Genomic DNA, 72089 nt, shown 5'->3' on the forward strand with positions numbered 1-72089 from the left:
GGGGGGGTCCAGGTTGCCAAGGCCGCTTACTAGAGAACACTTCATAACAGAGATGTGTGACATTGTCATTCTATTGAACAGGTTAAAAGAAAACAACCATGCTTTCTACTAGGAAGCCTGGATGTACTTCTACATCCAAGTCATGTTGAACGGAAGCACCTACCTGGATTGGGGGCAGGCAATTGCAGAAAGATTGCATGAGAGTTTGAATAGGTTTGCGGGAATGAGTGGTTTCTTTATGTCTTCATATTTTTTTTATCTGCTTGCTTGTACCCAAGATTGGAATGGCCTGTATCATGAACCCTAGATTGATGGGATAAGGGTATATGAATATATTTTTTTTGTTGTCGTCAGGGTATCCCCACGGCCCCAGCCCAACGCCCCAACCTTACGTTGGTTCAGGCAAGGGGGCAAGCTGGGGGCGAGACTAATCCCTATGACCATGGTGTCATCAACACCGTCCCCAAGTGTCCATGGCAGAATAACTCCGAGAGAGAGAGTCAAACCCAAGACCCCAGGGAGAAAACCCAAGACTTAAGACCAACTACTCTAACCCATGGGGGCAAGGGTATATGAATATTACCCTCACCTGCAGGAATAGAGATATGCGGAGAATTTTATGAGATGCAACAACATTTTTACAGGGATATTGGTTTATGAATTGTAGGGAAACACAAATAAGAGGTTGACAACCAAGGTCATGGAATTTATCAGCATTTATGGTAGTTACTTTATCCAATTTCCTCAGTTCACTTATATTTGAGTTGGTGTATTTTAGGGTGAACCTTTCAGGTTACCCAGGTTTGTTTTGGATAGTTATGTTTTAATTGAAGTTTATCGTCAATTAGCATATATTGACAAAAAGAGTGGAGGGAAGTCTGAGGTGGTATTTCCTATAGAACTTGGACACTATAGTTGTGCATCTATTTCAAATGCATTGAAGCTTGGACTTGAACTCAGGAAGTTCGAGTTGCAGTTGTATGTTGCCAGATACAAATTTGATAGTCGAGGATTTGCTATGGAGAATTTAGATGTTGATAATAGTTTTTGGCATGAACCTCAATTAGAGGATTATTGGGAGAATTGTGCTGATGAGTTTGAAGTTAGAAGAAGGATGTGATCAAGGTTAGGGGTTCAAAAAATTGTAACATTGGGATTATCCATGAATGTTTATGGGGTGCAAGAAGATGAAGATGAGGAAGTAGTTGATCCTGAGTTTGATAAAAGGATACAGGGAAAACCTATCCCAGAAATTGATTGGAATAGGAAATGGGACAATAGCATTCAAGCCAAAACCTTTAGTGTGATCAGAAGAACAAATAAATGGTTGAAAGATCATCACCTCAAACAAAAGCCTATACTTGCACCTAAGGATAAGAGAGTTGATTGAACCCGTGCGACTTCCCAAACATCTCTTCTTTCTTGTAATGTTACTATTGATATTGGAGGTGATGAAAAATAGAGGACGAAGAAGGCCAAGATTTAAAATTTAGGAGAGTCTCATTTGGGTTCTACCTCTACCCATGTTACCAGATCACTTCGGAGGAAAAATATCAAAAGCCCCTTGCAATTTCATTGGTAGTAGACCTCGATCCTGAGGAAGAAATTCAAGAAGTAATGGATACTCAGATACAGGACCAGCTTATCACATATGCTGCAGATAAAGGAAAGGAAATCCAACAACCTGAAGATTATGGGGATACCATGGTTGTTATCACCATTAACCAACAATAACCATTACCAAGGGAAATCTCCACCGCTCCTAAGTGGCTGAGTGCCTCACTTACTAAGAAGAGGAATGTAATTCCTATTTCAATCCCAATGGAGGATATGGTCAACAAGTGTCCGAGAAGGACTTCAAAGTGCAAAAGACTTAAAATTAAAACCATGATCCATGTGGATGAGCAAACGAGACACTAGGCTACGTAAGTGGCTAGACCCCTAGCAGATAAGGAGATCGAGAATATAATTAAGAAATATTTTAGCATTGAAAAGATTGATCTAGAGGCAACTTCTCGGGCTGTTGATGCTAAACATTTGGAGTCTTCAACCAAAAGGATCCTTACTAGGACTTGGAAGGATGAAAAAGACAAGAATGGGATGAAGCAGATTATAATACAAATGACTCAACATATCAATGCTATCCAGAATCCAAATCCCCAACAACTTTCCCAAGTTTCTTTATCATTTGATCCAAAATTACCCATAAACCAGAAGTTACTTGATCAGGTTCAAAGGAGTTGGATGATTACAGATGTCTTTGGAGAATGGCTTGAATCAATCGCATAACAAGGAATTAGCTATATTTCTGATTTAGTCAAGGTGTTTGAGAATACAGAGTCTGTGGGGAAAGTGTTAAAAACATATATATAGTGGCCTGAGAGAAAGAGAAGAGTAAATGGCTGGCTGTATTGAAGCAGATAAGAGACACTCAGAGATATGGAGTGATGAAATTCCTCGCTGAGAAGCCGATGCATGACCTTGATGATAATGTACTCATCATTTGCAAAGAGAATATGGAGTGGAGAAACTCAATTATTCAACAAGGACATGAGGAATCCCTCAAAATCCTAAAAGAATTGAAGGAATTGACTGACACTATGCAAAAGACATGAAATGCATAGACCTTCAACTTCTAAAAGAGGATAAGAAAACTCTTGAGGATTCATCAGATATTATCCAGGTTTTCAAAGATCGAGTACAGTAGATTCAAGAAGCAAAGTCCTTGACGATTGAAGGTTTCTCAAAAATTACAAGAATTGAATCTATGTTGGTTGTCTACTTCGATCATCTGGAAATGCATAAGGCTAAGGTCCTACAGGTGAGAAAAAAGAAAGAGGTATGGAAGCAATAAATCCTACATATAGGCCTCCCGCATTATCAGCTCATTCTGAATTTCTATTCATCTCACCTAAAATGGTGGAACATTTGAAGTACTCCCACATCACAAGACAAACAGGTTGAAGCCACGTCATTTGCTCGAGTCTGATCATGCCTCTTTTGCTCGCGGCTTATGTCACTTTTCTAGTTTAGTTATTTCTTTTTTAGTTTTAAGAAACTACACTTCTTTAACTCTAGGATAGAGTTAATCATTTGACTTTGGTTTTATTTGTAACAAACTATCATAGCCTACTAGCTATTTATATGGTTCTAAAAGTCTTTTTAATGGTCCAAAAAAATTTGATTGAAGGGAACAAACTTAATTTTCTTTGGATTTTCAGTGCAGATATTTCTAGTACTTGAATGAAATGACATTTTGATTATATGTTCAAATCTGTGTATTTGAAAGATTAGCAATCTCTGTTGGGATGCTTGCTTATGTGTGAAATATGCTATTTCATTACCAGTTCTTTCTTAGTCTGTGAATTCATTGTTTTTCTTTGTTTAAAAGGTGTTTCATTGTTGTTTAAATGGTTCTGATCCCCCTTGTCCTTTGAGGCATGAACGCAAATCGATAAGCATTTACACTACTTTGAGTATTTTGGGTGGAATAAGTTTTATATTAAATGGATATGTGCAGGGGTAAAGTCTGTGAGCTTTACACTTGTTAATAAATATTTTGTAGCATTCTTTTGTGTTGATAAATGAATGTGAAAGCCTTTCTCACTTTCTGGTGAAAAGTGTTTTTTTTTTTTAGTAATCTACATAAAAATTTATTGAACATCTTACGAGGAGCTGCACTCTTATGCAGAGGGTAAACCTAAACACGGTTCACCCAACTGTTGGTTTATTTGCTTTTTCATGAAGGGTATGCACGAGTCATTATTTAAAAAAAAACATATAGAAATCAAAGAAAAGGCAAATCTGTTAACCAATAATATTATAATTAAATATTAAGAGTTGTTTATCTTACAACTTTTTATAACCTAAATTGGATGCCTACCTTCTTCCATACAAATGTGTCTCTTGATACTTGTACATTCTTTCATAGAATTTGTCATAGGTTGTCATATGTAAGCATGTCATAAAAATTGTCATAGATTTTGTCATGACATGACACATGACACCTACATATAAATAAAATCCAATATCCTCTAATTGGGACACCCACTTCCTCACATGAGGACAAAAAATCCATGTTACATTCCTAATAGGATTACAAGTCAACATGCCAACTCCCACAAAATGATGAAATATAATGTGCAAACAAAGTTGTATTGTAGGATAATAAAATTAAATAAAAAATTAGATAAGTAACTCTAATGGCCTATGTTATGACTTGCAAAGGTTTAGACACCTTAATGCCAATATTATCCCACCTGTCGAAGACCTTTCAAGAACCACACAATCAACTACAAGGGATCGAGAGGCCCATAGAACTAGAACACCATCTAAACTTCTTTTTGTTTACATGTTTTGTCAATGCATTTGCAACAAATAGTAATCAATCTTGCATCAAGCAAAATATTTGAACATAATTGTCTAAGCATAATGGCTTCCTTAGAAGCATGAGTAGCTTCCATATACTTTATTTTTGTCATGGACAAAGTGAATATAGCTCGCCACTTACTCATCAAACTAATAGCACCAATATACATAGTGAAAACATAAACATTTTAGTAGATCTTCAATTATCAATTTCACCTACCCAATTTGAATCCACATATGCACTGATAATCAAAAAAATTTGAGGTCCAATAAGATAACCATGAAAACACAAGGAATACTTGAAATAATTTATCAAATACCTAAACACTCTCTTAACTGCATCCTAACGCACTTGTCTAGGATTAACCATCTATCGACTTAGGACTTTCTTTGCTTGGACAATGTCTAGTCTAGTACAAATCATATCATACACAAGACTACTAACAACACTCCCATATGGTACATTTCCCATGTCCTCCACCTTAGTAGGATATTTTCGACAATTCTCCATAGATAAATTTGTTCCTTATACAACAAGAACTATATATCATGGATCTACAATCTGTCATCTTGAATCTCTTCAACACTGAATTCACATACTTATTTTAGCTTTACAAAAGCTTTTTGTTAGCTATATCTCTTTTGATCCCCATTCCTAAAATGTACCTAGCTACACTTAAATATTTCATTTTAATCTATGCTAACAACTAAGGCTTCAAGTCAGGAATCAAGTATCCATTCTCAAATAATAACATATCATCCACATATGATACAATAATGAGAATGTATCTATTATACATTTTGAAGTAAACACAATGATCAAATTTATACCTTTTAAATCACAATTTCAACACATAGGTATCAAACTTTTGGTACCACATTCTAAAAGACTGTTTTAGACCATACAAAGACTTTTCAACTTGCAAACTAGATTTTCTTCTACATTTTACCTAGAAATTATCTAATTGTGATATATAGATGTCTTCCTCGAAATCACCATGAAGGAATGTTGTTTTCACATCCATTTGCTCGATTTACCAGTCATGACCTATAACAAGTGATAATAAGAACCAAATGGATGTCAGCTTTGCAATGAAATAGAAAATCTCACCATAGTCTATTCCCTCGACCTGCGAATTCCCATTTCGTGACTAAGTGTGCTTTATGCTTCTTAAAATTGCCATCAATACCTAAATTTTTCTTGAATACCCATTTTCATCCCATAAGCTTGCATCCTTTAGGCATAGGTAACAGATCCCATGTATTACTATTATTCAAAGGTTCCATCTCTTTGTCCATGACTTTCATCTAGGAATCTGCATCACCCATACCCATAGCCTCTCTAATAGTCCTTCATTCATCAGTGTTAGCAATCAAAGTAAAAGTACATCAAGAATATAACAATGAATAACTAGATCTATCTAGTTGCCACCTGATTCTTGTAGACCTCTTCAAATTTTTAGGTTGAGGTTCTTCTTCTTCTTTTAAACTTTTGTAGCTACCAAAGCTCTCCTCACAATAAGGTCCATTAGGAGGTTGTAGTTCTTTCTCAGGGGTAGAAGGAATTTGAATGACCTCCTTGTTCTATTTCTCCCCTTTCTCTAGTTTTAGCTCAATTTTAGAAGGTATCATCTCTTTGAAGATAACACTTTTTGCTATAAAGAACCTTCTCTATCACTAGATCCTAAATATTATACCCTTTTACACTAACACCATAGCTGATTTAAAGATGTACTTAATTGCCTTGTCTCCAACTTAGATCTTTCTCACTCAAAACATGATCATAAGTTTCACAACCAAATATTGAAGAATTCTTTCTTGACTACACCTCCATAGGTGTCTTATTAGTAAGTATTGATGTAGGAGATTTGTTTACCAGATAGTAGACAATGGCTACAAATTTGGCTAAAAAATATTGTTTGAGGATAGCATCATTGAGCATACTCCTAACACTCTCCATAAATTTCCTATGCATCCTCTCTACAACTCCATTTTGTTGATGGGTATATGGAGTTGTCTTATGTTTCTCAATCCCATGGTCCTTATAGAACTTGTCAAAATATGTTGAACAAAACTCAATAAGAGCTCTAAACTCCTTAAATCGACTAAAGACTATAATTTTGAGAACATAAACAATTGCCTTCTACTATAGTCATCAATGAATGAAATAGAATATATAGGTTTAATAAGACCAAAAACACAATAATGAATCAAATCCAACAATCTAAAAGATTTATGAGAAGCTGAGTAAAACTAAACACAATCTTGCTTTCGATAAATGTAGTGTTCATAAAAATCAAATGCAAGATTAAAATCATCAAGCCCCTCAACAAGACATTTATATTTTTAGGGTTTTGAGACCCTTCTCGCCAATGCGACCAACTCTTTGGTCCCACAACATTGTATCCTTTGTAATTTCATCTCCAAATAATTGACACCCTTATGTACTCATAAAGAATGATCACTAGATGTAGAAGCAATATACCTCTTCATAGCTCTATTTGACAATGTGGATGAAGAATCCATTTGAAGCTTGCTTATTTACCTCCATAAAAGTACTACTGCAATGTACAATGTTGCATCCAAATTTTACAAGGTGCCAATTTGAACACTCTTACCAAACACCATATCCCATCTGGTTATTTTCCATGCACCTTGTGAGAAAACAACCTACACACCCACATGACTCAATTTACTTACAAACAATAGGTTTCATACCAAACTGGGGATATGCAGTTCTAACACCATTGATCTCCTTCACTTTGCCATCAGGGAATCTAATCTTGATTCTTCCACAACAAATAATTTTTAAACGAGAGTCATCACCAAGGTACACCTTCCCAACATCATTTTCTTCATACTTTGTGAACCAACCCTAATGTGAGGTCATGTGGAATGATGCACCCGAATCTATCAATCACACACCTTCTAATGCATGTGTTGCCAAGGCTACAACAAAGGCTTCATCACCATTCTAAGAGGATCTATCTGGATTTTAATTAGAGGGACTTATTTTATTATTCTTTTTCTCTTCCTCTCATTATTTATAGAAATGACTAATTTTTTGTAGTTCCAACACTTTGCCTTGGACTTTCTAGGAGACTTAGATCTCCCACAATATTTGGATATGCCTCTTTCTTCTTTCTTTTCTCTTTCAATCTTCCATGAACTACAAGAGCCTTCTTAACCAACTTAAAAGTTTTCTTTCGCATCTCTTTAAAAAATAATGATGCTAACACCTCATCCATCTTGAACTTAGTGGTTGTACTCCCAATAACCATAACAAGGTGGTCCCATGAGTGACAAATAACACAATATAATAATGCAACGATCCTCCTCCTCTATCTTGTCACCAATATAAACCAACTGAGTAACAATCATATTAAAGGCTTCAAATGATTGACTAGAGATCCCCCCTTCTATCTTTAGAGAATATATCTTCTTTCTCAAGAATAGCTTGCTTACCAAGGATTTAGCTTGATAAGACATTTCCAAGCTTCTTCCTTAGAAGTTGTGTCATCTTCTCTCCATGGACATTTAATAAAACAAGCTTTGCTAAATAGAACCTTATGAAGAGCTTAACTTATTGATTCATTGTATCCCAACCATCCTAGGCCATAGTGACTAGTTTCGTTTTGGATATTGCAATCCATAGATCTCAATCTATAAGCATATCCTCCAATTTTAATTTCCAAAATTCGAAGGTAGTGTTGTTAAACTTCTCCATATTTATTTTTTCAAATGTGGTCGCCATTTCTACTTGCAACAAGATTTGAAAATTTTCTACAAAAGCTCTTACTAAAACTCAGATCAATATAAAAAACTTACTACCTAACAATAACAACAAAACCAAAACTGGATAGACTCTAATACCAATTTAAAAGAAGAAAAGGTGTGAAAAATGCTTCTTAACATTAATATAGGGGGAGATTATGCGAATTTTCCTTACAAATCTAATTGTGACAGAATGAGAAATACATGCAGAAGGAGATATTAAACATGCAAAGAGATATTACACAATGAACACAAGATATATGTGAGGGAAATACTTTTGAGAGAAAAATCCCACACTCCAAAAGAACAATATTTTGTATTAATTGAAGCAACTATTACAATACAATGACAATACATTGCTTGTTCAATGAGAGTCTTCAACAATTAATCTAAAAACACTTTGAATATGCTCTTAAATACAACCTTATATAGAGAAAATACAACCATACATCTATAGCTTCTAGAGAAAGCTAGAAGAGAGGGTCATCCAAAAACACTTGGCATATTTTCCAACCACTTGTAAGCATGTAGATGACACATGTACATCATCCTTTGATTCCTCATTCAAACCTCCAAAGTTGGGCACCCAAAATTTTCTAGATGCTCTTACACATTTTACAACTATCATAAAATTTGTTATAACTGACAACACTTACAACTATAAGATAAACTATCATAATTGACTATTAATAGTTGATTCTCTTACAACTTGTCATAACCTAACTTGGGTGCCCACCTTCTTTATGCAAAGGTGTCTCTTGACTCTTGTCCATTTTATCATAGAATCTACCATATGTTGTCATATGTAAGTGTGTCATAAAAGCTATCATAGATTCTCATAAAATTGTTATAACATGACACATGCCACCTACATATCAATAATCCAAGACTATCTGAGTGAGACACCTATTTCCTCATGTGAGGACAAAAAACTCTATGTCACCTTCGTATTAGGATGACAAGTTAACATGCCAACTCTCACAAGATGGAAAATAACACATACAAACAAAAATGTATAGTAGGATAATAAAATAAAATAAAATATTAAATAAAGAACTCCAATTACCAAAGTTAGGACTTGCAAAAGTTGAGACACCTTAATCCCAACACATAATAAGGGTTTTAGGTACATGTTCAAGATTATCATAGGTAAGAAAAGTTTCCTAAATCTCACTAGTTTGAGAATTATTAGGAATAAAATGAGGGTTTTGGACACAAACAATATACTTATTTGGCAACAAAGGATGTGAGGCATTAGCAATATTTGTAGGAATATCTAGAAACTCTCCTAAAGTGGAAGATTTGTTCACAATATTATGTTGTTGCTTATTAATAGAATTTGTACTTTGCAGTTGACCATGACTTGCAATGTCTTGCATTATGTCATCATTTCTTTGATTTTCAACCATCATATATTGGTTTTCATGCTAATCATCTTAAAGACTTGAATGTATTTCTCCCAAAATGACAAACTTAATTTTATTTTAAGCATTAGTTTTATTCCTTTTAAGGTGAGGAGGTTGAAATTCACCTCTTGTATGAACCATGGTAAAACCATTATAATTATAAGGATTGACAGTAGATCCTTGATTATCTTATTGAATTCTTTGGTTGTCCTTTTTATCTTCTTAAGGAATATTCTCTAAAGAATCAACTAATTTGAGCTATGGGCAATCTTGAAAAAGATGTCCATAATGATGACATTACCTACATCTAAAACGAATGGCTTCATATTTGATGAGGGTTTGATGAGAAACAAAAACTTCCGCATGAATATTAAGAGTCTTTGGCAAAAGATTATTGAGATATAGTTCAACACAGATACGAGCATAACTAGAATTTTTATTCCCTTTTGCAATCTATGAAATTCTTCAATAAGTATTCAATGAATCATCCAAAAGTTTTAAGAATTCATCTTTAAAAAAAATCAAAGACAAAACAAATAAATGGATCTAGTAATTGAAACCTTGGATGGGAGTTTCATTATTGGAATAAAGTCTAAAAGCTAGGGTTTCATGAAAAGCCCAATATGCTTGAAAAAATAAGGACCACCTTAAAAATTCAATCATAATCAACAACATTATTAAAAAACAAAAAATACCCATTAGCAATGTAGAGTAATCCCCATGTCTTCTTCAATCAACCAAATTCTTGTGTGCGCAATCTTCAAGTATCAGTGAACCCCATGAACTTACAAATAAGAACATGCCTCTAGAAGAAAACTAAATCTTTAGTCAAATTTCTTTATTGAAAGGAAGACACCCATTGATATTTAAATTATCAAATATTTCTTTGTGAAAAAAACAATTTTTTGAACAAGATCTGCTATAATGTTTAGGACACTAAACACATGCAAATACTGATTAAAGCATAATTTATTTAAACAAATTGAAGAATGATTATGAAGATCAACTATGAAGCCTCTAAAATTCATAAAATGAAAAAAAGAAAACAAAGAAAATCAATAGCAACAATAGTTGGAAAACACAATAAAACGAGGTCGCACCTACAATGCAGCAACATATAAAAACATGCAAAGGCAAAAACCTTAGCTCTCCACAATCAATAAAATAATAAAAATATCGCTAAAACAAACGAGTACTGTTGAAATAGATTTATTCATTATTTTTGTGATGGGTGAAAAAATAACACTTTACTTCATATATTCACAAATCAAATTTCAAATTTGTGTGCCGTTTGGAAAATGGGGATAAAACAACAGACGAAATGGAGGGTATTTTGGCGGCGTACATGAACACATGATAACGCAGACAGAAAAACGCCCGAGAATGAGCTTAAATTCATAAATTCACAAATCGATGTTCAAATTTTGTTCCGTTGGAGAAAGCAACGAACAGAATGGAGGTACGCTGTTTGTTCTCTTCAACGTTCCAATTTTGGCGCCCTACATTAACAAATGATAATTCTGACAAGAAAAGCAAATAATTCAAATATTTTTGCCAAAAAAGCAGCTTGCAGCAAAGGTTTCCGTCTCATTATTCCATAGATATGGGAAAAGATTTCCCCCGAAGTAGATAAACCAAGTTAACGACCACAAGTTGAGGGCTCAACAGCTCCCATTATATTGTAGGAGCCGGAGGACAGCCCAATTCCGATAAAAAAAATGCCCAGAAAAATGCAGATAGACTTTGCAATGAGTATACTCATTGATGGAGATATGCAATAAGAATTTGCATTTGAATAGGATTATATATTGTAGCAGCAGAACCTCCGACGAAGCAGGAACAAATATGGGAAATAAGATAGTCCCTAAATCTAATGGGGCAAGAGGTCGGGTTAGTGGTTCTACTGCTAAATCTCTCGCTAAAAGTTGCCCTAATGTCCAGCTGGTCCTTGCAGGCAGGAACAGGTAACATAGCTTACAACAATGGTTCATATGAATTCAGTTTAAACATATAGTATATCATAAGAATTGGGTTTCGTTGTACTCGACGTCTAGGCGGTGTTGCGGAATGATAATGAAATTTTAGTATGATAGTGGTAGACACTCCTAAAACTAGGATTAAATCCAATTCTATCAAAGAAAAGGGTAGCCTATATCTCGAGGATGTTTGAGTCCGGCACTTGTTCAGAAACTTCAATAATATGGTTTAAGCCTACACCGCACCGCATAAAAGGGTATACATAACTTCATCCAAGATTTTAGACACAGTAAATTAACAAGAAGAAAAGAGCTTATGACCTAAAAAGTATCCTGTGATTTTTTTTGGCTAGAAACCATTTCCATGTTATGAATAATCTCACATTGACCTAAGGAGCAAACCAAAGAGATGATTAGCCGACATTGTTTCTGGTAGTTTGATTCAAATGGCATGATATTTACCAAATGTTCTACCAATCTGGTGGACCCCGGGTGGTAACCATGGGAGGAAAACACTTATTAAACATGAAGTCAGAACAAATAGACGCTAATTGACATGAGATATTGTCATTTCCCTGTTGAAAATATTGAAAAAAAATGACTCTATTGTCATTTCAGAGACAATGTTAATATCTGCTCGCATATACTGCACATGGAACATGTTCGGGCTTCAATTACTATCTATGATATATAATATTCTTACTTAAGACCTAGGGTATGCAGTGAAAATATCTTATATGGTTGTTCTTAAACACAGTTAGGAGTCCGTGAGGGATTATCTGTCAAACCCTCCATGGGTGTTCCCATTAGGTGCTTAGTTTAGAGCTTTATACTAGCAAAACAGCTTCCATGGTCAGTGGCATTTGATGGATGGTTCAACTTATGCATCTGTAAGTGGACTATATTATTGAGGGCACACAATGTCCATACTACAGTCGCCTAAGAAAGATGTAGACTATATGGATATGTACAAGATATCACGGGGTAGCAGTTATAAAGTTTGTATTCTCAAATATAGTCACCTACTGTTGTTAAATTGTATTCATCTTAGTACAATTTGGCCATTCCTTGATCACTTTCCAAATTGTTTCTGCATTATCTTAATTTATATTTCTTAAAATATGTCTAAGCATGCTTGGTTTACTATTAAAATTGGATATATCCAGTTCAACAGGGAGAAAGGGATTTTAATTAACATACATTTCTTTCAAAGAAGGCTTCATATGTCTAACACACAAGTTGCACAAATGCAAGTGTTTCCTGCTATAAGTTTCTCTTGCTGCAAAGTGGGCTCTTATCATATCCCACATCATTGGACTTAATCTTCTAGATTTCCTTGTTGTTTGAGTATGATCACCACTCTAGTTTTAGCTAGAAATTCAATGCCTTCTTCATGTATAGTTGGAATCTTTGGTATGATGATTTAGTTAATTTGTCCACCACCACTAATATCTACTCAGTGTCTCGGGTTAATTATAAAATGCATCTCACATGACAATTCTTTCTCTTTTATAACTAAAAGACTTTTCCATATGGTGAATATCTGTATTCCTTCCAGTCCTCTGCAGGGAATCTCATAATGTGGGGCCCCTGTTTTGAATCCCGCTGTCAACATCTATGAGCTTTTTTTTCTTGTTTCAGAGACAGCATAATTGATATATGGTGGTCCTGAAGCTAGAAAACAGATTCAAGCTTTTACAAGTAGAAGAGAGATGCACCAGGTTATATTATTGACTACATGAATGCTAGGTGCAAGTGAGGATAAAGGAGTCAACATCAAAAGAAGTGGTCTAAATGGAGAAATGGAGCTCGCCCTATTAATGGTCACACCCAGTTTTGATCTCCTTCCATTTGTACTTTTTTAGTTTTAAATCTATCACCAACTTGAGGTCCAAAATTATAGCCTTCACTACAGCCACATCATTGGTGTTAATAGCCAAATCTCAGTTATAGCTGTAGTATCAGGTTATGTGGAGTATATACTGTAATAGTGTTTGCATAATGATTATTCTTTGCTTGATGGATTTTTTAAGAGAGAGTGTGTTGTACCATTTCCTCACAAATTCTCCAAAATTTTAATTTCCCTGCTGTAAACTGAGAAAATGGTTTTAACTAGCTGGATGTAAGACTAAGAAAGCAGCATCACCTATTGAATAAATTCCCTGCAGGCTACCTATGTAAAATCTGGCTACCAGTACTACAAGGTAGCATGTGGCAGTTGGGATGGACAATTAAGAGAAGACAGATTTATTCATGCACTGTCTATCAATGATCTGTCTGTTGTTTCCTTTTGTATTTTACTCTGTAAATTGCATGAGAGAGGATGAGCTCATGTATGCTAATCGTTTAGCTTGTTGCATATTTTTTTACTTTTCCAATAGGTCATGGAAGGAAAAACAATCACGAGGGAGTGGTTGAAAAAGGTTCTTTTATCACCAGAAAAGTAATTATACTAGAAGCCTTAAGATTCACCTTTCCATTCAGAAAATATCTAGGTTTGATTCTCCTCTCACATGAAAATGTTCATTCTATCCTCTTGTATATTTCTCACAATTTTCGGATTCTTATGGCATTTAGAATTATACCTTTGTCCTTCCATCACTCAGTTCAACCAGTAGATAAATTTGACTAATAACTTTATATCTTTTGCTTATGAACACCAATCATTTTCCGAGCTTGTCAGTTGAGAAAATGCTTACCTTGCTTATGAGATGCAAATATTTAATTGTACTTATTTGATTATTTATTCAAAAACTAGGACACATTCTGCCCACCGGAAAGGTGTCTCTGGTATTTCCTTCATAGTGCTCTACCTTAAGACTATTTGTCCTTTGGACTGTCAATTTTTTCTCCCATAATTATTGTAGCTGATGCTCAAAATGATTAGTACATATATCCAAATTAATCTTCTCTTCAAATCAGCACCTGGTAACTTTGTATGATGTGTACCATATTGGAGCTAAGTTAGCTGAAACATCTCCATTTCCCATTGCCCAATAGGACCTGGGAAAGAGTTCCATGTGAAACTGGCCCCATGCTACCTCTCAAAGAGAGAAGAGTTGGGGTGTAAGAGAGTGTATTGTAGCAGGGGAGAGGTGGGAAAGGGAGAGGGAGGAAGGGATTGCATTAAAAGTAGTAGAGCGACTAGAAAAATAGAAAATAGCAAAATAATAATGGATTTGTGAATGATGATATGGTGTTTTTTAGGCTGCATATTGAAATATCTTTCGGGACTGAACTCTTCCTACTATAATAAAATAACATTTGATGTTTGTGGAATCATGATAATTAAACACTAGATAACTAATGTTATAGGATAGGCCTTTTTCTACTTATTCTCCACATTAAGATGTATAAATGATTGAATCTATATAACATTTTGAGTTTGAGATTGTTGGCCTTTTTTTTTTAAATATCCGAGCCATGATATGGTAATGCAGGTGTGGATCTCATTCCAAAGGGAAGAAAAATGTACAGTTCTAGAAACTGCAATTTCTACTAAGGTGATTATTTCTTTGTTCTTTTTAATTTCTTTTATGTATGTCAGTATGTCACTAATACTAAATATCATAGTTTAGTTTATTTTATCAAATTAATATGTTTCTGAGTATATTTCATTGAATGGCCTTTTTTTTGTTGTTGCAACTTTCATTCTTAAAATTGTCGTGTTGTTGTTTTGCAGACAGCTTATATAGATGCATGTGATGATTGGAGGTATTCATGTCTAGCAAAGACTTTTCATGAAAAATCTGTAGCTGCAGGAGTCCCTGCTATCACCGCAAGAAGGATTTACCCTGGAGTGAGCAACTGTATGCCGTCTACAAAAGCCTTTCTTTGTTTTTTCAGGATATGCATTTCATAAAAAACATTATATGTCAGTAAAATTCATGGCTGCAGTTATTTACATACTTTTTGTGGACATATGAGCAGTAATTAGCATGTGCTGTATCTTTTGTTCTTACCAGCTGTACTGAAATGATAATTTTTTATGACATTTTTAACCAATGTGGTGTACTTATTAAGTGCTAAATTTTGTAGGAATTGCTTAGAGCCTGTATTGGATGTTTAGAACAATATTTGGTCATCACTGTAGAAAGTCTTGAATGACTACTCGATGGATATAATTTTATAAATTATCTGAACTAAAAGACTAAAGCTTACTTACTTTTGTTTTTGTGGTATAATTGTGAACTAACTGCCAATTCCATCCACAACATATGAGGTGCCCCAGCTTAGATTCATATCATTCATTGTGAATGTGAGTTACCTCAGTTGAATCCCCAATCCCCCAATGACCCCTGAATTACATTAATAGAGCCATATCATTCAGTGGGCCCCGAGTAACCTCAATCAACCTCCATATTGACCATTGAGGATGTTAGTTACCTTGAATAAACCCATAGATTTCATTGACAGGACATGAGCTACTTCAGTTACCTTCACTGATCTTAAACTCAGTCAATAATCACTGAATCACCTCATCTTAGCCTTACGGGCTTAATCCCATGAGCGATCTCAGTTGCAGATTTCACAATTCATAGTTTACCAACATTTATGAGCGAAATGGATCATTTATGATGGTGTATTTCTCATAATTATTTTAGTACCTATATTTCATAATGAAATGCTGTCAAATCACTACTACAGTCAAACTGGTAAAAGATGTCAACTTCTCTGTCAAACAGCAGCTGTACAGTCAGTGTAGAAGTATTTGGCCATGCATCAGCATTTAGTGAGGATTACTTCTCTGGCGTTCAAAGTTCTCACAGTTGTAAAACAAAGGTCAATGCAATGGGCAAAGTCCTTGGTCAATACTTGGTGCCAGGCTTGTGGCATCACAATATGATGCAATGACATCAACAGTATAGAAAATATGCAATGAATGATGTCACTGTTGACAAATTTGAGGAAATTAAGGGCTGAGGTGGTACTAGCCGTGCTATTCAGCATGAGCTGTGTAATTAATAATCCTATTTACTGGGCTGGATAGGAGAGAGGAAAATAGGGTATTAATACTGACATATCAAGGAAATCATTATAGCTTGAGTGCTGGTGTGATGATTAGTAGATGATGCCATAATGAAGTCAAGTTGTAAATGATGATATCATTTACTTCTTGTCAATGAGATTTCTACTCCTAGTTGTGTCTTTATTATCAAGATTTCTTCTAATAGTTTAACTTTAAGTACATAGTGGATTGCCCCTTTTGAAGTGAAGGCTTACTTAGGGCTGGAACAAAGATTGCTTATTATGATGGATATTATTTGAAATATATAGATTCAAACATTAGCATTAGTGATCATTTTGGGAATCACAGTGAATTACTTTATCACTGAAACAGATATATGCTATCATGTACAGTGGCTTTACTTCTGGCAAGACATCATGTCATGAAAGTTTCAAAAGAATGCTATAAAGTACAGCAGCGATACTTGATCGATGATGTCATAATAGAGACAATAACTTCTTTGACCTTCAATTACTTCGTTGACCATTGATGACATTGGTTACCTCTACTAAAACCATAGATTTCAATAACAGGACATGAGGTACTTCTGTTACCTTTATTGATCGTAAAATCAATCAACAATTATTGAATTACCTCATCTTAGCCTTATGGGTAAAATCCCATGAGTGATCTCAGTTGCAGATTTCACAATCCATAGTTTACCAACATTTAAGGGTGAAATGGATCATTTATGATGGTGTATTTCTCATAATCATTTTAGTGTCTATATTTCATTATGAAATACTGTCAAATTACTACTACAATCAAACTGGTAAAAGATAATGAACTTATCAGTCAAACAGCAGCAGTACAGTCAGTGTAGAAGTATTGTTGGATTCTGCAAGAAGCGAGAAGTGAGTTAAGATCTGATGTCGTTCGTAGATCACATGCACCTCCAAGCAATAGATGATCGAAGATCAAAATAGTTGAATGAAGATAAATCTGAAATGAGAGAAAAATAGAGACAAAAGCGAATTTTGAGAAGACTCTCACCGAACTATCATTGAACTAGTGAAGGTGAGAGTATAGTGCTTATTATATAAAAAGATAATTCCATATACATCCAAGAGGTGCATTAATTCTCATTCCCCATAAAAAGTGGGAGGTTTAACCTACTTGGTAAATGTCAAAACATGTGGCATAAGCTCCTTACATGAAAACAAAAATGGAGTTATAAAGTTGGCACATAAAGCCAAAAGAGGGTGAGAAACCCAACTACCGCATAACCCACTTAGGAAATGACAAAATAGTGGCTATGTGAGGTGGCACAACAAGTCAAAAGAGGGTGTGTAACTCAACTACCCATGAGTAGGTGGGAGTTACACATGTAGTTGAAGTATTTAGCCACGTGTCCTCATATTAACCACTCTAATAACCTAAACAAGCTTATGATGCGTAGGAAAAATAAATACCCCCAACATAAGGACAAATTTAAAACCTACTCTAACAAGTATTTGGCCATGTATCAGTATTTAGTGAGCATTTTTTCTCTAGCATACAAAACTCTCACAGATATCAAACAAAGGTCACTGCAATGGTCAAAGTCCTTGGTCAATATTTGGTAGACTTGTGGTATTTATGATGCAGCGACATCAACTATATTGAAAATATGCATTGAGCGATTTCACTGATGACAATTTTGAGGAAATTAAGGGTTGAGGTGGTACCGGCCATGCTATTCAGCATGGGCTATGTAATTAATAATCATGTTTACGAGGTTGGCTAGGAGAAAGAAAAATAGAGTATCAATACTGACATATCAAGAAAATTATAATAGTTTGAGTGCTGGTGTGGTAGTTGATAGATAATATTGTAATGAAGTCAATTTGGAAACAATGATATCATTGACTTCTTGTCAATCAAATTTCTACTCTTAATTGTGTCTCTATTATCAAGACTTCTAATAGTTTAACTTTAAATACATAGTGGATTTTGCCCCTTTTGAAGTGAAGGGTTACTTAGGGCTTGAACAATGATTGCTTATTATGACGAATTTTATTTGAAATATATAGATTAAAACATTAGCATTAGGGATCATTTTGGGGATCACTGTCAATTACTTTATCTCTGAAAAAGATATATGCTATGAAGTACAATGGCTTTACCTTTGGCAAGACATCATGTCGTCGAATTTTTCAAGAGTCATATCAAATACAACAGCTATACTTGATAGATGATGTCATAAAGAAGTCAATGATTCTTTGGCCTTCAATTACTTTGTTGACCCTTTAGGACATTGGTTACCTCAATGATACCCATAGATTTTGGTGACAGAAAATGAGCTACTTTAGTTACCTTTATTGATCCTAAACTCAGTCAACAATCATTGAATTGCCTCATCTTTCTCTTACGGGCCTAATCCCATGAGTGATCTCAGTAGCATATTTCACAATTCATAGTTTACCAAATTTATGGGTGAAATGGATCTCTAATGATGGTGTATTTCTAATAATCATTTTAGTATTTATGTTTTATAATGGAATATTGTCAAATCACTAGTACAGTCAAAGTGGTAAAAGATTGTCAACTTCTTAGTCAAACAGCAACAGTACAGTCTGTGTAGAAGTATTTGGCCATGCATCAGTATTTAGTGAGGATTACTTCTCTGGCCTTCAAAGCTCTCACAGATGTCAAACAAAGGTCAATACTTGGTAGGCTTGTGGTATGACAATATGATGTGATAACATCAACTGTATTGAAAATGTGCATTGAATGATGTCACTGTTTACAATTTTGAGGAAAACAAAGGTTGAGGTGGTACTAGCCATGCTTTTCAGCATGCGCTGTGAAATTAATAATCATGTTTATCAGGTTGGCTAGGAGAGAGAAAAATAGAGTGCTAATACTGACATCAAGAAATCATGATAGCTTGAGTGCTGGTGTGATAATTGATAGATATGTCATAATGAAGATAATTTATAAATGATAATACCATTAACTCCTTGTCAATCACATTTGTACTCCTAGGGGTTTCTTTATTATCAAGATTTCTCCAAATAGTTTAACTTCAAATACATAGTGGATTGCCCCTTTTGAAGTGAAGGGTTACCTAGGGCTGGAACAAAGATTGCTTCTTACAATGGATTTTGTTTGAAATATACATATTCAGACATTAGATTTAGGGATCATTTTGGGAACTGTTACTAGATTTTCACCTACAAGCTCAATCAGGTAGAGCCACTAGGTTCTTTTTGAGCAAGTGGTATATTTCATAGCCTCTCTATGTTGCATTCAAGTACAAATGAAATAACCTCAAAAGAATGTAGAAAGCAAAGATTGCAAAGTAAAAGCATTTCATTGATATAAATGTACGAAGCATAGAAAGATTAGGCAAGTCTTTCGGAAAGAATGTAATCTTTATTAAAATGATAGAATGCATGTCTCACACAATAAGCCGTGAGACTGACCATGTTCATTCAATATGCATGATGCACATGAAAGCTAAATTATACATGAATAAGTAAATGCTAAAAATGCATGTCTAGAGGGTGACCCGTCATTGCCTGAATGACTGGCACTCGTTGGCTGATCCATAAATCTGCTGGTGTCATCCTGCTCCTCCTTGCTTCCCAGGTCCTCAATGCTCCTTTTTCCTGCATGATTCAATAGGTAATAAGTTAGAACTGTGTTCTAAGCAATGAAAGGTCATACAATATACATGAGCATTCACTTATACATGTATAAGTCAGTCTTGATGTGCAAAGAAAGGAGATGCATATTTTAGGTGTCCAAGAGAAATCGAGAAAATCATCATACATAGGCATATTATTTCTAACATGTTTGCTTCATGTGCAGCTACAAATCTGATCATGTTCATTTTCAGCATGTGGGGTGAAATGGGCTCCCACAAGGGTTGAGCCCGACATGCTAAGTTATAGACAGCGTTGTTACAGTGCCATCAAAGAAAGGCATATAGTCCCTAACAAAAGATGTAGTCACGATGCATTTGAAGAACAACCATAGAAGGAGGAATTGTCATGATGGAGAGCCTATAAGGATGCAACGACAATCCAATTATTGAAAGTCATAGAGAGCATGCATGGAAGAAGCAAATCAGTCTTACTATTTGTTGTGAATCTCAAAGCCTAAGGTATCAATTATTCCATTCATTTTATCAGAATTTTGTAGCAACATTCTAAAAATGTCTTATCCTCTCAAATCCAAGAATGCAGTCTTTTTTCTAAGAGCTAGCACAGTTAAAAGGTCACATCGACTATCAAGGTAATGGTGCCCTTGAGCTGTTATGGAAAGGACAAATACAGTGCTGATTTCAAAAGATTAGCAGGGATGGTCATGGTGTCCTATTTATTTCTTAGAGGGGACTTCACAACTTTAATCACTATGAAGATGCCAATACACAAATAAAATACAGTAACACATCCATGGACTAGATTACTGTCAAGATGAATACGGTCTAAGAGCTCAAAACAAGAATGGAATAGCAGCCTAAAGATGACAACGCAGCAGTTATAACAGTCAGGGCATGAATGAACAAACCAGCAAAGTTTTCAAAGACACACCGAGGTTGGAGATCCAACGCATAGGGAGTATTCCATGACCTCCAAGGCATGATCACAAAATGCAAGTATGCAACCCCAATAGTGCAGATAGATTCAAATTTGCGGGGGAGCTACATCGATTTTTTGGCATTTCAACAGCAGCAAGTTTTTATAGTTATTTGCAAATACAGTTTTTTCAGAGAAATGACTTTCAGAATTAAGGGGAAATATGCACCTGAAAATATTTAATGTTGTTGAGAATTCGAAGAGAAAGATCCAAGAAGAAGAAGCTCCCACGGCGGCACCCAACACATCAGCGAAATCCGCCCAGAAATGTAAAAAATGCGCCTAGTAGCAAGAGAAGCCAGCAAAAGATGCCTAGTTTGCTATCAAACGAGGAGTATGGAGTAATAAGTCCCTGCGGATTTTCCCTCATAGCGATACTCAGAGATCACGAATGGTGCAAGGCAATCATGGCGCTTTCAACTCGCCCAAACCCTCATGGCGGCCCTTTCAAGTTTCCAGCAGATTCTTCCAAAACCCCTATGAAAGCTTAGTCATGGCGGCACTCAGCACTGGTAAAATATTGTAATACGCCTTCAATCAGATCGTAGCCCTGCAATTTTTCTCTATCTTTTTCCTCAGACCCTCATGGCGGCTACCTCACGATAGCAGAAGGATAAAATTTTTATCGAATGCCAAGGACAAAGATGAAATGAAAACTTTAGGGTTCTATTTACCCTATATGCATCGCTTATTACATTGGCATTTATTTTGCCTTTGTTTTATTTTTTATTTCTCTTTCTCTATCTCCACGCGATTTTCCAAAGGAGTGAGCTTTATTTTATTTTTTACATTTAAGTCAATGCTCTATACTTATTAAGTGATTTGTATCTTATCACTTAATAATTTGGGATAAATAATATATATATTTATTAAGTCGTAATATGCAAATCATTTAATAAGTATAGATAATAAAGTTATAAACACAAGACATTAATGAAATAATAAATTTATTTAGTAAAATGATTTTTAAAAAAAATCATTTTATTAAATATATTTCTTATTATATTAATGTCTTGCTTTATTTTTTTATTATTATTTATTTTTATTTTAATAAAAATATTAAAATTACTTGTTAAAGTGAAGTGATTTATTTATCACTTTAATAAATAACTTTATTATTTTTATTAAAATTTTGACTTAAATAGTTAAATGTAAAAGATAAAAGATAATGTAAAAGCTTATTAAAGTGATGTTTTATAAATCACTTTATGAGACGTTATTTGCATTTTTGATAAAGTCAAGAGGGAGATATTTTTGGCATTTATGAAGGCTTGCAGGCCTGTCAGGAGATATTTTGGGGCCATTTATGGTGCTTTTATGAGCTTTTATGGTTGCAGCATGGGTTGGCTTGACTTTTGGCCCAGGTTTCTCCCTTTCAGACATGTTTCAGGTCTTTCCAAGTGGGCTTTATGTTTCTGCTCGCCCAAGAGGAGGTGGATTATTGTATTCATGATTTTCTTTTTGGAAAGCATATATACTGCAGGACTTCATTATTTCAAGGGTTCTTACCTTTTGCTTCTTGTAGATTGTAATTTTTAGAGTTCTCTCTGCAAAAAGGAAGGAGTTTGTAACTCAGTTTCAGAGAGTTTGACAGCATTGTAATAACTTTGAGTAGTAACAAGCAGTCCATGCCTTCCCATATTCTTTTGCCATGATGTGTACTTGGTGTTTATGCAGGTTTTTGTGATAGACTTGTCCTTTAAATTGTATTTTCATGAGGGTACCTTATGTAGAAGCATAATTATTTGCAGGTTCTAAGTTCTGACTGAAATAGCAGTCTTGGGTTGTGAAAAAGAATGTTTTCTCCTCCTAGGACTGTGATTTTAGCCTTCTTATAAATTATTTATGCAAGGGTTATGATCTAGTGGGTTGTGTAGGTGAGTATTGTTACTGTCATATTGTTTATTATTTGCTGTTCTTTCTCAAGATTTTTCAGTTTGGTGCATCACCTGTTAGACAGTAGGTTCATTTTTATGTTTTTCCTTCTCTTTTCTCAACAAAATCATCAAGGTAGTCAGGATTAGGTGATAACCAGTTAAGAACCAGCTTTCTCTAGAGTTTCACTCCAAGTTTTAGGCAACCCATAGGCCTAGGAGGGTTCCCATGTGTCACAAGTCTGCTGAGTTTATAGCTTAGCAAACAGGGGTGCAGGTTCAAGTGATAACAGGAACCACGGTGAATTACTTTATCACTGAAAGAGATTTTTGATATCATGTACAGTGGCTTTACTTCTGGCGAGACATCATGTCATGAAATTTTCAAGAGTGCTATCAAGTACAACAGCTGTACTTGATAAATGATGTCATAATGAACTCTACTCAGATTAGTGCCACTACCTTCTATTCCATTGTTTTGTGTGTTTCTGTGAGAATTATCCATGTTTTGCATCATTTGGATGAGTAATTGACTGGTTTCCTCTTGTTGTTTCAGCATTTGTTCATGTATTTCTGTCATCTCTTCCATAAACATCTTTAACTCATCCTGATTGGCCATCTTGGTTTTACCACTAATTTTCTTGTTTTCCTATTGTAGCTCTGCCTCTATTTTTTTTGTTCTCTCTTCAAAGCCCTTTGAGCCCTTTGGCTTCACTGCTTTAACTAGATTTAGACCTGTAGGGTGGCAAGATTTCTGTGCTTAGATACCAATTGTAATGTCCCTTTCTAGAACATTTCCTATTTTTGCCTTTAAACAACAATTCTAAGTCAAAAATGATGCTTGTCTTTACATTTAAAAATATAAATTAATAAACAAAATGAATTTTATTATAATATTCAGTTTATTCATTTTTACATAGACTTATCTTGATTTTCTGCTATAATTCTCCTTTCAATTTGCGGCTAATGCTTGTCCTTGATATCTAGACAAGAAATGGGTTTTAGTCCAATAACTTGATTGGAGAAGTAAGCGTTTTTGTCCTAAGTCTCTTAATCTCCTTGGAGGGTTTTCGTCCTCTTTAAATGTAATACTTACTTGCAAAATGACATGATATTTGTTCCCAATTGAAACATGGGATGATCTCTCAGAGTGTGGGCTTTGACAGCTAGAGATCAACCTCCAGTTATAATGCTGGTTCTCTATTTGATGTAGCTTTGGAGAGCTGAAAATAATCTACTTACTGAGGAAAGTAAGAGGAAAGCTAACTGAAACTAAAAATATGGTGATGCACCAAATAATCTTATGACTTGCACTTGTTCAAAATGAACACAATATGATATACAAATTAAACTACAACTTACACATCTTACAGTTTCATATGTCCTTTCATAAGTATTTCATGACTAGGTTTGATATCTATGACAACACTTAGAAGGAGCTGGAAACATTCTCACAACTAAACCCTTGTCCTTAATTGGTTAAACACAAGTAATGACTTGAAAAAATGCATATTTTCTGCATAAAGGCAACAAAGATAGGACTAGGAATCAAGGATAAAAAGTATATCACAAGATAACATCAACTATTTCTAAAATGTCGCACAATATACATCCTCTTTGAAGGTAAAACAACTTATCTTATTGATTGAAAGGTACAGAAAAATTGCATACAAGTCTTCTTTTTCAACATATTTATCTGAGGAAAACTGAGTTTTTACAAAGCTTCATCTAGTTACAATGTTATTCATCTACCATAAAAGAACAACCAAAAGTTACAATCATAGCTGAGAAAAACAAGAACTGAGTCCAAACTGATTCGTCAGTCCTCTTTTTCTATCCCACATTGGAGGAAAAGTAGGATAGGCCTTCAAGGTTCTCTTTGACGATCCCTTTGACTTGGTTATTTAACCAATCTCCACTTAGGCACCTAGAAACTAATTTTCCACCTTTTCTCCTTTAGAAGATTCAACAAATTCTCCAGCAAGGCATAGGGGTGATTGCCTAATAGAACATGACCGATGTCTTTTTTCTCCTAATTGAGTATTTGAGGGTGAGATGCCATTATAACTACCTTGCTGGTCATAAACCCCTTTGACTGTTCCTTGCATGCTTATAGAAACATGCTTTCATCCTTTATCCTACCTCCAAGTTGAACATTCTTTATGTCATTATGGATGCAATATTCATGGTTGTGAAGATTAGTCTCTAGCTGCCATGCATGAATCCTATATAAACTTTGCCATATCTTTGACAACTATTTCGCTAAAGCACACTTATATTGTCATTCAACTCACATATTTGTAACTTAAGGTGTTCTCATTTAGAATTATTTTATACTTAATCTACTAAAATCATCAAGCTCAAATCAAATGCAGCAATCTTTCTTCATTCAAGAACTACAAAGAACATCATTGTCACTGTCATCACACGTTTTGGTGTACTTCCATCTTTTGTTCAGCTGTCACCTATGCTTAGCACTATTCTTCACCTATCACTTAGAATGTCATGTGTATAACCTTTTCTGATCTTAGCAACTATATAATTTTGTTACCATTTTTCCTTACTTCGTCTGCTTCTTGTTCTCATACTTATTGGCACTGTCACTGTAGACTTGAATGTTGTTCAACTTAGCTTTTCTTTAAGCATTTTGAGCTTCTACTTATAACCTGAGATTTGTTCCCATATCTTCTATAAGTCCCTATGTATACTTAGTCTTCTCCTGTCATCATAAGAATTATTACATTCACATGTAGACTCACGGTAAGCTTGCTTGACACTGCATTGTCTTTCCTTCATCCCAAGAAAACTTCATATACCTTACTCCTGTTAATATCATGGTCCATGCCTTTTGTTACCTTAATTTCTTAATCTGTTGTTCTAGAAGTCAAGTATTGTATCTATGACATGATTTGTAGAATAACCTGCATCTATCATCATTCTCAAAATTTTATAGGCTTTCTTATGTCCTCTTCCTAATTAGTTGAATTGGTGGACCATTAGCCTATTCAATTTGGTTCTCGTAGGCTAATGAGTTATGGTTAGGGAACTTTTATGGGGCAGTTTGTCCAGCAGTTTGGCAGTATTTGATGTTTAGTTGAGCTTCCATTGTTATTATGAGCATAATGCCCTTTTCAGGAGTGATTTTGGGTTAGTCTTCCAATACTTACGATTTTTAGTAATTCAGTTTCGAGCATTGATTGAGCCAGCTAGCAGTGTTACTATTTTTAGTATTGTTGGTGGATTCAATTTTAATGGTTATCTCAGCATTTTATATAGTCTAGTGGTTTTAAATAAAACAACAATGAGTTATAAATTAATAAAGTTAAATTAAAGATTTAACTGCATCGTTATTTTAATTTATTTAATAAAGGGACTATAACGACCAGATATAAAGTGAAAGATGATTTATTTTGAATGAATGGGGCCTGTTTATATTTGGATGCCACATTGGAAGATAAAAAAGTTACTTTTATTAAATTAAAAGCAAAAAGTGAAGAGGGTGGATTTTCTTGGGAGAGCTATACAAGCAGTTTTGTGGAGCTCATTTCTCATGCTGAGTTTGAAATTTGATATTGTCATTTTTTCTGGAGATTGGTTTTCTTTGGTTTGTGAGGATGAAACCCCTTGCAGACAAGATTCTCCAAGTTATTGAGGTACATAGTTTGGAGAATTTCTTGGCGTTTTTATTCAGGAAACATAGTTGAGCTGATTGAGGGTTCTATTCTTTAGTTTTATCAGAGTTTCATAGAAAATTATGATTGAGAGAGATTGGTATTGAGGAGTTTTCTTCTGTTCTTGTTTCTTTTGGGTTGGCCATATTCTCATATGCTGGTTATACTTCTTTGTGGTTGGTCATATTATTTATTTGTTGGGCGGTTAGGGTTTGAGGAGCTAAGAGTTACTGTTTGGAGGTGATTTGGATTTGTTTTATGTTGCTTATCATCTGTGTTGGTTTTGGTGAAGTTATTGGAGATTGGCGTCTACATTTGGCACATACAAATTGCATATTTTGTGACCAGAGCAAGCTATATCATTGTTGCATTTTTTGGGCATGTTTGAAATAGATATGTAATGTCACTTAATGATTTGGTTTTCTCTTTGTTTTGATAAATATTGTCTATTCAAATCAGAAATAAAATCTGGAATTTTTAGCCTTATGTATTTCTGAGTTTAGTGTAATGTCCCCTACTAGGAGGCTGCCTGTTTCCCAGTAATTAACATACACAAGGTTGCATGGGTACGGGGGTACTTGGAGATTGGTACTGGTACTGGTACGACATTTTATTCAAAATAGGAGACGGGGTACTTGGAGACGTCAACTTTTTTAAATATAATTTAATAATTTATAGAAAATCTAAAAATATAATGACATTGAACTTTCATAAAATCATTGTAATATTTATCAGAAATTTCTGATAAATTCAAAGACAAAAATATTAAAATTATAAAGTACAATATTATAAAATTATAAATATAAAAGATAAAAAATTTAAAACTAAAAAAATTAATAATTTGTAATAACTAATGTTAAATAGACTAATAGTTTATATCAGTAAAAATAAAAACTATTAATATATTTAATACTAGTTATTACAAATTATTGAATTAATAAATTATTAAATTAAAATATTTAAAACAAATTTAAAAATTAAAACTAAACTTGTGCTTTTTGAATGAATCGCAGAAATTTTTCTACGATTCATTCACATTCACAGTTTATATACTGTGAATGAATTAATGTGATTCATTCACAGTAAATAAACTGTGAATATCGTGAATGAATGATTTCGGATTCGCAGAGACAAAAATCGTGAGGAAATCGCAAAACTAAAGATGTCCAAATTATTAAATAATAAATACGTAATTGTGTAGCTTCCTGTGTGCTCGGAAAAATTTATCGGACCCTTTTCACATTTTCGCTTGCAAAACCCCTTTGTGCGGCATACAATGGCTGTGGATGTGTGTTTTTTTTGCCGGTGACAGTGTTTTGAGGTGTGAAAAAGGTCGCAATTTAGGTTTTTGACAATTTTTTGGCCGGGATTCGTTAGGAAACTTACGCACGACTCCCACCCACGTCTCCCAAAAGCACCAGCGAACCCTAAGACGCCTTTGGTACTGGGTACGTGAACCCATACTAGGTACGCGTACCAAGTGGTCAGGGAGACGTTTCCCTACAACCTAGAACATACATCATTATACATCACTAGGCCTTAAATTAAATTATTAATACTAAGGAACAATTAATATTCATAATACAAGTGATAATTAGCATATTTTTGCCCCCAATCCTTATTCCTTTCCTAATCATTAACCCTAATAGAGGATGGGGAATTACTTGTTAGGGCACTAGGAAATCATCTTGACAAATAGGCCCAAGGGTTTCAGGAACACCAGTCCCTACCACCTCTTGGGGCTCACCTAGTTTGGGATGGAATTACTGCCACCTTTCCCTAACAAAACCAACCTACCCTCATGAGGGGCAATATAGAATGACTAAGGATTAGGTCATTAATATGCCAATCTCTCTAGTCTCTGTATTATGATTATATAAGAAAATTAATGAAATTAAATATAATTGTTATATAGATCTGATTGCACTATTAATATAACACAAAAATCTATTAAATGTCTATATAAGAACAAATGAAACATGTATTATAGGCCATGTATATGCCCTTATTCCTGATCAAATTCAAATATAATATGACTGTAAGTAAGTATCTAATGCATAAGTAAGACACAGCATACCAATCTGTGTCACATAATGATTGCAGTTGCCAGTAAATCATTATTCTGTTCCTTCGATGATCTTCTTCCATGTCCCTTTTCTCCACATAGGGTTTCTCCTTAATTACCTTTCAAGGAAGATGAATAGACATCTCCCTTAATCTTTCACCCAATCATTATGTCCTTGCGCTGCCTCTTATCATTTGACCTCATGCCTTTTCATGAAGGGACCGATGCTGATCGGTGCTGCCTCTTTACTTAATCGTTTGTCTTTGTCTTAATATAATCTATGTTTACTAATTGCAATCGCCGACTGTATTGTGGTTAATATTTTTTCTGAATTCTGCTCATACTACATCAGACCTCATTATTCATAAATACACTCTATTTCTGCTTGCAGTAGTACAATCACTGCTTTAGATAGACTTACTTTTATTCTTGATCGCTGCCTTTTGGTTATTTAACTAATTCAAACATGGGGCGATTAAATCAGATCTTATTTGTTATTAAGATGGGTGTCACCTGCCATACATAACTTTGTCTTGGACAATTACTGTAGCATTAACTTTGTAGTTAAATTAACATAACTTTGTCTTGGACATTACTGTAGCATTAACTTTGTAATTAAATTAACTGTAGCAAACTTTGTTTGATTGCTGCCACTTTGTTTATTTTAATCCCTCCCTTTGTCTTATATTAATTGTTGCCTTATCATTTATTATATTGATTGGTATTTTCTTCAACTTAATCCATACTCGTTAACAATCTTTAGTCTCTGCCTTTCAAATATCTTATTTGTTGGCATTTTCCTATTATATCAATCAAGGATGAAAAAATCGTTAAAAAATTGCCAGTCACGATTTATCGCGATTCAATGTAACAGACGATTTAATCGTCGTTTAAATTGCAGCCGATTTAACCAAAAAAAATCGTGATATTCGAAGCGATAAAATCGAGAGCAAAACCAGAAAAATCATATCTTCAAAAGTGCATTAGTTTATAACTTCCGGCAAACGTAAAAAGCGGCTTCATTTTTTTACGCACGGGCAATTTTTTTTTTTGAAGCGCGCGACTAAAAACGCGAAAGCCGACGGATGTTGTTGATATGGCACAATTTCATCCCTAAACTTCACTTCACCTTCAAAGAAATTGAACTAACTTAATAAATTAGTTTAACAATTATAAACTTTAAAAAAATTGTCAGTACGTCACAATCAAATTGTATCTTGAATTTTCTTTTATGGTGGTCGAGTTTCTTTCACAAACCCTATCCAGAAAAAATGGATCAAATTTGTGCTATGTTGATTTCTGTCATATTATACATTAAATAACTTAAGCATGGAATCCATTCATATGAGTTTCCATGATGCTTTTCAAGTGCAGTGAGAAAAAGAAAAAGTGTTATATATTTAACTATATTTAAGACTAAATTTGTGAATTGGTGTAATATGTTATTATGTTCTTGAAATTTAGTGTATATCCATGTTGTTTTAAGAATATTTTAAGAAATTATATATTTTCAAATGTTCGATAATTTTGCCAATTTATTGCCAATTTTTTCCCGATTTTTAAATTTTTTTTGGCCAAAAGATTTATTGCTGATTAAGATATTTACATATTTGATATCAATCACTGCCACAGACTTGATGATTACACCCTAATTTGTCTTTTCTGTTTATATATAAACATCACGAGTAAAGTCAGCCACCTTTGAATGATACAGGTTATAGAAAATTGTGAAGTATTAAAATTAAGACAATTTTCTAAATCTATTTATTTAATCCTGATATGGATTGTTATGGTATTTGTCATGGCTTGATTGAGGTTGTGACAACTGCCCTTCCCAAAATTTGCTTGTCCTCAAGCAAAGTTAGTTTTCATTGAACCCCAAAACAGCCCTTCGCTATTAGCTTCTGCTGCGGGACTTCAATATTACCCTAGTTACAATTTTGAACCAAACTTGTAACAACCAAATCTCGAGTTGGAGATAATTTTATCTCTCCCTCATTTCATATCACATTGTGAATAGATGGCTCAATATCATAAATATCTCTCAACGTTAGCACAAGGACTTCTATATTAGGATAAGGATTAGAGGCATGACATATGTCCATGTAATGTTCTATGACGACGTTTTCCCTTCATTTATCGAAGGAATCTTAAGATTTTTATGGAGAGATTTCAAGTTGACATATTTTAAGTTTACTACTGAAATCAGTTCTTATCATTTGGATAATTGTTTCCAGATCTTGAGAAAATAAGGGTGTAGCAATTACTAAACATGCTTCTTTACCCCTAAAGCTCCTCTTATTAACTCATCTTGGGTTTCTGTAATATGCTATGTAATGTCCCCTGTTTAATCATAATTAATCTTATTTCAATATGATGTAGATTAGTTAAAATAAGATATTGGTTCAGCAAAATAATCAAATGTGTATCATTCCATATTCTATTGATTTGATTGATTGATAAGTAAATTGCTCATTGATTAATTTTAAAAGATTAACTTCAACAATTATAACCTTTAACCCTTGCATTACTCCAGTCTAAGAGGAAGAGAATGACTATGTTGCCAAGCGCTTTGATACCAATTTCAATAGGCTTCCCTCAAAGTTTACAGATCCAAGCCCTTACCCCATTTTGGACCTTGTCCTCAAGGTTCTCGGGTCGCTGATCCCCACCCTCTCTTGGGAAACAACCTATTGACTGGATTTAGACTGCCCCTCTTGGAAACAAGTCCATAACCTCTCCTTAGTTGCTGGTAGTAATGGCAATTATATATTAAGTAATTCCACTATTATACCGATTTAACATAGTTTCTATTACTGTTATATAACTTAATTGTTATCATGATTAATTTAAATATCCAGACCTATTATTATATATCTGACTGAATTTATTTTTGTAAATATCCAGTGTAACGTTGTTTAGTTTACTGCTATTCTACAATTAGATAACCAGTTAGTTTCTCTTCCAAGATATACTTTTATTATATTGCATTTATTCTGAAACTTATTATTTATTATTTACTGAATTCTATTCCTATTCTGGAACATGATTATCATTGAACAATATTTAATAATATTAATACCTTATCACATCTTTAAGGTTTCCATATTAAGTTATTAATATCGGTAAGGGATACATACCACTGCAGACAGCCTTTCTGACAGTCTGATTCCTTGTCCCCTTGATCCTCTATATCCCTTTTGGCTAGCGGTAAAATTTGCTTTATATAGTTCGTGGTAGAGTAGGATCGTGACTTTCTTGTGAAGAGTCACGAACAATGTTTTTCCAACAGTTCGTGCTTTATCGGGAATAATCTCTCCCCGATTAAGATTAATAATATTGAAGGTTAATATTAAATTAACATTTAAACAGAGATTAATATATTTATCAAATATTAATGATTGTTATTAAATATTAAATATTAAAAATTATTAATTAATATATAGACATGGATTATATAAAAGTATATAAGATAGAAATTATAAAATAATATTAATGAGTACAATTAATTGATTGAATATTAATATTTATTTAGGGATATTACATGCTACCCCAAAATGCAAGCCAATTTTTCACACTTGAACCATTTATTTCTGATCGTACATAAGCTTTAGTACTGTTATGTTCTAAGAAGTATAGCAATGATTTACAAGTGCAGATATTAAAAACAGAAATGCAATTGCAGAATTATTGACAAACCAAATACCTCCAAAATCAATATGAAGATTTGACCTTTTATTGCAACCTTAGAAATGATATTGTAGTATTACAAAATGACCAGCTTCACCAATATTCAAAGAGTATTCATTAATACTTTGCAGATTTAACCAACACAGATTGGCTTATGCCAAACTTAGCTTGAATTGGTTGCACTCCTGTCGATTGTAGGTCTGAAGTCAAATTTTTAAAATTCCATACATTAAATCTAGTTGCGAAATCTGTGTGACTCCACCCACATCAGCTAGGGTGGATAGTTTCACCACCGAAAATGATCTTCCCAAGAGGGTTTGTGTCCTCAAATCCAAACTTTGGAACTACAAGGGTTACAAGCAAAGAAAGAATAAAACTCAAATACTTTAATAAGTTTCTCAATGCTCTTTTATAACCTTTTGGGTAACTCTTCAAGTCTACCCTTTGAGCTTCCCTCTCTCTTCATATTTCCCTTTGTTTTAATTTATTACTTTAGCTTGGGAAATAATAAAGTGGCCCATTGACATAAAAGTGGTCACTTAACATTTAGGAATTGATAGACCATTTTAATTATTTTAGGCCAAATTAAGGGGTACATTACAGTCCTCCCTCCCTAAAGATTGCTTGCCCTCAAGCAATCTTGAACATGTATACAAATACTGGGGTCCCAAATAAATTTAAAAAATCCTTTCCAGATGCAACAAAATCCAAAAACTCTGTCAACCCTTGTCACATTGTGAAGCAATCTCATCATCATAGAAATTCCCGGGTCCTAAGGTCTAGGAGATCTATAGTGACAATTGCTCAAAATATAGCCTTGCTGAAAATTAGTAAAAGAGATACCCTGAATACCACTTGTAGGAAGAGCAATATAGTACGGCACAAACTCAATTAATTCCTTAGGAAATTGCCCTTCGAATGACTCAAACATCATAGGAGTAAGCTCATGATAGTTAAACAAAGTCAACTCATTCACAACAACTACTAAACTACAATGCAATGTGATCCCTGGGTTCCAAGTCAGTCTTAGAAGAAAATCACCACGCTGATGCTTTGCCACTCTGATCATAATAGTCTAACTTGTGTGCCCAATCTGCATCCTCATCTCTTGGAACCCCAAGAAGTACTCAAAATCCAAACTGACATACTTGAAGGTACTAAAATATATTATGAAACAAATCCTGCCAGGGCATCTCAGCGAGGTATATATCTCTGCCAAATTAATTCTTGAGCAATAGCAAAAGAATTCTACTCAACCATAGAATAAAAATCTCAACATATTCCCTCAAGATGTCAAAAGGGAAGTTTTGGTTACTCCAACTCACCCAACACACTACAATCATCATAGTGTTATTTGGAGACATGGATATCAATACCATGGAGCATTTGCAAAAATGATTACTCACTGTGGTAGATGCAAAAAATTCCCACAATTAGCTGCCGTAAATCCAACAAAGGCTCAAAATCTATTAACCCATGAACTCTACCAACCAAGCTCAACCATTCAATACTCGACTGCTGGTCAAAAGAGGGAATTACTCTCATTGGATGCCATGAACTGCAGTCATGTGAAAATTGATTGGGAAGTGGACAGTAGTAGCATCACTGAAATCTGACCCACAGCTCCAATGCTGTCTCAATAGTATACTGCTGGACTTTGCACTTGGGTCCCAAATCTTATGCTTGGCTTCAATTTCACAACTGGAATCAAAAGGAACTCCATCATCCAACTCAAAGAGTGGATTATCATTAGTCACATCAGCATCTACCTCAAACAAAGGATTATCAATAGACTGAAGATAATCCTTAACTTTGGAATCATACCAATGTTCTTTCTGGTCCAAACTTTTTTTATCTAATCTTTTGGGGCAATGCTCCAGATCATAGGTTTTTTGTAGGCTTTCAAGTTCCGTAATCACCTCCTTGATCTCCTCTATTCTTCCTTTGTTCTCTTGCTCTCTGAAATGATTGGTGACAACAATCTGATCTTTTGCTTCTTGTAGGGCCTTATGAACATTTATCAATTTAACCTTTGTTCTCTTGTATAAATCTAAGGTCTCATCTGCAATTTTAGTGTTATTTTTATGATCAGATTAATAGAATGCAGATATAAGACAATTCAATCAAATTTGCACAACATATACCTTGGGAAAACCCTTCAACATGAAGGAAAAAACCCAACAACAAGATCTCTTATTATATTTAACAAATAGGTACAATAAGATGCCTTTACAATATCAATGTGAATCGCTTCACTCCTTGAAGCATGATCAGAATGAATCAGTTTGCTGAGGGTACACAAACTATTCTAGATGATACCTGATCTACTCTAGAAGTGCAAACTGCTGTAGATGTTCTGCAATCTGGAGTGTGAGAGTGAACTGTTGTAGATTATATGCCATGTAATGGAGAGGGAACCTTTTGTGACCTAATCACACATCACCCCATCCTGGATGGGGACCCCCTACATTTTAGGCACTCTCAGTCTTTTGTTTTGGTTTTTGGGGTCTTTTGGTGACAATCTCGTCAGTTTCTTCGCTTTGTGAGTGTTTGGGGGTCGAATTGATTAAGTCTACTTTTTGTTTGAGTGAATTTGGTGAAGTCTAAGGTCTATTTTGTCAATTTTAGGGTTTTTGCCTTTAGTCTTAGATTTTAGGGGGTTTTGCTAGGGTTTTTGAAAAATTGAACATAGAACTGGAATCAGGACCCTTCAAGGAACCTCCCAGTAAAATTTGAGAGAAAACGGAGCAACTTTCTATTTTTTAGGGATTTTACTGAGTCCTAGAATGTCTTCATTTTGTCAAAAATCAAGCTTACTATTTTTTAGTAAGTTTCCATGTCAAAAATCAAACTTACTATTTTTAGTAAGTTTCTATTTATAGTAAGTCATTTTTGTGTCCTCTTTTGGGGTCTAACGCTGACGTTCTAAAAGTTATTTTTGGAAAGTTTATTTCTGACAGGACCATTCAAGCAAGCAATGAAGATCAAGCATTCACGACTACTTCTAAATCCAGAAGGTTTGAAAAGCAAATAGAATCAGTCAAAAGTGGGTAAGTGTTGGAAGCCCATTCCTGAAGTGGAAAGCTCGAGAAATTTACATGTCTGGGAAATCACCTCAAATCCATATATGGTAGCCTGATTCGGAAGAAGCTCATAAATTCACCTAAGTCCAGAAGAAGCAAGGAAATCATGAATTCCTCCTTCATTGCAAAAATCCGCCCAAAGCCAGGTGATAGCGCCAAAATGGAGAAGTCGGGGAGGAATGGAAAAATCAAGAATCCCTCCTTCATGGTCAAAATCCACCCAAAGCCAGGTGAGGGCACCAAAATGGAGTCTCCATGGATAGCATGGAAATTTTGAATTTCCCTCCTCAAGCCAAAATTGTGCTCTAGCAACTAGGAGGGCACCAAACAGGGGAGACAAGGAAAAGATTGCAAAATGACTGAATTCCTTCCCCGGTGACAAATGCCACCTAGGAATGATGGAGGGCGCCAAAGTGGAGTGGTAAGGGAAGAATTGAAAGAAGTGTGAATTCCTCCACCTATGTAAAAATCCGCCCCAAGCCAAGTCAAGGCGCCAAATGGAGGTAGGAATGGAAAATATGAAAAAAGGATGAATTCCTTGCCTTATGGGGAATTGCACCCTAGGGAAGATTCAAACTCTAAAACTCCATTGTCAAGGAGAATCAAAGAAAACCATGATATAATGAAATCCACAGAGATGAGCTTCAAAATGACTAAGGCATGGAAGAAGTGCAAAATGATGAAATTCCGCCATGCAAAGTGAATTCCACACCCAAGTCGGAAAACTGAGGAAATTGTCTAAGGCATGAAAATCCGAGGGTCAAGAAGGAATAGAAAAGCGGAAATCCCCTCATAATTTTTTTTTAAATTCCCATTTTTAGGCATCAAATCTTGTCAAAACCTGAAAATTTTTACAGATTTGGACTCGTATGAGATTTCTCTCTCTACTGGACCCGGATCCTAAATTTTAGGAAAACCCCTAAAAAATAGATGGTCAAAGGGCGTGGAGAATTCCCTCCAAGGTAGGAAAAGTTAAGTCAAGTGGATAAATCAGTTGAATCTTGAAGAATCTCCTAATTTCCCTTCGAAATTTGAACATATGGAAAGTTGACTTAGTGGCAGCCCGGTCAATGCTGAATGCATGAGGAATCTTTTTGCATGCAGCTGCCATATTAATGATTTTATGATAGATTCCTGCAGAATGTAGCCGTCGCATGGAGAATAATGGGCATTTATGTCTGCATGAGGAATATTCATTGTATTTTGGGCAAATTTGATTTGATAGAGTGCATTTAAGGCATAGATGGATGCCATTTTGGGCTAATTTGAGTTTATTGTATATGGGCTCAATGGGTATTAAATGCTAATTCCCACCTTGTTGCATCTTGAGTGGAGAATCTTCTAGGGTAAACCCTAATTAGGGTTGGCCTGAGGCCTATATAAAGGGGTGATCCCCCTCATTTGTAAAGCAGGAGAGATTATTGTCAGAGATTGTTGCTAAGAGTTTTTGAAGTAGACACTTAATACATTGTTCAATTGTTGGGTGTTCTTGTGTTGTTTTGAAGCTCGCATGGTCTTGCTCTTTTCGTATAAGATTAGATTTGCTTTCATGTTGTTAGATGAACTGGATTTGATAGGGTTGCTTGTTGCAAAGTCTATGCTCATACTTTTGGTGTGCAGTTGATTGTTGTATATTGTACAAAGTTACCCTGAACCTTCGTCATATGTGTATACTTAACTTTGATTATCGGTAGAGATTGTTCGATCTGATGGTTTCTATTGGTAATTTGAAAATCTTTAACACACCCTTTGAAGATTGCACCGCCTTCGTGTAGTTGTGCTCAGCTAGGGAAGCGAAGCATGGTTAGATGTTGCATAAGTGATCCTGTCTCCTTGTTCGTAGGTTTAGATTAGTTTTAGCCTAGTTTTCTAAACCCTTCACTCATTTACTTTTCTGCATATTTCAAACTAAAAAATCCAAAAAATAGAGCTTTCATTGCAAATCATTCGTGTAGAAATCCTTGAACTTGGAAATTTGTTGAAATCCTCTGCGAGTATATGTAAGGCCCCTTGGGTTAACAACAAACCCATCAACTAATTGAGTCACATCCACACGCGAAAGGAACCTTGAGATTAGCTATTTGATCTTTCTTTGCAATCTTAGCATACAGCCTAATTTTAAACAAGAGAGAGTGAAGTGACCATTGGAAACTTTATTCTGTATTCGATGTAGTCCTAAAAAACACGTCAACAAAACCGATCTTTGTTTATACCCATACGTGGGTGTCTCTTCACCAAGGGTCGGCTACATTCAAATCAACACGTCTTTCCTCAAGGGTGGCAGGCTTTTACCAAGTCGGCCCTTCAAAATAAATATATTTTATTAACTAATTGTTTATTTTAATCGACATATACAAATATGAAAAGCCGAAAGGCTAATTGCATATTTGATCATAGTTGGCCAAGGAGACTCCCACCGCTACAATCGTCAACACTCCCTCTTAGCTAGGGAGGAATCCTTCCTAATATCTATGTCATGGAATGACATTCACCATGGCTACTCCCAGAGGGTGGAACAGAGTTCATCACAAAGGTACTCAACGTGATGACATCGATCATGGCTACTCCCATGTATGGAAATGAATATGAACACAAGTTCCCATCACGGAATCACTCAACGTGATGTTTTCATCTCATCATGACGGTCACCATGGCTACTCCCAGAGGGTGAACAAACACAAGTGATGTTGTCATGGAGTCTCTCAACATGACATCCACCTTGGCTACTCCTAGAGGGTGGAACAAGGGCTTTCACCTCAAACTTCTCTCTCACTGAGAAGAATGCATTAACAAGGGCTTGCATCTCAAACTTCTCACTCACAGAGAAGAATGCATTAAAGTACATCTCAAGAAATCACTAATGCGGAGACTCCCTCTCAACAAGTGCTTCATTCCCCACAACTCCAAGCTTGTCTCGAAAATGCACGAACTTCACTTTGGCAAGAGGCTTGGTGAGAATATCGACCGTCTGATCATCAGTGCTAATATACCTCAATTGAATGGTTTTCCTTTGTTGGTATTTTGGATATGTTGATATGGTTTTGTCATTGATGTCAACACTTATCAACACTTGCCAAACTTATCAGCACTTGGAGATTTGGTTATGTTCACCGGCAAGCAAGTGACTTATGCACAGTCACCGGTATTTGGTTCACCGACAGATTATATTGTTCACCGGCACTTGGAATCACTTGGAGACTACTTGGTTATGTCGAAGACATTGTTTGGACACGTTGTCTTGGTGATTTGTTCATTGGTTTATTCGAGTTTGCATATTTGCTGTTACCGGCAAATAGGTCTAGGATATACACCAACAGGCATATCTATTCCAGATCAGCACAACATGTCAAGAAGATGATTTGTTATTATTGTAAATGCATTGAGCCGACATCAAGCATCGGATATTGTTTCATTTGTAATTGATTTTATTGTAATATCTTTTAGGGAGCCGACCTACTCAATTGGTCTTAGGTTATGGTATAAATGTAAGATCTCATTTGTGAGATTAACATGTGATTTGAAAAAGGATTATAATTCGGTATATGTGAATACTAGCAGATCTATACACGTAGACATCATTCAAGATTGAAGGAAGGTTTGAAGAAGTCATATCAAAGCTAAATCGATACTGAATCTAGCATATGGAGATGCTATTTTGAGTAGTACATTATCATTGGATTTAATCATCCAATTGTAGTTAGTGTGACTCTCATTTTGTGATTGAGCAGTGACCTCCAGACGCTTGGCCTTTCTGCATGTGCAGACCCCCTATCGTACACACATACTATCTGCAGTAGTATCATCTAATTGTGGGTAAGGTTTCCCATCGTGGTTTTTCCCCTTACAGGGTTTCCACGTACAAATATTGGTGTTATGTGTTGTGGATGTTATTGTCTTTCTGTTTCATGCATTAATCTTTACCGGTACTGCAATTAACTAATAAATTGTCTACCGGCATAAAGTTTGGTTTACCAGTATTAAGCATTAAGTTTGGGTAAGTTGATTTTGGTTTGAATTTATTAGACAACTGATTCACCCCCCCCCTCTCAGTTGTCTCCAGGACCTAACAATTGGCATCAGAGCATAGTCCTCTTTTTGCAGAAGTTTAACAGCTTGAGGAGATCCAATGTCTTCAAACTATTTCAAGAAGGACAGTCCTAAACTTGATGGAACCAATTATGGCATATGGAAGATCAGGATGGAGACTGATGCGGAGCATCCACACACAAACTCACAAACTAGGGACAGCCCATCCCAACTTCCCCATTCAAGGCATGCAATGTATAGCCACAACCCATATGCACCATATACATTACAAGAAGGATTAATGACATAATAAACATGAAGAAACTCCCAACACAACTCATTTAATGCCCCCTAATACTTCTTTAGACTTGGACCAACTTATACAACAAATTTGATACAAAACATGAACTCGCTGCCAACTATGACAAAACTGAACTCAGTCACTCATAAATTGCACACCAGACAATTTTAGGAAGATCCCTTTGGTGAGAACTTAGAAAACTTGTTTAGGGACAACATATAAAAAACTGAGAAAGATCCAACGGTTAAAATAAAAGTTATACCATCTGCACCGTGACTGTACTTTTGTTTTATGACAGACATTGTGATGGTTAGGACAGTCATATACCAACAAGGTTTGGTTTACTCCTTAACTTATCCAACACTTGTTTCATGCCAAGAGGACTCCTACTCATCATTATCTTCACTCACAACACCATTCAACATAAATTTCACTCCTTAACATGTAAAGTGCAGCGATTACAAAGTGCCATCAAACTGGAGCAGTCATGTGGTCTAGTGGACAGTCACAAGGTTTGATTGGTAGGTGTATAAACACAACTTGAAAACCTTTGTAGCATGTAATGGTAACCTTCAAAAACTTCCCTCTCCCTTCACTAGACCCTCCAAGATTCATTGATGCATTCACACCACTCAAACCCCATGAAAACCATTATGTTTCAGACTGTGACTCAGAAATCAGTCCCTTACATTCAAGTAGCACGTGCCAAAATCATTCTTGAACCCCTGCAAACACCAAAATATGAAAATACATGATATTTTACAAGTTCCCACCAGTTTTGGTGGATTTCCAACAATTACAAACAAAGATTTACATTATTTGAGGACACTGTTAACCCTAGGAAGGGTTTTGACAGGGTTTCACAAAAATTATGATTTCTCCTTCAATACTTGGTCAAATCAAATGAAACAAAAGGCACAAGAAACTAGATTCATTCCCCTTCAATTCCAAATCAGTTAGAAAGGTCGATCAATGAGTTTTAATGGCGAACCAAAAGCATGAACAGACTGTAATATGGTGATTTCCAGAATTTAGTGCAGGAATTTCTCAATTTTTATTGATTTTTCTTCACATATATCAACAACAAACATGAATGAATGAGGATAGGCCTTTTTATAGGTTTTATAAGCCTCCTCATCAGTTACAACCACCTTTTGTAATTGTTTTAACAAACAAACTCCTAATTTCTCTTATAATGCAAAAATTGCTTTAAGCATTTTTGACAATGTAAGCAATTTTGCCAATTTTAACTCCTACACCCAACCTATGATATTTTAATGACACAAATAGGTCCAAATAGACATGAAAGGACCTTTAGAACCAAATTGTACATTTTTACATCAATTTTAACCATTTTGCAAAGTATTTTCCAAATCAAGACCTTCTTAGGACCAACTAGACAACTTGGTTACATGAATGGTCAAATGACCTTATTACAATGCTATTGATCTCATTAGACCTTATTTAACAAAAGAAGCTATATATAATTAAAAATGTTCATATTTGACCCCATATAGGTCATTGGAACCAAAAGGTACACTTGGTTCACTTGGTGCTCCTGCACCATACTCCCCCCCATGAAAAATCCTCATGTCCCATGAGGGAACAACAACTCCAGCCTTCTGAAAACCTGCAAGAAACTGAGAAAAACGAGAATACAAATACCAATTAGTCCACAAAGGAACTCCAACCACCATAGTACTTGGTGGATACCAAGAATCTTCAATAAGTGCTTGCACTTGCACCTTCTTCTCCACTTTCACAACCTCTTTTTCCTGTACCTGCTCCTTCTTACCTGCAACATTTGATTTAGCCTTCACCAAGTCTTGCACAAATGGACATAAAACTGAACCAACCATTATACCTTCACACAAGTCACTAGTTTCAACCTTCTCTAGCCTTGAATTGGCTACCAACTCTTCCTCCTCAAGAAATGTCTTCTTACCAAACATGACTATTTTACTCTTACCCTTAACATCATCATTTGTTGGCATTAAAGTATACTTAACCCCATCCCTTTCAATAGTATAAGTGTTCTTCCTACCATCATAACTAGTACGGTTGTCATATTGCCAAGGTCTACCAAGTAGAATATGGCTACATTCCATGGGCAAAATGTCACATAAAACACTATCTTTATATTGAGCAATCTGAAAATCAACCTTTGCTTGTTCCTTCACCAACAAAGTAACATCATCATTAACCCAAGAAACTCTATAAGGATTCTTATGAGGTATCCTCTCCAAATTCAATTTATCAACCATTTCAGTAGAAACCATGTTATCAGAGGATCCAGAATCAACAACAACAGTACAAACTTTACCTTTGCATAAACACTTTGTTCTAAAGAGGCTTCTTCTTTGTATGGGTTCATGTTCTTGTGAGGTCTTCAAGATATGTTGTTTGATCATCAAACACTCACCAACTAAAAGAACATACAAGCCTAACCTTGAATATCAGAGATACAGATTCAAGAAGAATAGAGACAAATCTTGTTATCTTGCTGATGAAGGAGTCACTGATGATTTTGATGAGGATCCAACAGACAATGGATGGGTTTTTGTTGCTATAACAGAAGATCAACCGGCACCTACTGTTCAACCAGTAGAGCAGGCCCTGACAGCTAGAATTGAAGATAAGGATGAATGGATCATTGATTCAGGATGTTCACATCATATGACTGGTGATAAAAGTAAATTCTTATCCTTTCAGGAATACAATGGAGGTCTAGTAAGATTTGGAGATGATAAAGCTTGTTTGATCAAAGGAAAAGGCACTATATCTCTTGATGGTAAGCACAATACTGATAATGTTTACTATGTTGAAGGTTTAAAGCATAATCTTTTGAGTGTTGGTCAATTAGTTGAAAAAGGATTTCAATTACAATTCAAGAATGGTAAATGCAAAATCATGAACAGAACTGGTTTGGAAATTGCAACCAATAATCAGACTAAAGGTAATATCTTTCATTTGAATAATAGTGAAAAGACATGCTTGATTGCACATATTGATGAAAGTTGGTTATAGCATAAGACTTTGTCATGTAAATTTTGATTGCATTGTGAAAATCAGTACAACTAAGGCAGTAAGAGGTTTACCTAAGATTGTCAAACCTTACAATCTGGTATGTAAGGAATGTCAATTTGGAAAGCAAGTTAGAGCATCTTTTAAGAGTATTCCAGAAAAATTCAATAATGCTCTTGACTTAATTCATACTGATTTATGTGGTTCAGCAAGAACTAGAAGCTTACAAGGAGATAGATATTTTATGCTAATCATTGATGACTATTCTAGAATGTGTTGGGTTACTTTTCTCAGGGAGAAATCAGAAGCACTTGGGAAATTCAAGCTATTCAAGGTGATGGTAGAAAATGAAACCGGTAAGAAAATCAAATGTCTGAGATCAGATCAAGGAGGTGAATTCACATCTAAGGAATTTAATACATTCTGTGAAGTGAATGAGATTAGAAGACAGTTGTCAGCACCCCGGACACCCCAGCAGAAAGGAGTTGTAGAAAGGAAAAACAGAACTATCTTGGATGTAGCAAGAAGTATGTTATCAGAAGCAAATCTACTTCATGTATATTGGAGAGAGGCAGTAAGTACAACGGTTTACACATTCAACAAAGTTCACATCAAAGGTGAAACCGGTAAGACCCCTCATGAATTATGGTTTGGTATTACTCCTACTCTTAAATATTTCAGAATATTTGGAAGTAAATGCTATATTAGAAAAGATGAGTATATTGGCAAATTTGATCCTAGAAGTGATGAAGGAATATTTCTTGGTTATTCATCTAAGAGCAAGGCTTATAGATGTTTTAACAAAAGATTACAGAAAATTGTTGAGAGTACAAATGTAAAAATTGATGAACAATTTAGAGGAAATTCAAGGTACATGGACTCTGAACCGGCAACAGAGATACTGACAAATGAACCTACAATGAATACACCGGTACAGAATGAAGACCTAGTTACACCGGCATCAACTGAGAATTCCACAATAACTGAGGAACAACAACAAACAAAGACACCCCGCTATGTAAGATCGAGCCACTCTGAAGATCAGATAATTGAGAACAAATATCAAGGAGTTATGACTAGAGGAAGACTGGCAAATGAAGAGGTATGTCTTATTTCTCAAATGGAACCAGCATCAGTTAATGAGGCATGTGAAGATAAACACTGGATTAAAGCAATGGAAGAAGAATTAGAACAAATTGAAAAGAATAACACATGGACATTAGTTCCCTGACCTAAAGACAAAAATGTAATTGGAACAAAATGGGTATTCAGAAACAAACTTAATGAAGATGGTAAGGTAATCAGAAATAAAGCAAGACTAGTGTGTAAGGGATATTCACAGAAAGAAGGAATTGACTATGATGAAACCTTTGCATCGGTAGCTAGAATTGAGGCAGTAAGATTATTCTTGGCTTTTGTAGCACACAAGAACTACAAAGTATATCAGAGATCTTGAAGAAGTTTATATTGAACAACCTGATGGATTTTCTTTGACAGATGACAAAGATATGATTTGCAGGTTAAGGAAAGCTTTGTATGGGTTGAAGCAACCTCCAAGAGCTTGGTATGCTAGATTGGATAAATATCTCTTGAAGATTGGTTTTTCTAAAGGTAATGCTGACAACAACTTATACTACAAAGTGACTAATGATGACATCTTGGTTATAGAAGTTTTTGTTAATGATATAATCTTTGGAGGAGAAGATGGATTATGTAAAGACTTTTCAAATGAAATGCAACAAGAATTTGAAATGTCTATGATTGGAGAGATAAAATTCTTTTTAGGATTGCAGATTTCACATACTGATAAAGGTATATTCTTGAGTCAATCTAAGTATTTGAAAGAGCTACTAAAGAAATTTGGAATGGAAGACTCTAAACCGGTAAGCACACCTATGACTACAACTGATAAATTATCATTAAGGGATGAATCAACACTTGTTAATCCGACTAGGTACAAGTCTATGATAGGAGGTTTACTGTATTTGACACAAACAAGACCTGATATTATGAATGCAGTATGTATTGTTTCAAGATTTCAGAGTAATCCTAAAGAACATCATGAATCAACAGTAAAAAGGATTTTCCAGTACTTACAAGGCACTACAAATCTTGGCTTATGGTATCCTAGAGATGAAAACTTTGAATTATGTGCATACACAGATGCAAATTGGGCAGGAGATGTAGATGACAGAAAAAGCACCACCGGTGGAGCATTTTTTCTTGGTAGCAGATTAATTTCTTGGTTGAGTAAGAAACAAAGTTGCACATCTTTATCAACAACAGAATCAGAATATGTTGCAGCAACAACTAATTGCACATAGGTATTATGGCTTAAGCAAATGTTGAAGGACATAAAGGTAATATAACCTATAACTATTTATTGTGATAATACAACAACAATTGATATATCTAAGAATCTGGTATTACATTCTAAAACTAAACATGTTTCTATCAAATTGAATTTTCTGAAAGAGAATGTTGAAGCAAAAGAAGTGAAATTGGTTTATGTGAATACTAAAGAGCAGATTGCAGACATTTTTACCAAGCCTTTGCCTAAGGAGACTTTTGAATATCTCAGAGATCAGCTTGGGGTTATACCCCCACCGGTAGAGACTTAGACAGTTGATGATTGTCATCAACCGACAGAATTAATAGAGAAATCTTTTTTCCGGCTTTGATTTGAACTTGGTTTTTGTATTGCTTTGGCATTTGATGTCAAAGGGGGAGAGATTGATATGGAAAAACACATGGCAAAAATATTATCCCTTGGGGGAGAGATTGCTATTTTGGGAGAGATTGATTACTCTCTGTATCTGGTTAATGATCTCTTTGGGAGATTGTTGGTTTCTGGTTTTTGGCATTTCTGTTTTGGCACTTTGATGGTTTTTCCATCTTGTGTTGCCATCAATGCCAAAGGGGGAGATTGTTGGTATTTTGGATATGTTGATATGGTTTTGTCATTGATGTCAACACTTATCAACACTTGCCAAACTTATCAGCACTTGGAGATTTGGTTATGTTCACCAACAAGCAAGTGACTTATGCATAGTCATCGGTATTTGGTTCACCAGCAGATTATATTGTTCACCGACACTTGGAATCACTTGGAGACTACTTTGTTATGTCGATGACATCGTTTGGACACGTTGTCTTGGTGATTTGTTCATTGGTTTATTCGAGTTTGCATATTTGCTGTTACTGGCAAATAGGTCCAGGATATACACCGACATGCATATCTATTCCAGATCAGCACGACACGTCAAGAAGATGATTTGTTATTATTGTAAATGCATTGAGCCGACATCATGCATCGGATATTGTTTCATTTGTAATTGATTTTATTGTAATATCTTTTAGTGAGCCGACCTACTCAATTGGTCTTAGGTTATGGTATAAATGTAAGATCTCATTTGTGAGATTAACATGTGATTCGAAAAAGGATTGTAATTCTGTATATGCGAATACTAGCAGAGCTATACACACAGACATCATTCAAGATTGAAGGAAAGTTTGAAGAAGGCATATCAGAGCTAAACCGGTACTGAATCCAGCATATGGAGATGCTATTTTGAGTAGTACATTATCATTGGGTTTAATCATCCAATTGTAGTTAGTGTGACTCTCATTTTGTGATTGAGCAGTGAGCTCCAGGTGCTTGGCCTTTCTGCATGTGCAGACCCCCTATTGTACACACATACTATCTGCAGTAGTATCATTTGATTGTGGGTAAGGTTTCCCATCGTGGTTTTTCCCCTTACAGGGTTTCCACGTACAAATATTGGTGTTATGTGTTGTGGATGTTATTGTCTTTCTGTTTCATGCATTAATCTTTACCGGTACTGCAATTAACTGATAAACTGTTTACCGGCATAAAGTTTGGGTAAGTTGATTTTGGTTTGAATTTATTAGACAACTGATTCACCCCCACCCACCCCCTCGCGTCCCCCCCCCCCCCCGCCCTCTCAGTTGTCTCCAGGACCTAACATCCTTAGAACCATATCTCGAATGTAGTGGTATTTAATCTACACATGTTTTGTTCTGTCATGAAACACATGGTTGACCGAAAGTTTCACGCAACTTTGATTTTCACAATGAATGACAGTAGGCTCCATCGATTGTCCAAACAATCTTGCAAGGATCTTTCGAAGCCACATTGCTTCTCGGGCTGCCACACATGTTGCAATATACTCTGCTTCTGCTGTGCTTAGTGCCACTGAAGATTGCTTCTTGCTACACCAAGAAACCATAGCAGACCCCAAACTGAAGCAACAACCTGAAATGCTCTTCTGAACATTAACACTCCCTGCCCAATTAGAATCAGAATATCCTTGCAGATTTAGATTAGCACTGGAAGTATATCTCAACCCATATCCTATAGTGCCACACAAGTACCTCATTATATGTTTTGCTGCAACTAGATGAATATGTCTTGGTTCACAAATAAACTGATTAAGAGCACTCACTGCATAACAAATGTCAGGTCTAGTATTGACTAGATACATCAATGAACCAATCAATTGTTTGTACATGGTAGGATCTACGAAATCTAAACTAGCTGTAGAGTCACTCAACTTTGTCAAATTTGTCTCTATAGGTGTAGACATAGACTTGCAGTCCATCATTCCAAATCTCTTGAAGATATCTATGGTATATTTCCCTTTACTTAGAATAATCTCACTGGGTCTTTGCCATACCTCCAATCCTAGAAAGTAGTGCATAAGACCTAGGTCCTTCATCTCAAACTCAGAAGCTAACTCCTTACATTTGTCAATGAGATGATCTTCTCCAGTAATAAATAAATCATCAATATAAAGAACCAAAATAAGAGTCTCGCCATCAATTACCTTGAAGTAAAGACTTGGATCTGCATCATTCTTGAAGAACCCCAAACCCATCAAATATCGATCAATCCTCTCACACCAAGCACGAGGAGCTTGCTTTAGGCCATACAAAGCCTTCTTTAATTTGCAAACATGTGACTCCTTTCCATGAATCACAAAGCCTTCAGGTTGCTCAATGTAGACCTCTTCTTCAACTAACCCATTGAGAAAAACTGTCTTCACGTCCATTTGATGTAGCTTCCGTCCTTTTGCTACTGCAATGGCAATAATGGTCCTAATAGAAGTATAGCGGGCAATTGGAGCAAAGGTTTCTTCATAGTCTATTCCCTCCTTTTGAGAGAATCCTCTAGCTACAAATCTTGCTTTGTATTTCTCAATACTTCCATCTACTGCATGCTTGATCTTGAACAACCATTTGGAGGATACAATTGATTTACCTTCAGGTCTTGGAACAATGTCCCAAGCATCATTCTTAATAATGAATTGATATTATTGTAAGAGGGAATTTGAGCATAAGATTCATAACCTATATTAGCTAACCACAAAAACTAACAAGCTATGAAAGAAATCCCAATACATGCAATAGAAGAAGGAAAAACAAGATTTCAACATAAACATGCAAACTATATGAAGATAACTACTTCCTTGACCTCCACTGTCCTCCTTTCTCCTCCAAATAGCGGATTTGTGGATCTCACCTACAAGTGCAAGAGCAAAGTATGAAAGCAAGATCGATTTTAACAGCGCGAGGATACTAGAAGCATGGTTGATTCTGATGAGAAATGCATCCAAGTTATAGAGAAAATTGGATAGAGGACAAAAATTAGAATGAAATTGATATTAGATGCATGGATTCAAAAATGGGAAAAATCAGATTTAGAAAGAAATGCCATGCCACACTTTCCCATGCAAGAGGATAAGACTAGATATCAAATCCAGTGTTAGGATAAGATTCCATATCCAAACTCATGACGAATAAGGAAACATGCTTCCAAATTAAAGCACAAAAATAGGAGCCACTTGAGAGAGATAATGAGTTGGGAATTAATTTAGAAAATTAGGAAATTAGGTGGAAAATAGGAATTAGGAAATTAGGAAAAATTAGAAATGATGAATTAGTAAATTAGGTGGAAATAATGAATTAGGAAATTAGTAAATTAGAAATGATCAAAATAGGAAAGATTAGGTGAAATTAATTAATAAATATTCATTCATTAATTAATTCACAAAGAAGATTTAATTAGCCAATTAAATGAAATGTTTAATTGTGACAAGGGGACCTAGGATAAAATAAATAAATTTATTTAACCTAGAGGGAAAATGACAAATAAGATTAAATGATTTAATCATAGAACCCTAGGAGATGAATTAGAAATGCAAGGATGATAATTAGGTCATGACAAAAGATAATTGATATAGGGTCGATTTGATCATGATTTAATGATGAAAATTGAATAATTGATAAAGTGTCAATGTTGATTGATAAAGATCAATGATAAATTGATTAAGATTGACAAGGATAAAATTGGTAGATGCCAATTGATGAGGACCAATGAGAAATCGGTCGCAAATTGATGAGAAATGATGATTGATTTAGATCGATGACAAATCGATCAAAGATTGATAAAAGGTTGACTTGATGAAGGTTGAATGACCAAAGACCAATGACAAATCGGTCGCAAATTGATAAGAGATTGGTAAATTGATGATTGAGTGTGCGACATAGAAGAAATGTTAATAGAATGCGAAAACTCTAAAATAAGGTCACGCAGACATGTTAAAGTATGACACCGCAAGTGTTGACCATTTTTAGATGCCTACAATTATTCATCCATAGATCTCTCCATACATGCTGACTTATAGCTTCTTCAACACTGGAAGGTTCAGATTCAATGATATTACTCATTAATGCAACATAGCTTGAAAATTTCTGAGGTCTTTTTCTTTCTCTGAATGTGCCTCTAGGAGATGCAAACTTTTCTGCCTCTTGCTTAGTTTTCCTAGCCCAAAGAGGTCTCTTCTTGCTTATGACAATGTCTCTCGGACCATCAATAGGTTCCAAGGGTTCAATTGGATCAACAACCTCTACAAGTTCAGTAGACTCCCTCTGAATCTCAGGAGTATGATCAACATCCACGTCTTGAGGAGTTTCTGGGTCATCATCATCTATCTCCATGCACGAACCTTTAGATCTTCTGAATGCAACATCTTTCTCAATGTAACATCTCTGCTAACCTCTATTTGTTTCTATCCTGGAATGTAATTCTTGTAGGCTTTTGAAGTTTCATTATAGTCCACAAGTATTCCTCTCTTGCTAGAAGGTTCTGTTATCAATCAAGCTTGCACCCTTTGTTAAAGCTGTGAACTTCAGCTGCCTATTGAAACATGGGAACACTTCGAGGTTGTGGGTAACCTGAAGACTGAAGTGGACCTCCAGAGTAAGCTGGTTCTTTTCAAATTCTTCACCTAAACTAACAATTTCTTCAGGGAAAAGAGTGAGGAAGAAGACATATGAAACTAAAATCTAACCCTAAGGTGATGCACCAAAATGATAATCTGAGATTCACAACAAATAACACACAATAAAGCCAGCAATGAAAGACTGTCCTACACAACCCAATAATTATAATCTTTGCATCGACAATTCATAAGAAGGTTAAAAATTACAGTCTCAAGAGGAAAAAACACTCTTTCTCACAACCTAAGACGGCTATTTCGGACACAAAGCTTATAACCTGCAAAATTATACTTCTGCATAAGATCCCCACATAAAAACACAGTTTCAAGGACAAAGAATGTCACAAAATGCCTGTACTAACATTAAGGACACAATACCAGAAGAAAATGGGAAGGTATGAATTGATTATTACTGCAAAAAGGTGTTACAATGCTGTCAAACTCTCTGAAACTGAGTTACAAACTCCTTCCTTTCTGCAGAGAGAACTCTAAAAATTACAGTCTGCAAGAAGCAAAAGGTCAGAACCCTTGAAAAAGTGAAGTCCTGTAGTATATATGCTTTTCAAAAAGCAGATAATGAATACAATAGTCCACCTCCTCTTGGGCGAGCAGAACCAAAAAGCCCACTTTGAAGACCTAAAACAGGTCTGAAAGGGAACACACTTGGGCCAAAAGTCAAGCCAGCCCATACTGCAACCATAAAAGCTCTTAAAAGCACCATAAATGGCCCCAAAATATCTCTTGACAGGCCTGCAAGCCTTCATTAATGCAAAAAATCTCCCCTTTTTGACTTTATCAAATAAACATGAAAAATAATCTTATAAAGTGATTTTAAAAATAATTACTTAATTGAATATTTGTTTAATTTCCTTTTTAATATTTAAAGTCAAGATTTAATAAAATAAAGATAATAATGTTAATTATTTAAAGTGATTAAATAATGTAAATCACTTCAATAAAAAATATTATTATTTCTATTTATTAAATCAATAAATGTAATAAGAAAATATATTTATTAAAGTGTTTTACATTATTCACTTTAAATAAATATTTTCCTTACTATATTTATTAAATTTGATAGCCTTTAAATATAAAAATGAAATACAACAAATATTTATTTAAGTAATAAATTTAAAATTCTTTGATGAAGATTATTTGCCAATTTTATTTACCATGCCTAAATTTTTTAAAAAAGATATATTTATTAAGTGATTTAATAATATCACTTAATAAACATTAGTCATACAAAACACTTATTAAGTGATATTAACAAATCACTTAATAAGGATATACAAGGGGAATGTAAAAAGAAATGACCCCTAGGCATCTTTGCGTGGCATTTGGAGTTTGAAAAATAAATAAAAGACAAGGCAAAACAAATGCCTTAAGCCATCGATGCATATTTAGGAAAATTGAAAAACCTAAAAGTAATTTCCTCTCATTCGATATTCTTCCTCTCTTTTGCTGTGGCGTGAACCTAGGTTTTGTGGAGAAATGAAGGGCATTCGTGGAGATATTCTGCACATTCGTTGACGTTGGGCATGATTTTGTTGATGCTGATAGTCGAAACTGTGAACTTCTTCTCACCCCCTTGGCATTTGACACTTCATTTTCTGCTGTGGTGTGACTTTGCAAGCTGGGCGCTATTTTCTGAGTGCTGGGCAGATTTCTGGGGATATTTCACATATTTTTACCTCTAATTCAGCTGCTTCAGGTTTTCTATTCACTATGTTACAAACAAAATTTGATTTTTGCTGCTTACTTGAAAAAATACCGTAAAAAAACACTGCTTGCTGTGCATTTCTGGAAATGATTATGGGCTTTTGACTGCGATCTTAATGTATTAACGTCTTACTGTTTTTTCCTCTCTCGGCCTTGCTTCTGGTGATGAATTTGTGCCTTTGACAATAGCATATCCCTGCAAATTCTTTTTTCGCCATTCTAAAACTAAGGACTGCATCAATATGTATTTTGATTGTTAACAAGACAAGCATATGCCGCGATTTAGTGTTTCATCCCTGGCGACTATTATACCCCTTATTCTTCGTGTAGTTGGCATGCTACTTTGTTGATAAAAAGGTGTTCATGAAATAATTGTGATAGTCATTCAAAAATTCTGGAAAGGTCTTTCTTATTCAGATCATTGTACACTTGCCCTTTCTGCTTATTGGGATATTTGTCATCTATATGCAACGCCATTAGTCTTTTTGACTGTATTTATGGCAGACCTTCATGCCCATTCTACTGTCCTTGCTGTTTGTTCTAATGCCCTTGGCTGTAGGTCTGTATTATGCCTTCGTGATAGTCTTCAGTTTACCACTGCATTAGGCATTTCTTTGTGTAATCTTTGAGGCCACCATACTTCTTGGCACTATAAAGGGCTTAAAAACGCTCCTGAGTCTGATTTTCCTCTAAAACCCTGCCCAGTGCATGCTGATTGCTTGCTGGAATACACTTGATTCACTGTCCTTTTATGTGCCATAGCAGACCTAAAAAAGCTTGCGCAACACTATGTATGGTAGCTTTGTTGTCCTTTCATCCCACTTTTTTGAAACCCTGCTGTGTATGCTTCCTTGGTGGAGATTTTGAATCCCTATTTTCATCTTTGTGACAGTCATAATGACTGAGATATAGCAATTTCAGTCCTTAAGATCTGTCTTGAGCTTTGGGGTTCCATTCTACTACGTTTGCTGTTATGAATGAGCTCTTTGTGTGGATGAACGAAGGTCATTAGAGTTGTGATTCTAAACTAAGTCCCCAGACGTTGCAACTCATTGTCTTTATTACTGCTACAATCTTAGACCCTTCATTTCACTGTATTACCATGCTCACACTGTATCAGATGAGCTTCATTTATGATGCGCTATAATGGTTAGTCATTGTGTTGATCTTTGACAATATACTAAGCTTTAAGACTATATTTTCATCTTATATCTGCCCCTTTGTCAATGAAACCTATCATTGTATTGATGACTCTTTCCTGGGCCCATAATTGCCCCTTGCTCTTTTAATGACTGTCCCTAAAAAAAATAAATGTATTTTATGCTGCAACTATGGCTTAGTTGTCACTACATCTTTGGCGAGGCCTGAAATGCCTTGATCTATCCTTGAAGATACCTGTAGTTGTAAACAAATCTGCACTGTGTTTGATATCAAGGACTATCCTTGGAGTCATTGTAGAGTGCTTCAACCGCTCTAGGAGTCTTGGGCTGTCATAATTTTGACATTAATCCTTTGTAGGACTGCTCATTCATTGTTTGACAGTCATGGTTGTATTTTATGTCATTTGGGCTGAGTATCATTGTTTTGTAATGGATGTATTAGGCCCTACTATGATCTTTCCTAATATGCTTTAGGACTATTAAAACTATGCTTGAGCTGTCCTCCTTTGTTCATTTACTATCTTGTACCATGTTGGGCTCAACCCTTGTGGGAGCCCATTTGACCCCACGTGTTATGCATGAAAAGACACTTGTAACTGTACATGAAACAAACATATTAGATAAAAATGGGCATATGATAAGTGTGTTTGATAATTCTTACTTTCTTGGACATCGGTGACAAGCTAGCTGCTATGATGCATGTGTAGATCAAATTGTATGTTTATAGATGCGTGTATAAGTAGTGTTTGATGACCCGACATTGCTCTAACAACAATCTCTCTTTTAGGTGCAGGCATGCGGAACAACAACGGAGCAATAACTGAATGCAATGCAAGTGGGGAGACTAAAGACGATGCAGGGCAGCTCAAGCTGGACTCATCATTCAGGCAATGACGAGTCACCCTTCATTACTTGTGCATTTTATTTTCATAGCACCTATAAATGTATCATGTGTTTTTCATGTGCATTATAGCGGTTAGTTTCACGGCTTGTGTGAGACATTATTCATTTATATCGTCAATAAAGATACTTTTTTCCTCTTTCTCAAAATTAATTGCACTCTCTCTTGTATCATATGCATTTGCATGAATGCAATCTGATAATGTAATTCCTTTTGATTTTCTTAGTGCACTTGGAATGCGATATAGTAGAAGTAATATGTATCATTGCTCCATTTTTGCAAAACAAACATAACTTAGCCTATTTTAAGCTAGAAGCGAAAAATAGGTAACAGGTTCCAACTTGGTTCTTTTATCTTTAGGTACATGAACATATGCTGGACAACCAAGGATTCTCAAATGACTGACTTTAGGTTTAACCCTTGAAAAGGCTTCTTCTAGAGTCATATTCTGCAATATCCGATGAGGACATCTATTTTGAACATGTACTGCTGTTCTGGAAGTTTCTGCCCAAAGAAAGGTTTGCAAGTCTTGGTCATGAATCATGGTTTTAGTTGCTTCAACTATGGATCTGTTCTTCCTTTCTGCAATCCCATTTTGCTGTGGGTTGTAAGGAACACAAAGCTCCCTCTTAATTCTCACCTCAATGCAGAAATTACGAAAGCTTGCTGAAGTGTATTCACCTCCATTATCAGACCTTTAAGACTTTAATCCTCTTCCCAGACAAGTTTTCTACTTGGGCCTTAAACTCTTTAAACCTATCTAGGACTTCTTCAAACTCTTTGGACTTCAAAAAATAAATCCAAGTCTTCCTAGAGTAATCATCTATGAAAATTACATAATACAAAAATCCACTTAGGGATGCCATTGACATTGGACCACATAAATCATAATGTACAAGGTCTAATATTTATTTTGACCTACTTTCACTACTATGAAATGGACTCTTAGTATTTTTACCAATGGCACAACTTTTACAAGTGCCATCATGCTCATGGCTGAGCTTAGGTACACCTTTAACCATTTTCTCCAATGATGGGAGAACCTTGTAGTGCAAATGAGCAGGTCTTCTATGCCATAGCTCGTTGGAATTGGTAGAGTCATGTGGGAGAGCTTGACCTAGACGGATGGAAAGATTTTATAGACTTTCATGCCGATTCTCAATCACAGATGCTGTCTTGATGCTAGAGTTCTTTGGCCAAGCAAGAACTTTCACTTCTGAAAATGCAACTTGATAACCTTTGTCTTCCAAGGCTGAAATGGAGACAATGTTCCTCTTGATTCCTGGCATGAACAAGACATCACTTAGATGGAAAGGGATGCTAGATTCTAAGTTGAGAGAGGTAGATCCAGAGCCTTTCACCGAGTAGCATGCATCATCTCCAATTATCACTTGAAGATTGGTCTTTCTTTCCACCAAGTTTGAAAGAGGTTCCTCATAACCCGTGATGTGACGAGAAGCGCCACTATCAATCAACCAAATGTTGCTCGCGGTTGGAACATTGCTAGATAGGGCAGAAATAAATAGAAAACCTTCTTGATTGTTCCTAGATTCCTTTTGAGGAGATACTTTACCAACATCTGCCATAGAAGCATGTTGCTTTGGCCTTGTCAAACAATCTCTTGCATAGTGACCATACTTGTCACATCTAAAACACTGGATGTGGGAGAGATCTTTCTTCTTCTTAGAATTAGGTGTGGAAACTGAACTTCTATCTCTGTTTCTTTTGAAGTCCGCCACCCTTGAGGAAAGACATGTTGATTTGAATGGAGCCGACCCTTGGTGAAGGTACACCCACGTATGGGTATAAACAAAGATCGGCTTCCTCTCCATTACAGAGAATTAGGTATGGTACCAAGGTCACCATAAGGGCAGAGCCCATTGCCCAAAATCACATTGAGCCTTACACCCCCAACCCTATAAACATGAATTACACTTTGCATGAAGAGGGGGAGGAGTGTGCTATCCATGAGCTTGTTACTCTTTTGCAGGAGGTCCCTGATTGTTGGCTGGACGAATGGGCCAATGCCTTTCAGTTTGATCCATTAGCTGAGACTGAAGAGACTGGGCTTGGCACCTATTGTATCCATGAAGAGGATACTCCTATTCCTAACCTCATCAAGACGCAAGGAGACTCAAAAGGATTATGGAACATGTTTTTTGATGGTTCAAGAAACAAGAATGGTGCAGGTGCCGAGGTGACGCTTGTTTCTCCTGAGCAGGAGAAATACTTCTCTTTTAGGCTTTAGTTTGGTTGCACTAACAATGTTGCTGAGTATGAATCCTTGATCCAAGGTCTCGAACTTGCACAAAGCAGAAAGATTAGATCTTTGCAAGTATTTGGAGATAGTGAGTTGGTTGTTAAACACATCCGAGCCCAAAGTATAGCAAAAAACAACCTACTCAAATCATACAAACACAGGGTTTGAAACTTGATTGAAGGATTCGAGGCTTTCAATATCCAGAGCATTCCTAGAGGTCAAAACAAACATACTGATAGGCTTGCAACGGTTGGTGCTCAATTCGACATACCAACGCGTGTTGCAAGTGAGAAGGAGCAACACATCAGGCTTGTTGTGAGGCTTGCTGTCCCAAACAATCAAGTAAATTGGTAAGTGTTTGAAAGCGATCAGTAGATCGTCAACTTCTTTCAAAATGAAGCAGAATTTTCTGCTAAAAATCAGTCTAGGCTGCAAGACCAGTACTGAGATCAAATCATGCACCTCAACTCCAACAAGTTGCCCAAAAGTCTAGTTACCTTGGAAGGCATTTTCAACTCGGATGATCAATTGAAGAAGAAGATGAATTTGGCTGCAAAGAGGGGTGATTACAAGCCAGTTGTTGTTGCTGAGGGTAAGTCCTTAAACTTGGGCAAGGTGTGTTCCTCAACCGAGCAAGAGGCCTTTGTTGAGCTTTGCCAACAATATGATGACATAGTTGCTTGGACCTATGAATACTTAAAGGGTTTTGACCCCAGCTTAGCCCAACAAACCATAGAGATGAACCCAGATGCAAAGCCAGTTAGACAAAAGCAAAGGCCAATAAACCCCAAGATTGAGCCATTAATGAGGAAGGAGTTGACCAAGCTCATAGAAGCCAATATCATCTTCCCTATCAAGCACTCCTCCTCTGTAGCCAATCTTGTCCATGTAAGGAAGAAGAATGGGGAAATCAGGCTATGTGTAAACTTTAGGGATCTCAATAGAGCCTCCCTCAAGGATCACTATCCCCTTCCCTCTATGGAGAAGATTCTCCAAAAGGTCAGTGGCTCAGAAAGATTTTCATTCTTGGATGGTGTTGACATATTTTTTATGACTACGTCGAACACAGAATAAAGTTGCCTAACGGTCACTTCACTCTCTCTTGATCAAAGTACAATTGCATCCTAAAGTTCAAACAATCGACTCCAAGGTTCCTTCAATGCGTGGACGTGACTCAGTTGGCTGATGTGATTGCTGGTAATCCAAGGGGCCTTACGTTTGCATCGTTCTTTCACTTCTTTGCTGTGGTTGGAACTCCATCATCAGATATGGCAATTCTGCGATGCTTCTGCTTCAAACGGATTGAACTGGAATGAACTGTTAAGTAAAAGGAAAAGGGTTTAGAAGGACCTAAATCTACTCCTAAGAGCAGTGATAACAATGAATAGTGCTCTGGTGGACAAATTCCAAATAAACCAAGCTCTGCTTCGCCAAGATCAACTACAACTCCGCAAGAGCCAGTGCAATCTTCTGAGGATGTTGAATAATTTTCATATTGAGAAAGTGCATTTGAATACCCAACACGGCGCAATCCAAATGACCATTCACAATCGAACTTAGCACAAATTTGGGGGTTCAGGCTAACTTTACACTGCAACTTACAATCAGCAAGATGCAAAAAGTATGAACCATGGAAATTCATCAAACACCATTACATTCTCCATTGAAATCAAAGCACTATACTACTTCTACTCTAAGTGAGGAAGGTGAAACCATGCAAGTTTTGAAAAAATAACTTAAGTGGACACCATCAGAGAAAAATGTTTCACTATTATTTTCTCAAAAACTTATCGCAACAATTTCATGAAGAGCTCCCTCCCTTCACAAATGAGGGGGTGGGTCACCCCTTTATATAGGCCTTAGGCCATGATTACATGCAAACCCTAATTAGGGTTTCCCTAAAAGATTCTCCACTCAAGATGCAACAAGGTGGGAATCTCCAATTAATAACCCATCATGCCCATATACAATTAATTCAAAAGTACCCAAAATAGCATCCATTGCGCATTAAATGCACCACTCCTTCAAATTCGCCCAACATGCGTTGAATATTCATCTATGCAAAAATCACCCCATTATGTCATAAATGATCCATCATTTCCACATGCGGTGACTGCATGCAAAGGGAATCTGCCATAAATTCAACATGCAATGACCGGGTTGCCATTTGGTCAAATATCCCGGTAATGAATGCGCCACTCTACTGCCACGCGTTCAATAGATCCTTGCCATGCAAGTGGATCCCGTCGTTGTATATCCGCTCCTGCACATCTGGAATTGTTGGAGAGGGAAAATTCGATTCAGGAAGAATTTTCTTGAAGTCTCTTCAACTTTCCTTGCTCAGAGAAGGTTTATCATCAATTCTGCACATTTCCTATTTTTTTAGGAAAATTTCCAAATTAGGGTTCCACGGTCTAGGAGAGAGAAAATTCTCTCACGTATCCATATCTTCAAAAATTAATAAATTTGGAGGTCATTTGAGCCTTGAAAATGGATTTTTCAAATTTTTCCTTGGGGGGCAATTTCTTGTTCAGTTCATCCCTGATTCCTTCCTTGCTTTAGAAATTTTATCTTCAATTCATCCTTGGGTGTGATTTTTTGTTGTGGAGGAATTCTCCTTTGGAAAGAAATTTGTTCCTTACCCTTTCCTAGAATTTTGTCCTGAAGGAAGGAATTTCAAACACTTAGTAAATTTTTTCACCTTTCCTGGAATTTCTTCTCCTTGGGTGCAATTCTTCCCCGATGAAGGAATTCATCTCTTTGTGCACTGTCCATGAGAAGATCGTTTTAGCGCACTCCTGTGTTCCTAGGTGGCATTTTACACTTGGTGGGGAATCCTTTCAATTCCATGGATTCCTTGCATCCCTCTATCTGGCGCTCCTTCTCTCACTTGGGTGCTAAAATGCCTTGGTCAAGGATTCTTGCAATTTTTCTTTTTCTCCATGCACTCTTCATTCTGGTGCCCTCCACAAGGCTGGGGCGGAAATTCCTCCTGAGGAAGGAATTCATTGTTTTGTGAATTGTCCATGTCTTCCTTTCAACATCCCTATTTTTTAGGGATCCTCCTAAAATTTAGGAGCCAGGTTCATTGGATGGAGAATTATACCACGATTCCGAATCTATAACAATTTCCTCGTTCCGACGAGATTCAGTGTCTAAAAATAGCAAATTCAAAAATTTGCCCGAGGGGAATTTTATTTTCTATTCCTCCTTGACCCCTTGGATTCCATGCCTTAGGCAAAATTTCAACTTTTAGCTTGGGCGAAATTTTCTCTCTGTGGAGGATTCATGAAATTTATCCATCTGTCCTTGGCTTCTTCATTTTGGCGCCCAACTGCATACTTGGGCGGAATTTCCACTATGTCACGGATTCATAGAATTTTCCATCTGTCCTTGCCTTCCTCAGTTTGGCACCCAACTGCATCCTGGGGCGGAATTTTCACTATGCCATGGATTCATGAAATTTTCCATCTATCCTTGCTTGACTCATTTGGCACCTAACTTTAGACTTGGGCGGAATTTTGCTAATGCCAGGGATTCATGGATTTTCCTTTTGTCCTTGGCTTCTTCATTTTGGCGCCTGACTGCAGACTTGGGCGCAATTTTGCTCTGTCCATGGACTCACGGATTTTTCCACTTCTCCTTGGCTTCTCCATTTTAGCGACTGTCTCTAGACTTGGGCGCATTTTCACTCTGTCCATGGACTCACGGATTTTTCCACCTCTCCTTGGCTATCTCATTTTGGCGCCTGTCTCCAGATCTGGGCGCATTTTCACTCTGTCCATGGACTTGCAGATTTTTCCACCTCTCCTTGGCTATCTCATTTTGGCGCCTGTCTCCAGACTTGGGCGCATTTTCACTCTGTCCATGGACTCGCGGATTTTTCCACCTCTCCTTGGCTATCTCATTTTGGCGCTTGTCTCCAGACTCAGGTGCATTTTTGCTTTGTCCATGGACTCATGGATTTTTCCACCTCTCCTTGGCTTCTCCATTTCAGCGCCTGACTCCAGATCTGGGCGCATTTTCACTCTGTTCGTGGATTCACAGATTTTTCCTCCATTTAATCTCCTAGACTTAGAATATTTTGACCTCTTGTGATTTTGAAGTGTTTTCCCGAGCTTTCCATTTTAGGCATGGATTTCCAGCACTTGACCCATTTCTGGCTTTCTTTGTCTACTGTTTGACTTTCCAGAATTAGAATTGTCTATGAATGTCTGATCCTTGTCGCCTTGGCTGACTGACCCTGCCAGTAATGACTTTCCAAAAATAGAAATCTTCAAGGTGTCAATGTTAGATCCCTATACAGGGTGCAGTAATGACTTACTATAAATAGAAACTTACTAAAAATAGAAATTACTAAAAATAGTAAGTTTGTTTTTTTGGCAAAATGACGACATTCCAAGACTCGAAAAAATCCCTAAAAAATAGGGACTTTCTAAAAATAGAAAGTTGCTCCGTTTGGGCTCAAATTTCACTGGGAGGTCCCTTGAAGGGTCTTGATTCCAGTTGTATGTTCAGTTTTCCCAAAACCCTAATAGAAACCTCTAAAATCTAGGACAAAAGGCAAAAACCCTAAAATTCACAAAACGAGTCCTAGACTTAGCCGAATTTGCTCAAACGAAAAGCAGATTTGATCAATATGCCCCCCAAACACTTGCAAAGCAGAGAGACTGACGAAACTGCTGCGAAAAGACCCCAAAATCGCAAGCCAAAAGACCGGGAGGGCCTAAAAAGTAGGGGGTCCCCATTTGCAATGAGGCGATGTGTGAAAACGTCACAACAGATGGGTATTCAGGTTACAATCAGATCTTGGTCCAAGAATCAGACCAATACAAGACTGCATTTACCACTAAGTGGGGTACCTATGCTTATTGTAAAATGCCCTTTGGGCTAACCAATGCAGGTGCCACGTTCCAAAGAGCAATGGACATGTCTTTCAAGGGTGTATTAGCAAAGTTTGTGCTTGTATACCTTGATGACATAACTGTTTATTCGAAGCATGCAACTGACCATCTTGGTCATCTTGAGCAGGTGTAAATGAAATGCAGGGAATATGGTGTGTCCTTGAACCCTATCAAGTGTGTATTTGCTACTGATCAAGGAAAATTGCTAGGACACATCGTATCCAAAGAGGGTTTGACCATTGATCCAGAGCAAGTGGAGGCTATTCTTTCTCTTCCACTCCCCAGTCACAAGAAAGGATTGCAAAATTTCCTTGGTAGGATCAACTTTGTGAGGAGGCTCATTCCCAACCTTGCCACCATGGTAAAACCCCTCACTTCCATGTTGAAGAAAAACTTGGCTTTCAATTGGACCAAGGAGGGAAGGGCCAGTTTCGAAGAAATCAAACAAACAATTGCTCAGGCCCCTACCCTTGTCAATCCTAATTATGAAAGGGATTTTATCCTCTATACCTTCGGAGGAGAATCCAGCATCTCAGCTGTCCTAATGTAGCTGAACGATGACAATTTGGAGCAAGCTATTGCTTTCTTTAGTGAGGGGCTAAAGGACTATGAGCTTAAAAATGGCTATGTAGAGAAGGAGGTCCTCATTGTTGTAAGGTCATTAAAAAAGTTTAGACACATGTTGTCCAACAATAGGATCCAACTCTTAGTTCCACATGCAAGTGTCAAAGATTTCCTTCTAAACAAGGACATCAGTGAGAAGAGGGCTAGGTGGATAACCAAGGTCATCGAGTATCACATCAACATCAAGATCACCAAGCTTGTGAAAGGCAGGGGCCTATGTGAACAACTTGTCTCATCTCCTGAGACTACTTCGGAGGTTGCCCTTGTGTTACAAGAGGATCAACCAACTGGCAACAACACTCAATTCAGTTGGGTAAGTGACATGACCACCTTCTTAATGGAAGGTAGATACCCCCAAGGTCTGGACTGGACCAAAAGAAGGCACTTGAGGTTGCAGTCCATTCCCTATGTCTTAGTGAATGGCACTCTTTTCTGAAAAGACTCCAATGGAGATGTATCAAGCAAAACCAAGCCAACAGATTGTTAGAGGAATTTCATGATGGCTCTTCAGGGGGCCACTTCTTTGCAAGGACTACGACTGTCAAAATAATGAGGGCTGGTTATTAGTGGCCATCCTTATTTAGTGACTCACATAGATGGGTGATGAATTGCAAGAAGTGCGCTTTCTTCTCTGGAAAGCAAAGACTAGCTGCCTTACCTCTTCACCCCATCAAAGAAAATCAACCGTTCACCCAATGGGGTTTAGACTTCATTTGTATGATTAATCCACCTTCTAGTGCTGGCCATAAGTGGATCTTGGCCGCAACAGATTAGTTCACTAGGTGCATAGAGGCAGTTGCATTGAGGGATGCTACTGAGGCCTCAGTGTTGGAATTCCTTGAGGGAATTGCAACAAGATTCGACATCCCCTCCACCATCATATCAGACAATGCCAGGGCATTTGTTGAGACCCAAATTAGTTCTTGGGTAGTTAAGCATGGTATATACTTGAAGACATCATCCAACTATTACCCTCAGTGTAACGACTCAGGTGAATCTTCCAACAAGAACCTCATCAGGATAATTAAGCGGACAATTGAAGATAATCAGAGGGCATGGCATGCTAAGTTGAAGACAGCCGTATGGGCTGACAAGATCACACCCAAGAGGGCGATTGGTAACTCCCCTTTCATGCTAGTATATGGGAAGGAAGCAAGACTCCCAACTTCCCTGGAGTTACCCTCTCTTGAACTAGCACATCAACTGGAATTAATAGAGAATGATTCCATGACAGTAAGGCTAGCAGAGTTGGTGGAGCTTGAGGAGGTTAGAAGTAAGGCTATGCATACACTTGAGACTCATCAAGAGCAGGTCAAGAAGGCTTTTGACAAAAAAGTGACTAATAGGGTCTTCAAAGAGGGAGATCTAGTTCTCAAGTGGGATGCAGATAGAGCCAAAGCTGGGCGACACTCCAAATTTGATGCTACTTGGAGTGGTCCATATGTCATCACTAGTTGCAAGGAGGCCAATACATTTCATCTCTCCAGACTTGATGGCGAAGTTCTCCCAATCCCCATGAATGGGATTCATCTCAAGCCCTGCTTCTGAAGAGGGTGTTGATGACCATGTAAATGTTAGACTAGAGGTTATTTTGCTTTCATAAGTGCTTATGCACATGCCGCATTCTCCTTAAGAGGGCGTGTGCTCTAGTTTTCAGTTTTCCTCCAAGTGATGGCACACACATGTTTTGTGTCTTTTCATGACTTAGTGCCCAATGGATACTTAAGGCTTTTGGACTTCATGCTTAGCAGGCAAGCATCCCGCAGAAATCGCCAAAAAATGTTGTCATTTTATGACACCCCGGGTCCATCAGTGAGAACCGATCAGAGACATGTTCCATGGACCAACGCTGCCCTAGTTGATCAAGGAGAGAAGAATCGTGAAGTGTTGCCTTAAGGAAGTTCCTCCTTTGGCCATTTCTTATATAGCTTGGCCTGGTCTGTAAAAAGAAATTATCCCGACTGGTCTCGAATGCGTTTTATCCTTGAGGAGGAATAGAAGATTGTCGATCGCATCGATGCACAAAATCAGAGAGATCAGGAAAAAGCTAATTTAGCTCCTGCACCTGCTCCTGCACTGCACCGACGAATTTGACATTAAAAGTAACTCACGCTGGAATGAATTGGATCTTTCACTCAGCGAGAGATTCGAAAGAGTCCTAAGGTCTAGCCCAGAGCGGGAAAGATTTGCTGGATTCCACTTCTACAGGCGCAGAAGTCATCGCCGGGGTGCAGACCCCAGTGAGCCCAGTGCTTCAGACCAGCAGTTTGTTGTCCCAGCAAGTGCAATTTTTACAACCCCAGCCGTTGCAGCTCCAGTTCCTCTGGTAGTCCCGTTAAATCAGCCACAGATGGCGTACAATCCACCTGCTCCAAATGGTGCCACTTGGTTGGTAGATAATCCGTCACCACTAATTTTTACAGCTTACCATGATATGCCCAAGAGCCCTGATAGGTTCTGTTCTATTTTTCACGTAAATGATCCAAACAGAACAACAGAAGAACATGTTAAAATATTTGAAGATGCGTTACGCAATAGACAGATTGAGTATGCAGATGTTGCATGTAGACTCTTCCCTTATTCTTTGGGAGAAGACGCATTCTACTGGTTTATCCATTTGCCAGTATCTTCTATTGACTCATGGGAAAAACTGAAGACAACTTTTACGGGAAAATACGGTATTCCTACAACCCCCACAGAGCTGTACAGACAGTTCGTAGAAGTCAAAAGACAGGGACATGAGCCAATTAGTTCCTTCAACAACAGATTCCACAAAGCCTTTACCCGATTGCAACACCCATACGTGGTAAGTGATGCTTCAGCAAAAGAAATTTACTATTCAGCTTTGGATTATCTGACAGCCATGTTTGTCCGACAGTCCCAACCTGCACCACCACGCTAACTGAGGCATATGCTAAGGCTATGGAGATTAGTAAGGGACTAGGCCAAAACATCGCTGGACCATTGCTGCAATTAGGACCTCCCGCTATGCCTAACCAAATTCAAGAAATCAGTCAAGCTTTGGCTCACCAAACGCCTATCATGAACCCGATCCCTCAATTGGCATATCAGCCCCAGCTATCTACAAATCAGTTAGTGCTCCGTCCGGGACCATCTATATCCCAAATTCCTCCTAAGTAGCCTATATATTTGCAAAACACAACAGTATCTTCTAGAACTCAGGAAGAGAGGGAGGAGATGCGGGAATTGACCGAGCAAATGAAGAAGCTTTCTTTTGAAGTCACTTATCTGCGAAATTAGAATAACCAATTGCAGAATAGTCAGAGAAATCAGCAGCAAGGTCAACACCAGAATCAGTACCAGAACCAAGGATATCAATGGCCTACAAGGACGTGGAACACCCGTCCTAACAATGGAGGAGTCCCTACTCCACTTGATAACGCACCAGCATCAGAAAACAAGCAAAGGGTATTCTTGGTGGAGCCAACTCTATCTAATTGGTGTAGGTTACATAATACTAACCAACACTCAGAGGTGCAGTGTGATGAGTTTCAGGTGGCGGCTAATATATTCCAGCAAGAGGTTGAGAACACAATGTCCCAACCAGTGCTTCCTCCCACCGGGTTTGAAATAGTTCCATCACCAAGGTATGATATTGCGCTTGTCTTAGAGACCTATATTCCCCCGTTTTTCTTCCCTAATCAGGATGAAAATGAAGTTGCAGACCCAAACCAGCCCGCTGACGTAAATGCGTTTCAGCAGTACCAACGTGGCAACTGGGGATATTACAACAGTAACAACCAGAACAGCAACAGTGGCCCTTATACCACTTCCACGCCTCTGAAAGATATTCAAGTCCCTCCAGACCAAAATGCTAATAACAACCTAGGCTATCCTAAGCCACCATAGCAGTATGCGAGCCAAAGTCAGCCGCAAAAGACGCAAGCCTCTCCAAGAGTACCCATTTCTCAAAACCAGCCGACTGCTGCCAAAAATCATGGCCCGACTGATAAACCATCCAACAATATAGAAATTACTAAACTAGGTCAGTTGGTAGCAGATGAATTCAAGAAGATTAAAATTAGTTTATCCCTTGCTGAACTGATGAAAGTTTCCGAGGTCAAGGATATGGTCTTGGGTAGCCTTAAGGAACCCTCGCTGGTTCAGTCTAAAGGAACCGATGAGAACTCCGGACAGAGAATGCCACCAGGGCAGCCCCAGAAGATCAGCAATGAGGTCAGAGGACCAACGAACCCTAGGGGTGCAACAGTGAATTATGCTGCACAACCTGAATTCTCGAATGATAAGCCCATGGAGATTGGTTTTGGAGTGCGTGCACGGGGAAGAACTCAAGATATCTCAATCATGAATAATGATACACTCCCATCCGAACCTACTATCAATTTGTTCACCGAGAAGTTAGAACCCCCACCTTTCCTATTGACTCTCAAAATCTTTGGTAAGAACTTGCATAATTGTCTCATAGACTCAGGGGCTTCAGCTAATGTTATCCCTCTATCAGTATGCACTGCTCTAGGCCTAACCCCCACCAAGACTAACCGAAAAGTTACCCAACGAGATAAGTCTGAAGTGACCATGGTGGGAGAGTTAAACAATATACACATGCAGTTGATAGCAGATCCGCATATCCAGATGTATATCGATATTCAGGTAGTGGACATCCCAGGAGCATATTGCATGTTGCTAAGCCGAGACTGGACCTGCATCCTTAATGGCTGGCTGCATTCCAGTTTCACCCATATGTGGCTACCATGGAGAGGGGTAGCAAATCAAATACGGATTGAGTCCGAACCTAGGCTCAAATTGATGATCACCGAATATAACCAGGCCAATGAGACCTTGTTTCTAGAATCAGATATGGGCACTTACAGGGCTGACATAGGCTCAACCAATGAAGTTTTGTTGGTACAATGCTCGAATCCAGTTTAGAATCTGGAAGGAATTACAGAGAATTATGATAAGGTGATCCCGTCACTAGAAGAAAATGAGCTCTTCAGCAGCTTTAAAGACTTTTTCTGCAGATGCACAGAGCAAATGTAGCATTCGAACTGCCAAAGTTCTATTAAGGACTTACTTTTATCCAACTGGTGCAGAGTTCACAATGCTGCCCACTCAGAAATGACATGTTCATTATGCAAAACAGTGGTAAATCAAGTATGGAAGGGACATTCAGAGGTGTTGGAAGCCCATACTCTTAGGTAAGAGGATACCGCTTTCTCCGAGGTTCCTGAAAGAAGGCCCCCCGAACAAGAAAAGAATGAAGTGACGAGCCAAGGAACCGCAACTAGTAAAGTTGTCGGCCTAAATCAGACTTGGACATTAAGGTTTGAAGGTTCAAAATCCAAGCGAGGCGCTGGAGCAGGGGTAGAACTGATAAGTCCTACCGGTGAAACCTACTTGGCCTCCTACCGACTACAGTTTCACTGTATTAACAACATAGCAGAATATGAATCTTTGATTCATGGTTTGCTGCTAGCCATCAAGAAGGGAGCTCAGATACTACATTGTTTTGGAGATTCAGAGGTGGTAGTTCGGCAAGTTCAGAAACTATACACATGTCATGATAAGAGACTCAGTGTCTATCGCAACCGGGTGTGGGATATAATCGAGAGTTTTGATGCTTTCAACATCAAAGCCATCTTCCGATCACGGAATCAGGTTGCTGATTCATTGGCACAAGCCACAAGTTCCCTCGAGCCTTTGTCCATGCAAAGTTTAAAAAAATTCACAGTAGAGTTGACATCAGTCCCATCCGTTCCGGATAATGTCACTAATTTCCAGGTGTTCGATGATGATAGGCACATCATTGATTTCATCACAAGCTCCGATGTGTTTGCAGCGCAGATTATTGATGAAGAGGAACCTCAGGAAGCGGAGATTGATATCGAAGGAGTCTTGAATCTCAGGACAAATACCATTCCTAGAGGTATGGTGCAGTTACAAAGGACCTTTGACTGGGACCAACTTAAATCTCGTAAGGAAGATACTTTTGAAGGAGGCACCTGCGATAAGATCAATATTGGCAAACAAGAAAATCATAAGAACGTGCTGATTGGCAAGGTATGTACATCTCAGGAAAGAGATGGAATTCTCAAGAACATGAGAGAATTCCTAGATATCATCGCTTGGGGGTATGAGGATCTTAAGACCTATGACACTTCAGTAATAACCCATACTATACCCCTGAAGCCAGACTCAAAACCTTTTAGACAAAGACAACGACCAGTGAATGCCCTCCTTGAGCCTCTGATCTATCAAGAAGTAAAGAAGTTACTAGCGGCTCGCATCATCTTTCTAGTGCGACATTCTACCTCCGTCGCTAACTTAGTTCTCGTGAGGAAAAAGAGCGGTGAAATCAGATTGTGTGTCGACTTCTGCAATTTGAACAGAGCATTAGAAAAGGATAACTACCCGCTACCTTCACTTGATGAAGTCTTACAAATAGTCAATGGATCCTAGATGATGTCTTTTCTAGATGGATATTCCGGGTACAACCAAGTAATGGTCAAGTATGAAGATTGACTGAAGACCGCATTCACCACCAAGTGGGGAATATTTGCCTATAGAAGGATGCCCTTTAGTTTGATGAACGCAGGAGCCACATTTCAGCGCGCCATGGACATCGCCTTTAAGGACCTTGTAGGCCGGTGCATCATTATCTATATGGATGACTTGACAGTTTTCTCCAAGCAAAGAGAAAACCATGTGCATGATCTGCGAAAAGTTTTTTAGCGTTGTTGCCAGTTCGGGATATCTCTAAATCCTAAGAAGTGCATGTTTGGCGCGACCGAAGGTAAGCTTCTCGGCCATGTTATTTCAGAAAAGGGAATCTCAATCGACCCCGATAGAATCAAGGCCATACTACAAGTCAACCTCCCCGCAAGCATAAAGGAACCTAAGTCATACTTCGGGAAGATAAATTTCATTAGAAAATTCATAACCGGATTTGCTGAAATAGTTTACCCGCACAATGACATGCTCAAGAATGATGCTAAGATAGAATGGACCCCGATAACTAGAAAGGCGTTTGAGGAGATCAAACAAGCTATTGTCCAGGCTCTGGTTCTGGTAAGCCCAGACTACCTAAGGCCATTCTACATATATTCTTTCGCTTCTGAACACACCTGTGCAGCAATTTTGACTCAGCGAAAGGAAGAAGAGGGAGAGCACCCAATAGCATTCATGAGCACTTCGCTGAAAGACGCCGAGCTGAGATACCCAAATATTGAGAAGCAAGCTTATGCACTAGTCAAATTTATTAGGAAATTCCGACATTATATACTAAGGAGTAAGATATACGCCATAGTGCCGGATGTTGCAGTAAAGACATTGTTGATGCAGAACGAACTGGGCGAAAGGAGAGGTAAATGAGTGACCATCATCCAAGAGTTTGACATTGAAATTCAGCCCATGAAACTAGTACAAGGTCAGGCTTTGACGCAGACTCTCGCATCTGAATGCTCAGGAATTGTACATCAGCAATACTTGATTGAACAAGTCTCGCCAGACGAGTGGTATGATGACATAACCTTTTATCTCCTTAACCAAAAATGTCCATCACACCTAAATCCAGTGCAGAAAAGGGCTTTGAGGATGAAGAGCAGTTGTTTCATGCTGCAAGGTGCTGTCTTGTATCGAAGAAACCACGAAGGCATCTACCTAAGGTGCGTAAACAGAGATGAGGCACGCCAAATCATAGAGTAGTTCCATACTAAGTTTGGGACATGTCATGGGTCAGGTTTGGCAACATCCCACCAAATCCTCCGGGCAGGCTATTATTGGCCTACCCTATTCAAGGACACCCATGAACACGTACGGACCTGCCATATTTGCCAAGTAGCCGCAACTAAGGAGCGAACTCTAGCCATGCCACTCCGACCAGTCATAGAGGTAAAACCATTCGACCAGTGGGCTCTCGACTACGATCAACCCACCCTCAGCGCAACACAAGTACATTCTGACCGCTTCTGATTATTGTACGAGGTGGTCTGAAGCTCAATCTTTAAAGCAATGCAATGCTAATGTTGTTATTAAATTTTTAGAAGAAAACATTATTACACGCTTTGGTTGTCCTCATGCTTTAGTTTGTGATAATGGTTCTGCATTTGCATCATTAAAATTTTCTAATTGGGCCTTTGATTATGGGATAACGTTAAAGTTTTCATCCAACTACTATCCCCAAGGTAACGGTTTGGCAGAATCCACTAACAAAAACCTGCTGCAAGTAATTAAGAAACTGCTTGACAAGAATCCGAAAGATTGGCACACCCAACTTCGATTTGCCCTTTGGGCAGACCATACTAGATGTAAGTCCGCCATCGGAACTTCACCAAACCATTTGGTATATGGCCTCGACCCCATCTTTCCCATACAATTGAGTATACCAACCCTGCAATTCATGAAGGAATATCTGGGAATCGACAACACTGTAGAGGCCAGGTCGTCCCAACTGCTATATTTGGAAGAAAAGAGAGACAACGCTATAGATAATTTTGCTAAACACCAAGAAGTGGTCAAGTGTTGGTTCGACAGGAGGGCAAAAGTAAAGGCCTTCCACATTTTTGACCTCGTCCTCTGCTGGGACAAAGCTCATGAGCGGAAAGGAGACCACGACAAGTTTGATAATCTGTGGCTCGGTCCTTTCCAGATTTCTGAAATTTTGGGAGAAAATGCATTCCGACTCAGGACCCTAACAGGTGAGGATGTCCCCTTGCCTGTAAATGGTCAATTCCTCAAGCATTACTTCCAGCCTTAGGTTTCTTTGAAATCTTTTCCCCTATATATAGTAGAGTAGTTTTCCGTTTTCCTGTTTTAGTTTAGTTTGTTTCGTGTTTGTTTTGGGACCCCTGTCAATTTTGGAAGGAAGCTTGTATTGTGTACAACTTTGGTGCAATGCTAGATTTTTGTAACCTTCTATTTCTAGGATCTAAGTTCGGGGAGGACTCCTATTTGTTGGAGCACCCCATAATGAGGACGGATTGATCTAGATGACCTTTCTCTGCAAGATCTTGTTTTTGTCAAAACCTATCCCCGACATCGTGATTATTGCACAAACACATTTTAAAAATCGCATACAATTAGTTGTTAATCAAAGGGACACTATGTCAATGATAAGGTCCGAAGCTCTGCTTTAGCGACCACTGTTATGCTCAATCTTGCATAGGCTTCGCTGTCTACTATGCCGAAAAAAAAAAAAGAAAGAAAGAAAGAAAAAAGAATCAAGAGTAAAGACGCTTTGAAATCAACTTGATATCAAGCATAAAATTGGCAAATAGGAATGTAGGCATCTCTGCCGGTACAGAACAAAAAGTAAAAACTTTCTTACTGGAAACAGAGCAATCTCTGTGAGCTAACATGCGATAACTCGGCCAGGGCTATGAACGCTTGTTGGTAGAGGGGCTCTATCCAGGTTGCTTTTGAAGTATCAGCTCGTGGGACATCTTGACATTGTGAAACATTGATGCCTCAACTTTTTCTAAGATGGAATGAATTCTACTTGCACACACTAGTTAAGTCGATTTTCGTGTGATTCGATTTGACCCTTGACATTATCTCGTTTTGAAAGGCCTTTTCTCCTTTCTTCGTCTGAGTTGTGGTGGTTAACCGAGTTTCTGGGTTTGATCTGGACTTGCATCCCTGAAATGATTGGGAGCATTTCTCCAGCAAAGTCGCCATTTGTTGTGCGTTGCACACGCTCCCTGATGCCGACAGGGTCCCCTTTCCTTTTTGAGGGCCTTTCCGTCTTCGCCCTGTCGAGTTCCGTGCAGAGTGGCTCGCGTCCTTTTGAGCGAGCCCGCAATCAGTCCGTAAGATGATAATGTTGAACGGAGGAGCCAGAATCCATGAGGACAGTTGAGCCTTCGGGCATGAATTCCAAGAGATTGTCTAAACTTGTAAAATCGCCTGAGATAGGCGTGGGATGATGAAACTGGCGAAGTCTCCCAAGTAAAAGGATGAAGCGTTTGAAGGTCGCATGAGGACCCAAAGACGTCGACTTTCACATAAGGATATAAGAGAGATAAGAGGGTGCAAAGGTGTAAATTTTCAAAAACCTCCTTCGTATCTTGAAATTCGCACTGAAAGGGAGAGATTACATGATATTTTTAGAAGTTTGCAGGATTTGTGAAAATGGCGATTTTCGCCATCTGAAAGGTAAAAGGCGCGAAAGTCTTAAAGTGCCCCAAAGTGCCAAAATTGACAAAACTCACCCAAGTGCCGAAACTCACACTTTTTTGTAAAAATGATCAAAAGGTCCGAATTTTTCAAAAGGCCTAAAAGGTCCGAAATTGGCAAAATGACCAAAAGGTCCGAAGTTTTCAAAAAGGCCTAAAAGGTCCGAAGTTTTCAAAAAGGCCTAAAAGGTCCAAAATTTGCAAAACTCCCAAAAAGTGCGAAATTGGCAAA

General features: G+C 37.1%; 1 long non-coding RNA gene across 1 annotated transcript; it reads left to right on the plus strand.

The window, feature by feature from the left end:
- The first annotated feature begins 10864 nt into the window (after positions 1-10864).
- Positions 10865-53945, plus strand: LOC131029277 (uncharacterized). The gene is made up of 4 exons (XR_009359220.1): positions 10865-11512; positions 14965-15027; positions 15207-15333; positions 53802-53945. It is a non-coding gene; the product is annotated as an uncharacterized LOC131029277 (long non-coding RNA).
- Positions 53946-72089: the final 18144 nt, after the last annotated feature.

Source organism: Cryptomeria japonica, chromosome 10, assembly GCF_030272615.1.
Source record: "Cryptomeria japonica chromosome 10, Sugi_1.0, whole genome shotgun sequence".
In the NCBI taxonomy this organism is placed as follows: Eukaryota; Viridiplantae; Streptophyta; class Pinopsida; order Cupressales; family Cupressaceae; genus Cryptomeria; species Cryptomeria japonica.